Genomic DNA, 72,089 nt, shown 5'->3' on the forward strand with positions numbered 1-72,089 from the left:
CATTAATCTTTTCAAGATTCCACGAGTTTAATGCATTCCTGGTTGGAAGTATTATTACATCACTCCTAGTCCCTTAGACAACACGTCTAGTTCAAGTTTAGCCTCTCTAGGATCTATTCCTAAACAACTGTCTATACCGAGTTTACCCATATTCTTGGTTGAGTATTCTTACATCACTCATGGTCTCCTAGACAACATTTCCAGTCCGAGTCTAGCTCTCCAGGATCTATTCCTAAACAATTGTCTAGTCTGAGTTTATCCACTCTGGTTTCAAGTGTTCTTCGTCACTCTTGGCATCCCTAAACAATTGTCTAGATGTGTTTTGATTCTCTCCAGAATTTACAACAAATCCACAACGGGATTCTAACAATATAATATGAAATCTTGTTTAGTTATAGACTTGTGTAACTCTCTAAAAAAGGATAAATGTATTGAAGCACAGTTTGATAATTGTTCCTTTGAGCTGAAAAGCAGCAGATGATGTATGCTTGAAAAGCAATAGAGTATATTTCAATCAAATTTCTGATGGTTACTCCTTTCTTCTTTTCTTCTATTCTCTTCTACTACTATTATTTCCTTCATTCTAAAAGCTTTAGAAGTTGTAGGTTTAGAGATGTAGTAGAAAACCATATGTGATTATAGCTTTTTTTCTTCAAATTTTCTTTTCCTCGAGCTCGCTTTCATAATTTTCCTTTGGGTTGAAGATTATAAGACGATATAAAAGTTGGGATAGATTATTAGATTTCAAATGTTATGATCTCTTTTGAGCATTCTATCCTTCTTTCTTTCTCATCCCTTATTTCTTTTCATTTTTCTTTTCAATTTTTATATCTTCATTATATTTCTTAATTTTAAGAGCATTAGACTATATGTGCATTAAGGTGAAGTAGAGTAGATCATTCTTGAATATATTTCTTCATTTTACTTTTAACTCTTTCTTCTTCACTTCTTCTTTCTTCTACATTTTTCAATAACACTTTCTCTTGGGTTAATCTTCTTTACATATTACTTTGTGAGTTGACCATTAGATATTGAGTTGACTATCAAGAAAGGCTTAATAGAATTTTCCAGTAGCTTGGTTAGACTCAGGTCTACACTGTAGAGCAGTAGAGCTTTCTCGTATAGCCTTAAGTGAAACTTGAGCTTGTACGATGTGACAGGACATATAGCTTCAAGTAAACATTCCCAAAATATTCTTCTTTTCTCACAACTTCTTTTTCTTGGATGTCGTGATTCTGATAATATCTTTTTGCTTTATTGATCTGCACAGATATCAAGAAACAAAGTATACAAGCATAAAAGTAACTTTTCGTACATGCGTTAAATGTTTTGAACATTGATAAGCGTTAAGTAGAGTAAAGTGTTCAAAATATTTTATCATTTGTCATTTCATTGATAAATGCATGGTTTCGTAAGACAAATAGATATTCATCAAATGATATAAACATAAGATGATTTCTCAAGGCTAAAGCGTTTAGCAGTCACTTATAAAACGATATTTTCTACAGAAAGCTTTAATTGATATAATACCGTATTTGAATGAAGCATCTCTTTTATCCTTAGTTTATATAAGAGTTAGACTTTTGTTTTCATAAGAAGCTAACTTATTTTGCTCATATAATCTATTGAGAGATTTCAATGATAGACGTTGTTTGTGATTTTATAATTCATTTAAATAGTTTGGTCTAGAAAACATTACTTCATCTCTTGGCTTCAAATGTTATAAAATTCTTCTACATTAAACACTAGTCTTTTGAGAGTGTTTGTGTAACTTTGTGTCTATGTTCAAGCGAGGTTAGTGCTTGGATGTTAGATCATATATGTGTCATTTAGTTCAGACGCTATGAGGTATAGATACTTTATCAGGAGTTTTATATCGTTTAGTTAGCGTAGGTTTTTGAGGTAGTGTTTTGCTTAATGGGATTTCTATCATTTATCCTGATATGTTGTGTTCTATTTATAGTTTTGATAACATTTAGAATGTGCATTTGCATTTGACGCTATTTTTGTGATCAAAATTACTTTCATTTTTATTTTATCCTAGTGATTAAGATAGATGATTTTGTTGGTTAAGCACTTGTCTATTGGGCAAAGCCAATTGTTTGGATGCTTCTTTTTACATCAATATTTCGTTGAGTATTATTTGATAAATTTCAAAACATGGGTTGTTGGACATTTTGATTTTGTCTCAACAAAAGTATTCATTAACAAAAGTATTCTTTGATCCATCTCAGAGAAACTGTTGTTAAAAAGCTGACAGAATCACGAACAAAATTTCCTGAGGCGTGTAGAGTCACTATCCTTAAGGACTTATCCGCGGTGTGCGCAAGTCCCCCAGGATACAACAGGAACTTCTCAGAATATTTCTGAGGATCTCAGAACTAGCAAAGAACTCTTAAAAGAGTATAAGAACAACCCAAAATATTTTAGAGAAGGAAAAGAGCTGAAAAACTCAGAGAAGAGGAGATTGAGAAAGAATGAATTTTTTTGGTGTGTATTGGAATGGAGGAACTGCCCCCTATTTATAGAGCTAGGGAGAACCAAGAAAATAAAAAGAAATTAAAAACATTAAAACAAAAAATAATAACGTTAGAGCACTTAAAATTTTTAACCGTTGCTTATAATTTTTTTTTTAAACGTTGCAATTTAATAAAATATTTTTACCGTTGCCAACATCAACGTTAACTTTTGCAATATCACTATATATTATAACAATTGTGATCAGGTTTATGTTCGTACCTTTTTGGAGCAGGTCTGTCTTCTACCACGTTTGCTTTTCCAGACAAATTATGGCCCTTGTAGTAGCACATTCTTTCCTGTTAGTATCTTCAACGATTATGTGAGTGATCAGCTCTGAAAGTGACATTTGCTTGTGTCTATGTTTCAGTTGTTGCTTGTAATCAGTCCAGGAAGGCGTCAATTTCTCGATCAGAAGTTGTGAGACAAATTCATCTGGTAGAAGAACGTTCTCTGCTTTGATATCTTCGAGCAACTTGTGGTATTCATTGATTTGGGTTTTTATGTCCTTGTCTTCAATCATCTCCCAACGGTAGTGGTTTCCAATGACAAACCTTTGTCCGACGACATCTTCGACAGTGTATTTGAGAATCAACGAGTCTCAAATGTCCTTTGCTTCCTTGTAGGAACAGTACACATCGAACAAATCATTATGACAAAAAATAATGTTTTTATGGGGAAGGGATATTGTGATCAAGGTCTCTTTGTACTTAACATTTCTGAAATTACGAATGAATCTAGTTCTTCTGCTTATATTATTGACTCGTATGATATATGGCATGCTAGATTAGGTCATGTGAATTCCACGTATGTTTTGAAGTTACAACGACTAGGATTGATTAATATGCATGATAAGCAGAGTAGTAAGTGTGATATATGTGTAGAATCTAAATTAACAAAGAAGGTATGTTTTTCTGTAGAACGTCAAACTGATCTATTAGGGTTAATTCATACTGATCTAGCTGATATGAAACAAACTATGTCTAGAGGAGGTAAAAATTATTTTGTGACCTTTATGGATGACTTTTCTAGATACACCAAAGTTTACTTAATCAAAAACAAAGATCAAGCCTTTGATGTGTTTTTAACCTATAAAGCAGAAGTAGAAAATCAATTGAATAAGAAAATTAAGAGAATTAGATTAGATAGAGGTGGTGAGTTTGTATTGTTTAATGACTATTGTGTTAAAGAAGGGATTATCCATGAAGTGACCCCACCATATTCACTCGAGTCTAATGGAGTAGCTGAGAGAAAAAATAGAACCCTTAAGGAAATTATGAATGGTATGCTTGTTAGTTCTAGTGCACCTGATAATCTTTGGGAAGAAGCCTTGCTTACTACATGTTTTTTACAAAATAGAATACCCCATAAGAAAACCAGTAAAACTCCTTATGAGTTGTGGAAAGGTTACCAACCTAATCTTAAATATCTAAGAGTGTGGGGGTGCCTAGCTAAAGTAATGTTACCCGATCCTAAGAAAAGGAAAATAGGCTCGAAAACCGCTGATTGCATATTCTTAGATTATGCTGAACATAGTATTGCCTATAGATTTCTAATTGTTAAAAGTAACATATTTGAGAGAAATTCTATAATGGAAACAAAAAATGTTACTTAACTTCATAACTACCTTCATGTTTAAATAATTTTATTTTTCACTTCTTTGTTTCCTCAGCAATCATATAACTATTTAAAAAAAATACTTTAATATTTAAAAAATCATGAAAAACACCGATGTATGCATTAATACATATAGAAGATAAAAAAGACAGTAAAATGTTTTAGCAAATTGTATTAAACTAATTATATATTAAAGTGTCATATTATAATCTCTCTCTCTATATATATATATATTCGTATTTAGTTTTAATAATTTTTTAATATAAATCCTTTGATGTTGGTACATACTTCTTTTAAGAGAAATATTTTTCTAATTACGAGTACTTTAATACAACTGTATTTATTTTTTGGAAGTATGATATCAAATCCTTTGAATAACCAAAACTTACCTCCCTATTAATAGTCAAATCATATAAATAACTCCTGTCATTTAACGTGAATTACCTATGTGACAATCTTAACTTTAAAATCACTCTTATATATGACTTTCTTATTCATCACCAAATCACCCATCTAATAAAAAGTTTCCATTCCAATTCCTCGTATTTCATAATTCATAACTCAATCATTTCATTTCCTCAAATTTTATCACAAATCACCACTTTTCATATACTAAAATTCATATATAACATCCATATTATATAATTTAAATTCAAAAACTCAAGTAACAAGAAAGTTAGGAGGATTTAAAATAATTTTTATTTTTATTTTTAAAAAAGTTTCATTCGTTATGCATAAGTGAATAAGTTGAGGTAACTTAACAACCGTCATTTTTATTAATTTTACTAAGCTAAATAAAAATATATTAAAATAAAAATAAATTGAAAGATATTAAAGCAAAGACAAATGTGATAATTTTAATCCAATCTAAATGTTTTACATGTTAATCGTCTTCTACATTTCTAAACATTTTTTCTTCGATAAAAATCAAAATGTGCCCATTTAAAAGTGAAATATTTAGATTTTAATAAAGAGAGTAAATATTTAAAATAAATAAATATACCATAAAACGTGTTGTAGAATATATAGTGGTGAAAAGTGGTCACGTTTTGATTTTGGTAGTGATAAAAGTTGACGCAGCCAGAGAAAGTTTGAAGATAGTCGTAAAAAGACGATGAAAGTTGAATATGATTGGTTAAAAGAACAACTAAAGGACCAAAGTCAAATTAATGCTTTGGCCCAGACATCCTCTTCTTCCTTCTCACGTGATCTTCGCCACATTCTAATCTTTTCCCTCTCTTTCACATTATTCAAACTCTTTTCGACCAAGGATAACCAAAAATTATATAAATATAATTTTAAGACTTTTAAATAATCATTTTATAAATTATATGTCATGTTTAATTTTTTTTCAATTTTATTCAATATAAAATTTAAATTTATACTTATCTTTTCAACAAATGCAATATGTCACTCTTTTTTTCTTATTAAATTTGAATAGAGTGTTTTTGCAGTGGAAATATAAATGTTTTAATAATATAATTGCTGTCTTGTTGTTGAGAGTTTCGAATTTCTAAGAGAGATATAAAAGTTCACCTGTAAAAGATTTTATGTTTAATATATAGTATTAAGTGATAAATAAAAATTGAGGGAATATCTCTAATAGTATATAATATATATATATATATATATATATATATATATATATATATATATATATATATATATATATATAATTATGTAAAACAAATTGTTTTACTGTCTCAAAGATAATCAACTATCACATCATATCAATTTTTTCAAACCGTTTAATAACAACAATATATTTAATAATATTATTAGCTGTAAATATGATGAAAATTTGCTTCAAATATACTGGGACTTAGATATTAGTCCAAATACTACGGACCTGAGTAACACTTATTTTTCAAAGTAGAAACTTTTAAAGAAAATAATTGTTGATTTAATACAAGTATGGTAAGAAAACTAGTATGAAACATGTGAAGAGATTTCACACACTTGATTTTAAATCGATTCTCTTTAAAATTGAAAAAGGATAATTAAATATAAGCTTGTAATAATAATGAATGTAAATTATTTATTTTGATAATTATGAAATGTAAATTATTTATTTTGTGGACTTTAACCTATATGAGTTTGGATGGTTTAATGAACCATTTATTTCATGAGCAAATTGTTTGATTCAAATTTTGTTAAGTTACACACTAATATGACATTAGCTTTGTTATTTCGAAAGGTAATTAGATAGACCAACTTGTGATCGGGTAGTGGCATCAAACATTATACTTATAAGTTCGACTTATAGTTGGATAAAATCAATCAGACAGGCCATTTTGTGACCATGTAAAAATAGTAAACATTATACTTACGAGGTCGACTTGTGGTCAAGTAGAAATTATCAGTCAAACCAACTTGTGATCAAGTAGAAATTATCAGTCATACCAACTTGTGGTCATATAAATCATCATTAGTGTCAGTAAGTAGCAAATGATACTAGTACAAGTCACACAATCCTAGGCTGGTGATACCTAACTATCATTAAACTACACGAGTCATTGTTGGAAACATATAGCCCTCAGCAAACGACACATGATACTCACCATATAATACATAACATTTGGTAGGTAGTACTCAACCTTCAACACACGACACATAACTCTTAATAGACAACACTTAACCTTTGACAAGTAACAGTCAATCCTCCATAATGAACACCTAACACTTAGTAGATAACACTTAATAAGTATAAGTGACACTTAGTTCTCGATATAAAAATACTTAATTCTAAAAGTAAACACTTCAAGTATAATATATCTTATTTTCTAAAAAAGAAAAGTTAATGTTGATAAAACAAAAAAATAATTGATCCTGAATGTAAAACATGTGAATCAATTCTTATATAACATACATTCATCATGTTAAATATGAAAAAAAATGTAATTTATGAAAAAGAAAAAGAAATACTTTAACACATAAATTTTTTATATTCCTCTTATATTATTATTTTTTATTTTTATTCTCTTCTTTCTTTAAAAAAATACAAAATTTACTTTTTTTTTTATAATTATTTTATTATTAATTATGTATACAAAAAACGTAAAAGGTTGTTATCATTAAAAAAAAAAAAAAGGTAAAACGGAAAGAACAAAAATGAGAGGCAAGTTGATAAATGAGTACCGCAATAAAAAATAGATAAAAACTGCAGAGACGTATCAAGAGTGTATATATTGGGATCTGTTGTTACGATTCTGCAGATTCCTACCACCACCTCGTCAATCTCTTCTCCAAAAACATTGCTTTTCTTATTTCTTTCTCCCTCCTCATAAAATTGAATTTAGTCAATAAAAAATGTAAAATATTAAATTAAACATTATTATTACCCCCACCCCACGTCAACTCAAAATCAAAATAATCACCTCAAGTTAACTTAACCAACCGCACACATCCAGCACGTGGGGCCCACACCACTTGGTCCATCCATCGAAACTCGAGCCATAGAGAGAGAAAGAGACCCAATCCAATGCACCACGCGCCACGCCTGCTATATATATATATATATATATATATGCACACCCAAAACCGCGTCACCACTCTCTGTAACTCAATTTGCAAACCTCAAAGTTAGCGTTTCGGAGCAACACATACACAGTCAGAGGTTCAGAGAACACACCTTGTCGGAAACTACGCTTTTACCCTCTCGCGGTGTCGGAGAGGAACATGATCGTAGGGAGAACAACAACATCATCGTCAGCAGCAACAACAACAACATGGTGAGATGTTTCAGCTTAGGATCCGTTCTCATTCTGGCGGCGCTCGCGGCCTCCATGGTGGTGCTGCCGCTCATGCTGCCGCCGCTTCCGCCGCCGCCTCTCGTCCTTCTCTTCTTCCCCGTCGGGATCATGGCGGCGCTCATGCTTCTCGCCTTCTCGCCCTCCGACGGCAACGGCATCGTTTACGCCACGTAGGATCCACCAGTGCCACATTTTGGTGGTTCTGGAATGTGCTGATGGGATCGCTTCGTTTCGGAGTTTCTAATAGTTTTTTTTTTCTTTAATTTTTTTTTAAGTTACTGTTTATATGAAAAGGAATTAATTGTAAAAGAAAAAAAAGGAAAAAAGGAAAAAGAAGAAGGAAGGATTCATTGTATTGCGGCATAGACACGGAAATTTCATTTTTGTTTCGTTCATTATAGTTATTATTATTAATTGAAACATACTTGTCCATCATCCCCACCCACATTCTTATGGTAATATAAAACGGATAATATAATTAAAAATTTAATTATTATATCCTTATTACGTTAAAATAAATGCTTACCAGATAAAATAATAAAGTGAGACAGGAAAAAAAAATAATATATATATTACTGATTATTTTAAAGTGACTTTATTGTAATTTTGTAGTTATTTACTTATTGTACTTGTAAGTACGACCGTAAACAAATATAAGAATAGACTAAAGGATGAATTGATCGGTAAAATATTTTATTATTTTAAACTTTTTTAAATAATGACATTTAATGTCATTTTAGTTCTCTTAACTATATCATTTTTAATTCATGGATTGGTGTTATCTTTTTTAACGAGAATAGTTGGCAAGTTAACTAAAATTGGAAAATTATAAAAATATGGATGGATGTGTTTCCACTTATTAATATAATATGTTTATATTAAGTTGAATGGAGTTGAAAACTTATTAATTGGGTATCTAACTAAACTTTAATTAGGTAAAATAAATTAAATCTAAAAAAATTCAATTCAACTTTATGAGTCAATTGATTCAAATGTATAGTTAGGTTTGGTTGATTGAGTTTGAAGGTCTATTTTGACCTACTTACACTTCTAATTTTATGAAATTGATTTTACTATTAATAAATGTTATTAAAAAACTTAAATATTATAAAAAATAAGGTATAAGTAAAGAGTAATTATATTGAAAACTTTAAATAACCTTTAGTTTACACACTTTTAGCATAATATTATAATGGATGAATGAAGCATTAATAGAACAAATCATAAATTAGATAAAATATCTATCAAATCAATTTAAGAGTTAACTATGTTTTAGTCTTTAAGCAATGATTTTGGTTTTAATTTATCTTCCAAAGTTTGATTTAGGTTCTAAGTTTCTATCTTTTCAATATTTATGAAATTAGTCCTGAATGACTAACCACGTTAATGTTTTTTTTTACATATCAAATGGTGATCCATATCATCATTTTGTTTCACACACGAGATAAATTATTTAATTTAAAAAATTAAATTAAATTTTCACTTCATTTTCTTCTTTGTTAATGCATCCATCTCAACTCTTCACTTTTTCATTTCCATCACCACCCTTCATTCATGACTCACACATATAACCTTTATCTCTTTCCTTCCATTTTTCATCCAGAATTATGGTTTTTGCCAACAAAAAAATACTCCTTATAAAACGTATATATATAAATATTCTTCCTAATCAAGCTCATGATCTTTGTCCTCCACTATCATCAACTACCTTCATCCTCTCTTTCCCTCCACATCCTCTATTTCAACACACATAGGAAAGTATTCATCCACCTCCAACTTCAAAAGATCCCATACAAACCTCACTTCAACTTCATCATCTTTCACATGCACCAAATTATCACAAACAAACGGGAGCATCTCCATTCATTAACATAAATTAATGTTGTAGTTTGACATTAATCGTGAAAGGTGATTTATTTGAATAAAGTTGAAATTAGTTTGCACATTTGAGAGTTATTTACAATACAAAGAAAATATGAAACTTGTAACAGAAATTTTCTTTTCAAAGAAAGTTTTAGACAATGCAAGCGAAAGAGAGTTTTGAGAGCAAATATACAATAATGATTATTGATTCTTGTTTCTTCTCTTCCTCCAATCCTCTTTATATAGACTTCTTTGAAAAAAATATGTTACTCAAAGCATTGGCTTTCACGTAGGTGTTAGTCTTTGGTAAAAGTTCAAATGTTATGTTGTTTTTTTTGAGGCAACAGTGCTACTTGTACGGATATGTTACACAAAAGGCATTGAGAAAACATTCTCAGAGTTTCTTCTTATCTCTTAACGTTCTTATGAACCAATGCATAAATTTTGAATAAAACTTTGTCTATTATGATATGCATAAATAAAAAGAAAATAGCATAACAAATAAGAAAGTATTATTCGTACATGCATTTAAAATTTAGACATTTATTAACATTTAACTTGATACATACGAAGTATGTTTTAGAGTAACATATGAGGATATATTAACACATGTATAACTTTTAGTGTGTTATCCTAGACAATTTCTTTTCATTAGACACTATTTTGTTAGATACTATTATCAAACTTCAAAACAAAAATTACTAGACGATGTTGTTTTAAAACAATATTAATATTTTTTTTTTCCAAATGAATGTTGTTCACGATATCACACTAAAAAAGGTAATATATTGACATTTAAACACTAGTAAACACTAATTAGATGAATTATTTCATAAAATATACATTATATTATTATTATTATTATTATAGATTAAAAATAGTCAGAGTGAATTATGAATTTAAATATAATTGGATTGAGTTGAGGATTAAAATTTTAAAAACTTATTAAGACCTTTAAAAGTTAAAAAAAAAACTGAGTTTTATAAATGTGAAATTTGAAAAATAGAACATATAGTTGTGTGCATGTTTTCGCAAAATAATAAGACATAAAATTAAATATTAATTATTAAGAAATTTAATAATAAATTGATGGTAATAAAATATCAAAATTGGATGAACCCCTCCCTTCACCAAAGTATCTGTGCAAGCTATTTTTCTATTTGTTCAATTCAGAATTTATAATCGGAGAATGTGGTCAGAAATTTTCATGAACAGTATTTTTTTATTTTGTTTCTTCTGAAATTAGAATGAAAAATGGAGTTTTATGCGTAAGGGCTGAAAAAAATCATACTTGTAAGAAAAGCTTCTTTTGTTGGAAGAAGATAAAGATTCAAACACCTAATAGTATGTCAGGAAACCTAACTACTTAACTTTTTCTAAATTAATATATTATTTCCAATTATTCAATAGACAAAGTTCCAATAATTAGTATTTACTTTAATAAAAATAAAATAATTCTACAAATTTATTTGCTATAAATTTTCGAATCACACTAGAAATAATCTTTTTCTTGAAATGTTTTTATTTGAAACTTGGTATCAAAATAAAGAGTCGTTAGAACATATAACCTCAATTAATTAAAGAATATAAAAAGATGGAAACAATTCAAGATTTTATAATTGAACTTACGAATTTTATTTTAATTAATATTATTTTAAATTGAGTCTCAAAAAGGTATATTTTTGGCGCATGTATGCTTTTTATTATTTCATCATATTCTTTTGATTGGATAAGCTAAGTGTTAGGTGAAGCTTTTTTGTTTTTATATATTCATTTTAGTTTTGGTTAGAATAGGATAATAATATTTTGATAATATTTTTTTATAATATTTTAATATTATTTATGTGTTATTTTGTAATTAATTTAAAATTATTTTATAATTAATAATAATAATCATAAACATTAATATAGACTAATCACATAATAATACGTAAATGATGTTAAAATGTTAAAAAAATATCATGAAAGTATCGTTATCTTTATAAATAAATATGTCTTATTCTTTTCTATCAAAATTAGAGAAAATGTTAATTAGGAGAGAGAAAATGTAAACAAAAATAAAGTATGATTTAAACATGATGAAATACTCTTCTACCAAACTTAATTTAATTGAATTATTTGACCTAAGGCTGCTAGCTACACCATGAAAGGGAAATTAATATCAACAATTTTAGTCTTATTGGCATCTATTGTTTTGGGTTTGGAAAAAAGAACCTTAAAAACATTGAAACATTAATGTAAATATCACAACTTTGCTTTTTTTATTTGATTTCAAAGCATGAGACCATAAATTAATGCTTATGGTAACTTTTCTACCTAAGTAAAAATGAGGAAAATAAATAATTTTAAATATAGTCTATATAATCTAATACTATTTCTAATTCACAATTTTGTGATAATCAATTTATGAATTTTTTTATATATTGTTAATTTTGCTGAAATTATAGTGTTCTATCCATGAATCCTTTATTTATATAATATTTCTTAAGAACATCACCAAAGTATTGGATTTTTCAAATAAACATACCGAAAAGAGTGGATATGTGATCAAAGAGATCAAATACAATTATAAACATTAAAACGATGAATTTGACATTTTTTTCCTATAATATATTTTTTTTTTTTATCAATATCACTCTAAGAAAGAATTTTTTATAAAACGTTTATGAGGATTAAAAAAACAGGTTTTAGTCTATTATTTATTGAAATTAATTTTTTATGTAAATGTTAATGTTTTAATTGTTATAAATACATTATTAATTCTTCAAAACAATAGTATTTATTAGAGAGAAATAAAATAATTTTTTTAATATTGAATGAAAATTAAAAAAAAAACCAATAAAATTACTATAGTATGCCTTTAAAACATCAATCATCACAATTTGGCAAATTTGCAAAAGTAAAGGTTGCTAAAAGGATTATTTATCCTTAAATCAAATTATTATAGTATGCGTTTAGTCTAAAAAATAGACAATCACTTATCGTTTCTCTGATTAAAGGAAGAAATAATGATTATGTCCTTTTTTTTTTACGTCAAACCTTTGAACCTTTGTTGCTCAATACCTAATAAAACACAAACTTACAGGATAATAATAAAAAAGATCTTCACCAAAAATGCAAATTATTTAAATAAATTTCTCAATATAGAAATTGATACGTAAATTAAATCAGTTTGAAATTGTAATTTAATTAGATCCAATGAAAACCAAATTATTTAATTTTGTTCATTTCGATAATATAATAATTTCAATCAATCCAAATATATGTATATATTAATAATTTATTTTGCATAGCATTTAGTAATATACTTACATAACTTTATAAAAGAATTGTGACTATTATTTATTTTATGCAAGTGAATTATAATAAAAATATTTATCATTTCGTTTAGTGAAAGAATTATGTATGAATTTTTAAATAAAGATATTTGTTTCTATATATAAGTTTGTATATATACAAATAGTCACATTCAATTGGTCTAAATTAATCTATTTTTTAATTAGATTAGTCTAGTTTGAATTATGTTTTCTTGAATCCAAACTAATCCAACCAATAAAATTTTAAGAATATATCTATCGAAACTAATTCAAATCTGATCCAGATCAATCAAATCATCTACTTTAACAAAGCTCATTAAAATGTTAAGTTTTTCTCCAGCTTTGAATGAATGTAGAAGAATATCTATAAACAGTGGTGACTGCTTCAATGGAATTTCATTTCAATTTCCTTTTTGTCTTCTTCTTAACACAATTTTATTAAATAAATTATTACAAAGTCAGACTTTCTCCATACATTTCATTGTTAAAACAATTTATTCTAGTCAACTCATATCTTAGTTAGCTGTTTGACACTTTTTAGAATTTTTCAATTTTTTTTTTTTGAATTAGAAAGTGTGCAAATTAATTAAAACATGATTGTGGTCTTAATCTAATTAACAAAAATTATTACCTTTAAAAAATCAATTGACTTAATTATTCAACACAAGTAAATTCTTCCAGAGTCAGCCTTTGATTTTCCCTTCTTCCTAGAATATGAGAACCATGCTTGTCACATTCAAATGCACCCCAGAAACACATCATCACGGTGACAAGATAATAAATTTGAAGCATGTAGATTGTCCCTTTAAATACCATATTTTATATTTTGATGAATGATTGTGTTACATGATGCAATGTCCTTCCATTTGACATCACATGTGGCAGACTACAGAGCATTGTCGTGGTCAAAGCTTACACATAAATATCATGCAATTTTATAACCCTTCAAGAGCCAAAATCATATGAATCGGTTAGCACTTCAATTCTGTCCAAGATATGATGCCATTGCACCAGACAGCATATTGCAGGATCCAGGAACAGAAACTGTGTCAGCTGATCATAACCCTTTGCTGTTTCACATATCCTTGTCAATGATGTCCCTCATCATCTGTATTGGTATAAGTCCCTCAGTTCGTATAGCATCTTTGCTTGGATCAGGGCTGATAAAGAACACAGTTGGCAACCCTCGAACCTGAAATGTGTTAGGAATAAGTTCCATAATAACATAAATCATTATATAAGAAAAAAAGTCATAAACCTATGTTTTGAATGCATCACATTCAAGTGTGTTATTTAGTCACTGTCACAATCCAAATTTCCACTGAAGGGCAAATCAATTATCAGGGTCTAGATCTGTTTGCTCATAGTCCCCTTTGAGTGTCTTGTCCAGTCTAGGCTTGAAGGTTGAAACACCAACCATTAAAGTAGTGATTCTTGTCAGCCATAATACATAGAAAATACATATACAAGATCTAGACATTTAGGATTATTATTATCTTTAAACAAACAAACAGGATTACCATGTGTTGGTTTATTAGGAAACTGCTTACACCCCATGATGCAGTGCATGTTTATTTTTGTCCCCACATTTTTAGGGTACCCTACTACAAGTTCACGTGCCATTTTGTAGAGTCGAAAAAGTGGAAAATTATGAAGAGGTAATAGTAACAGGATATACTACAAAGTATACAGACCCTAGTACTTGTAATACTAGGTTATGAACATAAAAGCATGAGGTATGAACATATTTACTCTTTTTATTATAATAACTCGTTGACAGCTTTAATAAAAAAAATAAGGTTTTTTAATGGATCTCTAATGAGTATTTGTACATGAACACGTTGTAAACAAAATTGAGGGTGTATTACCTGCATGTCGCGTGAAAATTCATACTCGTCATCAGTATCAACCTTAACAAAGACTGCCTTGTTTTGGTACTCAACTGCAAGCTGAAAAAAATTTAAATATGGATGGTTATTTCTGAGCTTTCAAATCAACTACTCAACAAGACAAGTAACCACCCTATTGTGAGATTAAAAACCACCCTATTGATTAAAACATGACATACTTATAGAATTAAGGAAATGAGATAAAGTATGCAAAGATTGTTCAAGTATTAAGTAAAAAGTCAGTGCTAAGGAAAAAAAAGCAACCACTTGGAGAAGAACAAATTCTAGATCCCCATATGCTTAAATTGGTTCTACCAGTCAGAAGATATGTGTATTTCAATGGAAGATGAACTATTGCAGCGAACTTGATTGTCAGAATGCAACGTGACCCTTAGTGAAGTTCATTAATGTATCTTTTCTAGTGATGAAGTAAAACAAAATATTAAATATCATAAAATTAGAGCTAACATTCGTTTGCAATTTCAATAGAACTTTAGGATAAGTGTTTTGATTGTAAACTAGTTTCAAAGTTGCAGTCAATGCTATGAACTTGATTAATAATATATGCATAACCGTTTTCAAAATCACACCGTCTCTTAACTAAGGATGCATTTGAAAAAGAGTGTTTAAGCTGATCTGGTGGAAGCGTTTGGGATCGCTTATAAGCTATTTTCAACTTATTTATATAAACTCATGTGAATAACTTACAAAAATAGTTTGACCTTGTTTCCTCTTCAATTATGGAAACAATTTACACGTAAGTACTTAAATTATAATTATGTGCTTAATAAGGTATTTATAACCAAACACAATGATAAATGACTAAAGCCTCTTCCTGATGAACTAAAACTCATGAATAGAACAAGACTCATGCAACTTAATTCAGACACGTTAGAGACTAATTGCCATTTATAAAGCATAGAGGCCCACTCTCCTTAAATAGCATTCAATTGGCCCGAATCTATCAAGTTATTTTTGAGATCAATCTCAAGATCTATTAATTCAGAATATGGCACAAGCTCCAGATCTAGGCAAGTTTTGCAAGCAACCAATACTCTCGTATCTACCATTAATTTAGTCATGTACAACAAAATAATGTTAATGAACATGTTTAGAAGTCATGAAAATGTTGTATATAGCCGGTCACATGGAATAACACAGAAAGGAGGGCAAGGATTGTTTATTAAATTATCAATTACTAGCAGCAGTGTCAATAGAGCACTATAGCAACATGGCGGAGTGCAGTGGAGCATGGCCTCTGTGCACTGCCCTGTGTATCTGAAGTTGTCACCATAAAAACTTTTTGCACCACTATAGCACCACCACCATGTTGACGGTGTACAAAGTCCCCAGAACAACCTCAATGAATTTGATACACATTACGAGTACTGAACATCCCTGTGCTACCCTCTGCCAACCAGTGAGTGTGATGACTCATTCTCTGGCCTCTCATTCTCATTCTCTGTTTTTTTACAGTTGCCTCTTATAATCTCATGTTTTTGCAGTTCTTTTATCCTCACAAATCTCTGTTTCTTTTAATCTCTTTCCCGTGTTTTTGCCTCTAATTTGAGTTCTTTTCAAGTTTTCTCTGTTCCAGTATTGTATCCGGAGTCTAAGGGTCTGAGGTCTGTTTTGCAACTATCTACCAGTGAAAGACTCAAAAACCCATTCGTTCCTCTTTTTATGTGTCTATTTGGTTAGTCATGGCCATCCTTTGCTACTATCTCTTCTTTGCAATTTTTCCGTTAAAACAATTTTGTGCATAAGTTTCAACCGTGCATGCTACTGGACTAATGATGATGGAATGAAACATGATAGCAGATTAGCAACCTAAAAAATAGATAAGTCACAAGCTTCAGCTTATCCGTGGACATTTTTCCAATTCCATGTTGGAATGAGATCAGATATGATACAATATGAAAAATAAAGAGTTTTAGCAAACAGTTTTTATGTGAAATTAAAAAATATTTTGCCTTTCTGTTTTCAACCACCGGCACTAACAATAACTGACATAATATTGAGTGCAAGAACCAGCTAACTATGGCCTCATTGACACATAAAACTGATAAACATCGTCACACGGTTAGGTTATAAGGAGTAGCAGGAGTTAGTTGAGATAGTTAGATTATTAATGTGTTAGTAAGAGGGATTAGTTAGCCATTAATAGAACCAAATAAGGATAGGAGAGATTTAGACGTGTTATGATTGCATATTGAGAATTGATTCTGAGAAGGAGAAACCTTGGAAGAGAGTTTTCTTCATTGTACTTTTCATTCTATTCAATAAAAACCTTTCTTTTCTTTCATTTCAATTCTTGGTTCTAATACACTCAGTGAATATGAATAATAGAAAACTCTCAGATGATAACAATGCAATTGGAATATATAAAACCATAATCTGTTATGATCAAACCAGATAGGCTGTCCAACAGATTGGAAACCCTTAATTTTGGGGGTAAGGAAAATGAATAACATGTCAAATTCATTGTCATACTGGACAATTAATGATTAATCATTGTATAGAATCAAGGTTTTAAATTGAAGTTGTGGTAGTAGTTGCAGTTTTGTTGCAATCCTTGACAATGCAGGCCAATGTGGCAAAAACTGCGGCAGTGTTGTGCCCAAAAAGTTTGATGTTGCACCAAATATGACAGTTGCAGGCTGTTTTCCAAAAGTGTGTCATATATAAAAATAGAACAGAAAAATAACCAATAAGACAAGCCATTGCACGTCCAACCAGCCCCCAATAACTACAATAACTATTTTTTTATGCAAATAATTGAGGCAAACTTTATTAACCATTGAGTTTCCAAGTTTGGAACCTGTCCGTTTCCTTGTAGGAAAATCTTTGCCAAATATTTAACGAATTTAATCCATATTTTTGGTGAATGGTATTCAATCTAGCACAATCTAAAAAATAATTAAAGACTAGCAAAGGAGGCTGATACAAGTAAAGGCTGAATTAAAACATCAAAAATACTTTATGGCATTGTGCTTGCCTGAAAGTTGAAACAAACATCAGAAGGCAACAACAACACATCCTCGTAGTCAACTCAGAGCAGAGGTTAAGCATTTTACAGATCATGTAAACCACGTACCATTTCAAGTTCTTGAGCCATTAAGATGCAAGGTCCACACCAAGTTGCATAGAAATCTATAATTAGAGGAACTTTTCTTTCTCCCTTCACCAGCTCCTGGATTTCCTCAGCTGACAACTTTTTCTACAAATCGAAAATAACAAACAATGGGATCACTGCAGTATCAGATAACATTTAGTTTATCGAATAATAAACACAAAAAAGTAAATAGTCTATGTTTGGACAGCGTTATGTTTTCTACATTTCTATTCACTCGCAAACTGCTTATCTTAAAATTTATTGATGTATCCGTTAATTGCCTTCAAAGTCCTGCCAAAGATTACTTTTTTATTGATGTGAGTAAAGCATTGAAATTGAGTAAAAAAACGTTAAACCCTTCTGTGTTCTTTCTTCTTTTCCAGAATCACTACATTTACACAGTAAGAAGTCATCAGGAAACAAATAAAAAAACTACTTTTTAAGTTCTTACTCATAAGGGGTAAAAAGTAAAGAATTTTATCAGAAGAAAAAACAAAGTATTACCTCCGAAACACAAAACCATTCATTACACTGAAAACTAGAAACATTTTTGACAAAAAAATTCACAACAAAAAGACATTTTGTTGAAACCTAGATAAAACTGGTATGAAAAACGAAAATCAGGAAGAGTGACATAAGACCCATAAGAGGAAAAAAAACAAGATAGACCCAGAAACGATAAGCTAGAAAGTGAAGTGTTTGAAGTGGCATACCACAAGATAGTCATCCCTGATATATTTCCCTTGGGGTGGCTTGCAGAGCAACTTTCTGGGTGCTGTAGAGAGTGAAAGAGGCTTATTGTTGTTGAGGTGAGTGGTTGTGGAGAGAGGATAAGGGTGGTGGTGAGCTGTGAAAGAAGGGTTTGGTAGAGAAGCACAAAGGGGTTTGGAATTGAAGGGAGAGAGAATGGCCATGCTCTGGTGAGGGGCATGGCATTGGAAGAGAACCATTGTTGTTGGTTTGGAATTTGCAGAGTGTGTTCAATGAAAAGAGGGTTTTTGAGTACAGGGGTTTACCATATCTACATGAATAGATAATAGATAGATAAAATTTCTCTTTAACCTAGGTTATTTTCTGTCACTAAATAGTGATAATAATTTAGACAGATTATATTTGGATTTTAAAAACAAAAGTTAAGGAAATAAATTAATATTTTTTATTTTTTTTTTATTTTTTTTTCTGAAAAGTACATTAAGTGTATTGTTTTTTATTTTCAATTTTCAGAAAGATAGAGTTAATGGTTTAAGAATTTGAACATGGTTTCTTCTTCGAAAGTCAATCTTTTATGTATATTTTTTGAGTTTAGATATGTTTTTAATTATTTTAATTTCTCTTCTCAGATTTAAAGTTTAATTATAACTGTGATTTGTGTTATAAACTTTTTTATACTTTTCAATTTTACTGATAAAATAAAGAGACGAGTTAGACGTTTTATACATATACAGATTTGTATGATTGTGTGTATATATAAACTGACAATCCAAAAATTTACCCAGCAATCTTTTTTTATCTAACTAGAATAAACAAAAAAATAGTTCGTATATTTGAAGATTTAGTTTATTTAGTTAAGAAAAAGGACTTAAATTAAACGAAAAATATAAATATCTTTTTAAAGGATATTATAAATATTTGTAAAATAAATTCATTTTTTTTCACTAACCAACTTCATTTTCCTAAAATTTAAAAGATTTAAATCCTTTTTTGTTCCTAAGTTAAATTCTGATGTTCATTTTAATCCTTACTTTTAAAAATGTCAACCTTTAGTCTCTATGATATGAAAAATGTATCAAACCAGCCATATTCGTTAACAAATCACAAGTTTTTCATTAAGTGATTTGTTGTTCATAACACCTTCCGTACAATATTGGATACGTAGGTAATGAAAACTTATGATTTATTGTTCATTAAGTGTTGTTAAACATATTAATAGTTAATTTAATACAACTTAATGTCTAAAAAGAAACTCCAATTACACAATATGCTATTATTTTTTAACTATGGATTTTTCATTACTCCAACAAGGGCAAGAAATTATAGATTGTAAAGTGCTCATACCATGATAGCTTTGTATTGTTTTTACACTTTCCACTACTCCCACATAAGAGGAATATGACAAAATGTGATAGTGTCTTATAGCATATGACATAAAATTAGTCACATGTACAAAAAAGTGATTTAGTGCTGTGTAGTGTTTAAAATCTCCACTTCACATTATGCATATAGCACCTTAGATTTTCTTTTTTCTTTTCTCTTCCGGACGATGAAGAGAAAGAAACGATAAAAAAATTATATATGTCGTTTCTATATTATTCAAGATATTTCAGACTTTTATATATCTATCAAAACAAAATAGTTTCATAAGGGCTTTTGATATGAATTTTTACCTAAAGAATACCATACACGAATATAAAATCATGAAGTGCCTTCTCATGACATTAATATTGAGATTTAATTAGTTTAAATGCCATTGAAAAGACCACATACAAAAAGAGAGACACAATGAAGAAACATTCCTTCATTTTCTTAATTAATGAAAGAGAAGGTTACAATTAAAAGTCTACATATAATTAAAGTTAGGAGAGATAATGGTTTTACCTCTACTCTCTTCTATATATGGTATATGTATGGTGTTCTCTTTCACTGGTTCAGTCCAAATTTTCTGCTAAGTTTTTTTCTTCTCTACTGTGTCCTTAAAATACACTGATAAACATTAATCTTAATGTTTTTATTTTTAATAGTCAGTAGGAGATAGCACAAAAAAACCAACTGAAAATCTGGAGTCAACTTTCTTCCTCCTTCAATCTATATATATCATGTTGATGAATTATAAACTTTGTACACACACAACCATGTCATGATTAACTTCTTCCAATTCTTAGTGAAGAATCAACACCTTTATTGACACTTGCAAAGATCCTAGCAATCTCTAGTTGAGTGTTGGCTATGATTTCAGTTCTCTTCAGCTCCATCTCCCCTCTCTTTGCCTCAGCTTCAACCCTCATCTTCTCAATCTCTTTCATTGTCTCCATTCTGGTCTGTTCTGACCTCATTACCACTTCTGCTAGCCACCTTATGCTTTCTGCTATCTCCATGTCTTCACTGTTTTGGTTATTGTTATCACTGTTGTTACTGTTCCTTCTCACCCTCTTGTTGTTCTCACTTTTCATCTTCCTCTTGTTGCATCTCACCTTCTCCTTTTCACTGTATAGAGCAGGTGTGCTACTATCCGAGTCCATCACATTCTTGTCAGATACATGCTCACATGACTTTCCTCCTAACCCATCTTCCTATTAATGCCAAAACATTAATAATATTCATATAATATGATTGTGTGTGTGTTATATATAATATTCTGAAACATAAGATCACAATCGTAACACACTCAAACCATCTATGTCTGTTCTAATGTCTATTTTACCTGCATAATATAAGGTTAAGTTTTATTCAAAGGTAGCAACCTAGCACCTACAGTTTAAGACACTGTTTTTTTGTCCCTTGAAATGATTTTCTGGTATAATAATGCTTATTTAGTATAATGGAAGATTTAGCTCAGCACCTAAATATGGGTCTTGGTAACTTTTACTTAATATATAGATTAACTATTTTAACATGAGTTTCAAGATAAACATTTTGAAATAGTTATATTGTAAAAATAAATGAATTCGCAATGCATAACAGTTCATAATTATATCACAGTATAAAAAAAATTCACAAGACAGTGTGACTTTTACTGACAGTAATTTTTAAGTAGAATGTATTACAACTATTTGAATATGTCATTTTTCAGTTCATGTTTGGTACCTTTCTTTAAGAGATGAGTTTAACTTGCTTTCTGTGAATTGTCATCCTTCTGTTGCAAAGAAAATCAATGATACATTTTTTTTTTCTTTATATGAAACTCAAGGTGTGCTTGGAGCAACAATCATACATTTTTTCATGAACAAGTTCAGGAATATGATTTCCAATTTTACTCTTATGAACAGAATGTTACACTCACAACATAAAGCTGAATTATTAGCAAAAAGGTTTTGAGCCATGTAGTACCAACTTCACCAAGTTAAACATCATTCTGAAATGGATGAGTCATGATCATAAAAGGAAAAACAAAAGAACGAAGCCAGAGTTGAATAAAAGACCACCCAGAATGAAAAATTGTGCATCATATAATAATCTATCTCTACCTTGACTAGTTTTTCAACACCATTGGATCCGTGAGAGTTTTGTGTGGGTGGTGGAGGAGCAGCAGAAGGAGGAGCTTGTGACACAGCCAGTGAAGGAGGATCCAACAACACCAGAGCCTGGTTACTATTGGTGGTGGCGTGTGGTGGTTGAAATGATGGTGCTATTGTTGGTGTTGGTGTTGGTGTTGGCGGAAGTGAAGATAATGGTCCTGTGCCACGCAGGAGAAGATCAAGGCGAGAGTACAAAGGCCAAGATGATGCATCAGCAGTGGTTGCAGACTCTGATCTGTACCTTTTTTTCATGGACTCAATCTTGTTCTTGCACTGAGTCTGTGTCTTTGGTGACTTGGTGGAGTTGGCTCTTGATGAGACATGTTTTGCAACATCTTCCCAGTCATGGCCCTTGAGTTTGGCTCTGTTTCTGAGCACCCATTTGGCCTCATAAGCCTCAAGAAGGGTTGACACAGCCCCTTCACTCCATTCATCTCTCTTCAGCCTATCACTGCCACCACCAATGGCTTTTCTTGGAGAATTCTCTTCCTTGATGGTTGCATGATCCGAGAAGAAGAGAGATGGGTGGCTATCATCTTGCTTCTCTGATTTCTCCTCCATCTCTCATCCCCCATCTACTACAAAGCTTTTAATCCTTTCTCTTTAGCTGCTAACATGCTTCCAACTTCACTCTCAGACCATCAAATACAACCACTAGCATTAGAAAGAGAGCTAGAAACAAAAAAAGAACCAGAAAAATAGAAAATATAGCACTAGTGGGCGGTGGAAAGGAAAAAAAAATGTTCACCTTTTGTCAAAGGACTTAATCATGTCAATGCCCTCAACCTTTCTTTTTCTTGCTTTTTTACAAATAGGTGGTGCTCCATAGTGTTACCTTAAGATTTTAATTCCTAGTTAATTATTGCAACTGTGACTCCACAATGAAGCTCTTAAAATAGGATTTTCCTCTTAGTTTTCTGGTGTTTTTCTTTGTACAAATCACAAACATTTTATATTGAAAATAGCTTTTATACTGTAAATAAATACAACAAAAGTTCTTTTATACTGTAAATAAACACGACTGTCTGTCAGATTCCAAAAAACTTTTGATACAAATTAATATAATCACAATAACAAACAATTTATAAAATTGATTCTGTAATAATAATATGAAAGGTTTTATTATTGAATGAATAGTTTCCAACTGTATCAAAAGCTATAGACTTGATTTATCAAATCTCTGACAGAATAACACTTGATGTTTTACTTAATTTAATCTTAAAAAACCAGTAAAGTTTGCACTAATTTATATAATGAATCTGGTTTGTCTCTAATCAATATAGAATATCTAACAATGTCAACTAGAACATTAAAAAAAAAAAAAGAAGTTAATATAGGTGTTTTTGTAGATTGGTGGTTGTAGATTGTTTTTGTAAAAGGTTAATTGAGATTAAGGAAGAGGGTAATTGAGTGTAAATAGGAAAGTTTAGTGTAGTGTAATGGTTTTGGTAGAGTTTGTTTGGCTGATAGCGTTGATATGAAGCCAAGCATGACATCTAGTGGGCCTAGCAGAAGAAGGGTGGTGGTGATGGTGGTGATGGTGGGTCAGTCACGTGGGTCTGTCACCCACTCCCCTCAGAATCCTCATCACACTAATATTTTCACAACCATCCACCACCCTCAAAATTCAACTTCCTCCACCACCAGTCAATGTGCTCCCCTCACTTAAAACAACACTCCAATTTAGGTCTAAATCATGCATTTTGTTTCAATTTATAAGTTACTAACCTATTAAAATAAATTCAATTTATAATATATAATTAAATACAAATCTTATTTTACAAAGATTGAATTAATTTATAATATATGAAGTGAAGATATTAGATATATTATTTGCCCACAACACTATTATCTATCGTTGTCATTATTAAAGTTTTAGTTTCGATCGATAATCACATCGTTTTAATTTATAACATATAATAATTAATTTAGAAATGACAATGGACTGCATAGAACATAGATAGTGTCTATCCACAATCTTATCCGAAAAAAAAAATCAACCCGTTACCCGCACAAATATCTGTTTAAAAAATATCTGTGAATATTTTAAAACCCACGGATACTCATGGATACCTGCAAATATTTAAAAAAAATATTTTTATAAATTATTAAAATAAAATTTAAATAGAATTACAAAAAATATGTAAAATATAATATAAATTAAAATTTAATTTTAGTTAAATTTAATCTTTATAAAATATAAATTAATGTTAATTTGAATTAAATATAACCTAATAAAATATAAATTATATTTTTATTTTTATTTTTTATGAATAACGGATATCTACGAATATAGAAGATATAATACTTACACTCAACCTACTTATAAACCAGTATTAAAATACATGTTACCTGCGAATTGTAAGTAATAAATATCCACAATATCGATTATCAGTCGCGAATTTTATCAAAAATATTTATAAACGCTTTTTCTTTTTGTCAACCTAGATTACTCATATTCTTTTATATGAATATGAAACTTTATAGCCCCTCTTTATTTTATTTTTTTATCTTCTCTCTCCTTGTGTCCCTGAGGTAGCACTTTTGTTAGCTATGCTAATGTGGGTTTTGAAAGGTGTTTTGGTGATGCAGACACAGCCACTACACTCAAAGCTACCACTCCTAATACCTTTCTGATGAAGGCTTTCCTCCACCACTCATTCTTTGCCACGTACTCCTCCTATACCCTCTTTCATTTCCTTCTTTATCTTCATTTTCCATAATAAATCTTTATATTCACTATAGAAATAAAAAGTTAAATGATTTTATATAATTATTTATATAAAAGTATTTATTTCCTAGTAAATATACAGATAAATATAAAATATAAAACTAAGTCAATATGATTAAATTATGAAAGAGAACTTTTCTAATATTGTTATAATATAATAAATATTGATAGAATATCTATTGTTATTAACATCTTTAATAGGTCATGTAAGTAAGACGATGAACAATAATTTTACTATTTTTTTTTTAAATAAGTTTGACATAAACTATCTGATTAAGTCATTTTAAACATATATCTAGTATAAGTTTGAATGTAATTAACATGTCTGATAAAGAAATTAACAATATTCTAAGAACTAAACATGATCAAGATTTATTCTTATGGAACTGAGATGTTAGTACACTTATTTAAGTTCAATTTCTATTAGTAATATTGGATTAACTTCTTTTTTAATACATGAATTATATTGTGAAAAAAATTTATGCATCCTTTTATCATTAGTATTAAAATCATTGTTCCATATTATATTGACAAAGTTCCATAGTAATAATTGAAATATTCCATTTAAATAAATAAATTAAAAATTAATAAATTTAAATTCTCTTTTTTCAAACAATATTTTTAAAAATTAAAGTTTTTCAATCAAAAGCTATTAATTTTAAATTATTTAAAGCTGTGAAAGTTTAGCTTATATATATATATATATATATATATATAAGTCTGAAACAAATAAGTAGGTACCCATTCCCATGTTCATCAGTGGAATAGATTGACTTATGGTTTTGGAATCGATTCATATTCTCTTCTCCCAATTAATTCTTAGAGAGAAGAAAATCTTGCAAAATGCTTTTGCCAATTCATAGATTATCATGAAAATGTCATTCTAAGAATATGCAATCTGATCTTATCCCTCACACCTCCAAGACTCAGGTCTCAGCCATACCTTTCTAAAGGAGTAACACTCACTACACATTTCTATTATATTCATGTGTATTTAAGAATTCGAAAAATGTTTGTGAAAAATCGTTTTATAAAAAGGAAAATAAAAAATTATGCACATATTTATGACAAACTTACCAATGAAAAATAAGTTCAATCTAACATAAATAATTAATACTATCTCTTATAAAAAATTCTTAAAATAATAAATTTATGATTTTTTATATTTATATAATTGTTAACTTTTTTTTATTTTCAATTACTTTGAAACTTAAACCTACATGTTTTCGTTTAAGGAGTCGAGAATCAACCTTTCTTGCTCTATTGTGGTGTTCAAAGTCTTGCTCGTCCAACTTGTTGATTATTATTTCAGAATATATTGGTATACTCGAAGTTGACATGCAAAAAACACGTCAAAGTCAAAAATTGGATATGTTTCTCAAGAAGTTTAGTAAAGATATGTAAAGAAAAAGTATATTTACCTTAATAGCAAACTTATATTTATAAACATTGACAACTAAATCAGATTTATTAATTACTTCATTAATAATTGTTATTATTTTCATTAACTGTTCATCAATGACTGTTATCGTTATTGATTAATTTTTAATTACCTCAAAGACTATCTCAATTGGTTATTTAGTTGTTAGTCATTCGCCCCCGGAATGTCATACAGTACACTGTAATTAAATTCTCAACACGTATATTCTTTGTTGGATCACACAATAATATGACAATGATGATTTTAATAAAGCATGTGGATCCAATAGACAGGGTGCATTAAGAGAAGCATTATTAAAAGTGTTTGGTGAATAGAAAAGGAAAAACTTGTGAGAAGCAACAACGATGCAAGGCACTAGTGTGTGTAAAGCAAAAACCATTATAAAGCAAGGCGTTTGGAAGAAGTCTCCCTTAATGAAAGAAAAAATGTTTTAAACTAAAATGGCTTGCAAAGTGGATCCTCTTTATGCTATGCTTACAAAGACAACACAAAAAGAGGGCAATCCAAACCTTCAGCAAACACGAAAGGACATGCAAGATATAAAATGAGAAGGTATATGCATCATGCTTAGAGAGAGACTTTCAAGTCTTTGAAGGTGTTTAAAAATAAAGCTTATTGCTTGGTTGCTACATTATTTACACATGTTATGAACCATCTTTAGTACTTCCAAACGCTAACCAACAATTTAATTCAAAACCTAGCAAGTAAAATCATTAACTGTCTTTGTTTCTACTAGAAGCAGACCACGACAAATGTTTTTGTCTAATGTTTTTAGTGTTAGATGAAAGTGTAGTAACATTGAAATTTTAGTATTCAATCTGAGACTAGTTTACATAGAAAACAAACTAAGTTTTAGTATTCAGTAGGAAGCCGAATCAGAGTGCACAGGGTACAAATCTTGAGCAATTTCAGCACTGCTTCCACCATCAAGAAGAAGCTTGAAAAAAGCCACGGCCTTGCTCTTCCCTTTGGGGCTACCGTGTTCCTGCACGTAGGAGATCCCATCCAAGGACCCAACCTTGTTCTTAACTTCCCCAACTACTCTCTCACTCCCATATCTCACCAGATTCAACAGCGCCGCAACAGCATTCTCCTTTGTCCTCAAACTACAGTTTCCACTTTCCGAACACAGCATCATGGCCAACCTAGAAACCCCCGAAACCTTAAGAAACGCCTCCTCGCTCTCCTCGCACCCCGCAATCTGCGCGATCACCGCCGTCGCATCCTCAATTATGCCAACTTTTCTCTTCCCGTCCTTGTCCTTCGCCACCAGAGCGAAGAGCACGGGAACTGCGCCAAGCCGGACCAGTGCTGTTCGGCTCGGCGGGTAGAGTGCAATTCCGAAAGATGCTTTTAGAGCATCCTTGATCGTCCTCGTCAGCGAATCGGGATCACTCATTATGCTGATGAGGGCACGAAGAATTTCGGGTTTTGCACCGACGGCGGGGCGGAACTCGGCTACCACGACGAGGAGGCTGTGGAGGGTGGCAGCCGCGGATTGGACGGCGGATGGGGCGGAGGAGGTGGCGTGACGGGAGAGGATGTGGGCGAGGGCGGGTAAGAGGGCGGGGCAGGAGAGGAGGGGGCGGCGGTCGGAGATGGAGAGGTTGAGGAGGGTGGCGGCGGCGTGGTCTTGGATGGGGTGGGAGGGGGAGTAGAGGGCGGCGGCGAGGAGGGGTACGGCACCGGCGGCGGAGATGAGAGGGCGGGCGGCGGGATCCTCGTTGGAGGTGCGGCGGAGGTGGCGGAGGGCGGCGAGACGGGTTTGGTCGGAGGAGGAAGCGAGGGAGGAGACCAGTGTACGGATTGTTAACAATTTGGTGTCCATGGATTGAATGGAGATAATTATGACCTAAATTTGAAATTTTTAAACTTTGAATCCATTTGGGATGTGAGAATTGAATGCAAATTGCAATATTTTTTGTGGGGGTTTGAGTTCAAAGAGATGAAGCAATGGAATGTGATTGGTCGGGTGGTGTAAAGATAGTGATGATCATGAAAGAAATTGAAGTGATTCTGAAGCTGTCACTCTTAACCTTATGTTACTAACTTAGTTGACTTTTTTCCAAACCTTTGATTGAGTCAGATGCTTAAGATTTTACTATAACAATTAACCTAAGATACCTTAATTTCCTATGTAGTTCTATCTTATTTAATTAATAAAAACAAAAACACTTTAAATCTATAAATTCATAAAAAGTAATAGAGCTAAAAAGAACTTAACAAAATAAACTCAAACTTCATAATTTTCTAATAAATAAAGCCTGAATATTTATATTTAAGTTATTTAGATAAAATGAGGAAACATTATATATATAAAAATAATACACTCTAATTTATTTGGTTTAATAATATGAGTAAATTAGTGTAAACTCTCTTGCATCTAAATCCATATAAATAAATAAATAAATAAAATATGTTTTTTTAAAACGGTTAATTTAGCTAGCTAGGTTTAACTGGTTTTGTAGTCCTCCATACATGGTTGGCTGACCTTTTCAATCCTCAGAGATGCACTAAGAAAATAGAATTAACAATGTTTCTTGCTTTATTCTTCTACGAAACTTGGCAAGGATAATGATTACTTTTGTGTGAAAAATTACATTAGAGGGAATGAATGTTTTGACTCTTAACGGTGGCACATGGAAACATGGTCAAAGGATCTTCCAAAAAGAATACCTGGATCTGTAGTATTAGAGGAGTTATCCGAGGATTGCATGTTCCTAATAAATACAAGCCTTAATATTTATTATTGGTTCCTATTTTGATGAATTTTGTACGAAGTGGGATTTTTTTTTTTTAATGTTCGATTGAGTAAATAAATAATTAGTGAATGATATATTATTTATTAGTTGACGTGAACACTTTAAGATATAATGAGGTGAATTTATGTTTTTTTGAAACTTATTTTTCAATATTTAATGATTCCTCTTAATATTAGGGTTTTTATCGAATTAACGGTCACGTGACATTCATAGTCACTTTTATTTGCACTTCTCTTGTCACCACTTGCAAAACAAAAAAAATAAAAATAAAACCAATAATCAAATATAAAACATAACTCTCAATCTTAGAGACAACCCCAAAACGTAACCATCAACCTCAATTGCAAATGTTGAATGATTAAGAACATAAAATCTCCCAACCGAAAAACCCTAAATTTCCATTCCAATTTCGCAAACAAGATCAGTAAAACTCCAAAAAGAAAACCAAAATTCCCTATGCGATGCACCACCCCAGTGGTAGCGAGGCTGATGAACGAAGGTCGATACACCGCGAACAACAGGTCAACTCTTCCCCCTTGATAACACCATCAACAGGATCTCTCGCAGCATGCTACTCTCGCATGTTTATGCCCTACCTGCACAAAATCCCAACCAGAATCGCGAAGGAGAAGAGGAAATGGGAGTTCTCCATCCTTACGATGCTGACGAGAAAAGAGAAAGGGAAAGAAAATTCCTCTGTGCGAAGGAGAACCCTCTACTGATAGGGATGATGAACGAGCCTAAAACACAGAAGAGAATAATGGTTCCCCTGCCTCCACGTGAACTTGAATCGCAAGAAAGAAAAGCAGAATAAAACCCTCCCTAGGCGAGAACTTTGCACGAGAGAAAAATGACGTCCAAGACCAATTCATCCAGGAAAAAAGAAAGGAAAGAAGCTTGAAGCTTCTAGGTTTTGCTTATGCTAAATGGAAAAAAATAAGAGATCGGGGAAGAATCTCTCTTTCGTGATCCTAAGGCTTGTTTCCCATATTATTATTTATTTATTTTATTTAATAATTCAATTATTATTTAATTAATTCAAATTTAATATAATTATAAATAAATCAATTTTTTTATTTTTAGAAAATAATTTAAACAAATAATAATAAGGTTTTAATAAACATGATTAAAATAATTAAAAATATTAAATTTGTATAAATCACTGTAGAAATTAATACACAAATTAATCTTCAAATAGAGATCATTGAAAATAAATATAATTATATTTATAGTCCTATTTTTAAATGAATATATTTTATAAATAAGTATGACTCGTGTGATAATTTTATTAATGTAAAATAAAGAAAAATATAAACATAAACTTGTAAAATAATAATTTTATGATTAAAAATATATATTTATATATAAGTTTGGTTGGGTGATTAAAGTCATACAATTCAATACTTTTAAATATATATATATATATATATATATATATATATATATATATATATATATATATATATATATATATATTATTGATTCATTTAATTTTTTGGATTATTCTTTTTAATTTGTTAAGCTTTTATAAATACTCATCCCTGATATGGATGCAAGAGTAATGAATTTCTATTGGGACCCAATTAAGTAATCCCACAAAACATATTTTTAACCATATATAATCAATATAAACTATTTACTTTGGAAAACAAGGAGTAATTATGTGAGAAATCTTAAAGGTAAATTCTCCTATTAATATACTTTATTATTAAGATTTAATACCCTAATTACTTAAGTAATTAATGAAAACAAATTGCTATCATTCCGACCAATATTGATAGAGATAACATTATTGAGTAGTAATAGGAAGTCTCTCGATATTAATTCCTATATAAATAGATGCACAACTTCTTTGATATGACATAATTAAAGTGCATATAAATTTAGGTGGTGCTTCAAATTAAATTCAGTACATGTGACTGTATATAAACTATGTTTCATGTTTATAAAAATAAGTATGCTAATGTATTTTTTTTTAATATATTATTAAGATACAATTCCCACATGATAGGAGAGTTTAAGAATATATTTCAGTGTGAAAAACAATAACACAACATTATGCCAAGATATACTATTACAAATATACATAAACTTAGCAATTAGGGTCTTTCCTTAAAAGAAAGACGAAATCTTTTCTTGAAAACTTTATTAATTACAAACATAAGCAAAGATTTAAATGAAAATTTTATATTTTTGTATCTATACTTATACTCAAAGGGTTATTATGAAATTCTACAAAATACAACTACTATATAATGCTTAGTCACCTATGACATAGAGGAATTTAAAATATGTGAAAGGGGCACTTTAATAATGACATGGAGGACTTTAAAAGACTTAAGTTTTTAGGTCAATTTTACATCATGGCAAAACTCTGAAAGGGGCACTTTAATAAGAGGGAAGAACTTAGAAGGATGTAATAAGTTTATTAACTTGTGTTTTGACTTTTATTGTCTTCTTTTCTTTTGGAGAAATTGGTATAGATTTTCTTCCATTTGCACAAAATGGAGGAATATAGGATCATTTTAATTTTATCTAATGCATTCCAAACCAATCTATTTTTAATGCATAATAATGCACAACCTATACATAAGTTCTAGCTTTCCTATTTTTTTTATATTATTTATTTTTACATTCATTGAGGTATCCCTAACCTCATTTTAATTAATTATTTAATAATTTATTTATGTTCATCTCAAGTTAATTATTTGTTTATATTTATTTCTATTTAATTAATCATTCATGTACTATTACTAGTTAGTTAGTTATTTATTTCTATTTATCTTTAGTCATCATTGGTTTCGTTATTCTTTTTATTAATGTATTTACTTTTAGGTTGTTGCTCCTAAGAGCAACATTTATTGTTTTCTGTTTTTTGTTTTGATTGTTTCCGTTAGGGATTGATTAGATCCCCCTCACCGGAACCCTTTATATAAAGGGATTTCCAGTTCTAGTGTTTTGTAATTTTTCAGATATTCATTAATAACAAAATAGTTCGATAGTTTCGTTTACCTCTTTCGTGCTTTTTCCCTTCTTTGTGCTGGCCTGGGTCCATTGTTGCTGGTGGTTTCCNTGGAAGCTCCGCTGGTACNCTCCCATGGTAGATCTTCAGATGGGTTTTCTCGAACACGATATTCCTCTCACTGTCTCACCTACCTTCTGACTACAAGAAAATTCTAGAGGAAGTCTTTTTCTTTTACGATTGGGCCAGAAGGCTTTTTTTGGCCTTTCTTTCTTTTGCCTTGGGCTGTTTTCAATATGGCATCAGAGCAGGTTGCGAACCTGTTCTGCCTATGTTTCCGCTGCAATCTTGATTAATCTTTTCTGGGTATTCTTTCATCATTTGCTGTCTCTGCCACTGCGAGTATGGAGCATGTCAACAATCCTTCCAGTCCCTATTATCTTCACTCGGGAGAAAACCCAAGTATTTCGCTTATTTCACAGATTCTTGATGAATCAAATTATACTTCTTGGAGCAGAAGTATGAGAAGGGCTCTATTATCCAAAAACAAGCTGAAGTTTATAGATGGAGAGATCAAGAAACTACAAAGAGAGGATCTCTTTATGATTCCTTGGAAAGAAATAATATGATGGTATTGTCTTGGATTATCAAGACTCTCTCGATTCAAATAGCAGAAAGTGTTGTCTACGTTAAGGACGCTCAAGAACTATGGGAAGAGTTAAAAGAAAGGTTTTCAAAGGGAGATCATTTTAAGTTCTCAGATTTGCTGCAAGAAATACACTCCATCAAGCAAGGAGAGAGAAGTGTGAATCAGTATTTCACTAATTTGAAAATATTATGGGAAGAGCTGGAATTTTTGAGACCCATTCCTCGTTGTAGCTGCAAGATTCCTTGCAGCTGTGATCTTTCAAAGGCAGCCCACAAATACAGGGAGATGGAACATGTTATATGTTTCCTAAAAGGCCTTAATGATTGTTATAATACTGTTAGAACACATATTTTGCCAATGGAACCCTTACCCAACATTAATCGTGTCTTCTCCCTCATCATACAACAAGAAAGGCAAGAGAAACACGAATCTGGGCACATTGGCCAGGCTGAAATTAAAGTTCTTGCCAGCAAAATAGATAGACAAAGCAATTGGAAGAGTGATCAAAACTAGAAAGGACATGGGCGTGATTTTTCTGGTCGTGGACAAGGAAGGGGGAGAGGAAGAAATCCAAATCAAGGAAAACAATGTTCCTATTGCCATAAAATGAATCATACTATTGATGAATGTTACTCTAAACATGGATATCCTCCATGGTACAAAAAAGGGGACAACAATGGGCAGAATAATACTGGTCAGAATGAATGGGGAGCTACAAATGCTTGCACTACTGGTACTGAATCACAGAATAATCAACAAAGCAATTTTAACAACATCCAAAGTTCTTTCACCCCCGAACAAATGAAAAGATTACTGGAAATGCTAGACAAGACAGAGAAATCCTCACACAGTGTCAGTCAAATACACAAGACAAGACAAGGTATGTTTTCATGGATAATGGACACAGGAGCTACAGATCATGTTACTCATGACAAAGATTTATTCACAACTTTTTATAAAATTAGGCCTATATTTGTTAAATTGCCAAATAAATCTACTGTCACAACCCATTATGCTGGAACAGTACAGTTTTCCCCAAATTTTGCTATTTTCAATGTTTTATACATACCAGAATTTACTTTCAATCTAATATCTGTCCAATCATTGACTAAAGACACAAATTGCNTACTAACTTTCTCTTCTGAGTTGTGTAAAATCCAGGACAAAACCACATTGAAGATGATTGGATGTGCTAAAGTGTACAATGGACTCTACTACTTGCGGTCTGTTGAAGAGAATTTGAGATCTAGCTTTGTTTTCTCTTATGAACATGTAAAAATAAATCTGTGGCACTATAGGTTAGGCCATCCAAGACATAAAGTTGTTGAAACAATATGCAAAGAGTTTCCTTATGTTCAAATTGATACCAACAGTGCTTGTGATATTTGACATTATGCAAAACAACACAAGTTGCCTTTTTCTAAGTCTAATTCCTTATCTTCAAATTGTTTTGATATTATACACTGTGATATTTGGGGCCCTATTTCAACCCCTTCTGTACATGGACACATGTATTTTCTTAGCATTGTTGATGACTGCAGTAGACACACTTGGGGTTTTCTCATGCAAAACAAAGGTCAGACCAGAGAACTCTTACATTCTTTTATCTTGAAAATCAAAACCCAATTCAATAAGACTATCAAAATAATTAGAACTGATAATGGCCCTGAATTTAACTATTCCAACATTTATAATACCTATGGCATACAACATCAAACCATTTGTGTGGAAACTCCACAACAAAATTCTGTTGTGGAGAGAAAACACCAACATATACTAAATATTACTCGTAGCCTGGTTTTTCAATCTAATATCCCTCATGCCTACTGGTGTTATGCTTTATCTCACGCAATATACTTAATAAACAAATTGCCCTCACCTATTATTAAGAATAGAACACCTTACGATATTTTAAACTGTGATTCCCCAACTTATCTTAATCTAAAAGTGTTTGGGTGTTTGTGCTTTGCCTCTACTCTTGAAAATAACAGAGGTAAACTTGACTCTAGAGCTAGAAAAGGAATCTTCCTAGGATATAAGAATGGAGTAAAAGGATACATTGTTCTTGACATTAACACTAGGGAAATTTTTATCAGTAGAAATGTGATTTTTTATGAAGATATTTTTCCCTATAAAAGCAAGCAAGGAAATAGTGGTAACTGTAATGAAAATGAAGAATATAGTACTTTTCTGTCTAATTTTCCTTGCAGCCAGAAAGAATCACAAAACAGTGATGAAAGAGATGATCAAAGTCTTCCTGGCTGACAATTCTGGAAGTTCAGATTTAGTTGAGGAGGAACAGAGAAACAACCAAAGGAGATCAAATAGAGTAAGAAGAGCCCCTGAATATTTGAAAGATTATGTGCAATGTGGTTAGTCCTCTACTACATCTCTATGCTTTAAAAATGAGTTAAAAACTCCTTATCCTATAAATAATATCTTATCCTATGAGTCTTTATCTAGCAAACAATTGAGATACACTCTTCCTATAAATGCTGCAAAGGAACCCAATTCTTATGCAGAGGCTAGAAGAAGTCCTGAATGGGTTGATGCTATGAACAAAGAGATTAAAGCTTTGGAAGACAATGACACTTGGTTTTTGACTAAGCTTCCTCCTGGAAAGAAGTCTATAGGCTGTAAGTAGGTTTACAAGATAAAGCACAGAGCAGATGGGACTGTGGAGAGGTATAAAGCCCGATTAGTTGCTAAAGGGTATACCCAACAAGAGGGTATAGATTTTCTAGACACTTTTTCACCTGTGGCTAAACTTACCACTGTCAGACTTCTNCTAGCTCTAGCAGCATCAAAGAAATGGTTTATACAACAGCTTGATGTTNACAATGCTTTCCTACATGGAGACCTAAATGAAGATGTTTACATGGATCCTCCACCAGGTTTGAATATTAGCACTGAAGGACAGGTTTGTAAGCTCACAAAATCTTTATACGGCCTAAAACAGGCCAGCAGACAGTGGTTTGAGAAACTGTCCAGTTTNCTTGTGTCTGCAGATTACATTCAATCCAAATCTGACCATTCCTTATTTGTTAAGAAAACTCCCACTAATTTTACAGCTTTACTTGTGTATGTTGATGATATTGTTTTAGCAGGCAATTCCATGACAGAAATCACTCATATAAAGACTCTCCTACATCATCAATTCCACATAAAAGACCTTGGAGAACTTAAATATTTTCTAGGATTTGAAGTTGCCAGATCTAAGAACGGGATACATCTTTATCAAAGGAAGTATGCCCTGGATATTTTAGAAGAAACAGGAATGTTGGGTAGCAAACCTAGTTCTACACCATTTCTAAGCAACAACAATTTTTTATACAAGACAAAGAATTACATGGAAGATCCTAGTGTCTATCGCAGACTAATAGGGAAGCTCTTCTATCTCACTAATACTAGACCGGATTTGTGTTTTACTATTAACTTCCTAAGTCAGTTTATGCAAAAACCCACTAATTTTCATTACGAGGCTTTGTAGCATGTCCTCAGATATATCAAGGCAAGTCCCTCTGAAGGACTTTTCTTCCCTGCTGATTCAAGCATTCAGATAAAGGGGTTTAGTGACTCCGACTGGGCCACTTGTCCTAATACACGAAGATCCACTACTGGGTACTGTGTTTTCCTAGGAACATCTCTTGTTTCATGGAGGTCAAAGAAACATAGCACTGTTTCTAGGTCATCCACAGAAGCTGAATATCGCGCCTTAGCTGCTACCGTGTGTGAAATGCAGTGGCTTCATTACATTCTCCAAGACCTCCACGTTCAACCCGAAGTTGATGCTGTCATCTACTGTGATAATAACTCCGCAAAACATATCGCCCATAACCAAAGCTTCCATGAGCGCACTAAACACATAGAGCTGGATTGCCATGTGGTACGCGAGAAGATTCAAGCCAAGTTCTTACGCTTGCTGCCTATTCGATCGGAGGAACAACTCGACGATGTCTTCACCAAATTCCCTCATCGTACACGCTTCAGATCCATCATCCCCAAGCTTGGATTAGTGAATATCCACCATCCAGCTTGAGGGAAGGCTATTAATGTACTTACTTTTAGGTTGTTGCTCCTAAGAGCAACATTTATTGTTTTCTGTTTTCTATTTTGATTGTTTTCGTTAGGGATTGATTAGATCCCCCTCACCGGAACCCTTTATATAAAGGGACTTCCAGTTCTAGTGTTTTGTAATTTTTCAGATATTCATTAATAACAAAATAGTTCGATAGTTTCGTTTACCTCTTTCGTGCTTTTTCCCTTCTCTGTGCTGGCCTGGGTCCATTGTTGCTGGTGGTTTCCCTGGAAGCTCCGCTGGTACGCTCCCATGGTAGATCTTCAGATGGGTTTTCTCGAACACGATATTCCTCTCACTGTCTCACCTACCTTCTGACTACAAGAAAATTCTAGAGGAAGTNTTTTTCTTTTACGATTGGGCCAGAAGGCTTTTTTGGGCCTTTCTTTTTTTTGCCTTCGGCTGTTTTCAATACCTTTATATTTCTTTATTTCAATATTTATTATTTTATATGCATATGGCAAATAAATATGATAAAAATAATTTTAATTATTCTTGGAGAATAATACAATAAGTAAAGGTTTGATGAAATTGTGGTTGGAGGTGTGACTTTGAAGATTTAAATGAGTAATTATTATTATTATTCAAGATATAACATTCTATAGACGAGTTTTTTAACACTTACCTTTGTGGTAATCCTAGGTCTACCAATCCTATTAAAAGGACCAATTATGCTCAATTTCTATATATCCTAATCTTATTAAAACGTGTCCATCAAATTAGTAAGGATATTAGTAATAAAAGGAATGATAGATAAATAAAATTCTTTCTTTGTCTCTAAGTATTAAGAAAACCTGAATGTAAGAAGAAATATAAAAATTGTATAATATATATATATATATATATATATATATATATATATATATATATATATATATATATATCTTAAGTTTATATCTATTTGGAGTAGTAATATCATGATACATTTTTACATTTATTTGACACAGAATACAAGAGTAAAATGGTCCAAAAAATGTAAAGTTTTATAGTTTTTCAATAAATAAAAAAGTAAAAAGTAAGTAAGGATAATGTCAAATGGATGTAAAAAATTTAGGTGTGTCATATAGTCATTTCTCTATCTCTTTGTCAAAATTAAGATCAAGAGTTACCAAAACATTGAATACAACCTAACATTGAACATTTTACAGCATTATTTTCACCAAAACAGTTTCCTTTTATTCATTAAGAAACGACAAATGAATATCTATTTCATTACATGACCCGTGAACTCGACGATTATCTATCCAAATATGGAAATCTGAAAAATTCAATAAACCTGAATAAAAAGACAAAAGAGCTACAATATATAAACCCGTGACACAGACCATCACATAGCTATAATAAATACGAACGAACTTTAAGCACAAAATAAAGCACATCAACACATATATCAGTAACTCAAAATCTTGCACTATAAAGTTAGGCAGCTAGCAATGAAACCCTTATTAGCATATCCTAGAACCAAACTCAGCAGAAGAAATAGTATCATCACCCAAAACACTCTGCAATATGTAACTAATTAAAGGAACACCATCATATGAAAATAATTAACTTGTTTACGTTGAACCATTTTATTTGGTGCAAAGTTCACGAGCAACACCCAGCCTTGAGTTGGGGACGTCGAAGAGCACACGGTGGTTTTGTTGTTGCATGTTGGCTATGACGTTCAGCACTGAATTCACGTTATCTGGAGCTGAAGCCATGGCCAAGCATGTGGTGCTTCCTGCAGAACTGTGTATCAGAATGTTGTCCTGTGGCAGGGTTACGTTCATGCCTGAGAACATCAATGTTATGGTCGGTGCAACTATTGGAACTGTGTAGCACGTATCAAACCCTCCAAGGGATGTCACCGTTAGGTTTGCCTTTCCCCCCACTCGCCGCCGGAACTCGTCCCGGACTGCCACATACGCCGGCGCAACTAGCCGACTGAACACCGTGCCTGCATGTTTAACCAAGAAAAATAAAAACTTGACCATCTTCTAACTTAGTGTTTTATATTTCATTTTGTTTGTATTTTTGTTGAATAAGAAAAGGCAGAAGGCATTACCAGAATCAAAGATGGTGCCGGCTCCGGTGACCGGATTGAAAGCCAAGGCCTCCTGAGGAATGTCGACAACTTTCCGGCCAACCCTAATCGCAACCAAGTTGACATAATAGAGTGAAGATCTTCTAGGATTCTTGAGAAGAGGGGTGTACTTGATCCTAATGGGCTGGGCCACAGGCCCAAGTCTGAGTGAGCCAGAGAAGTTGAGTGATTTGAAGCTGGGCAAGCAGTAAGAGAAGGTGGACTGATAGAGGTTCTGGGTCTGGGAGAGCAAAGACAATGGGCCTCGGCCCAAGCCCAAAAGCCCCTGAGGTGGTGTACTGGGCCCAGTAGTCTTTGCAACACAGCCGAAGGTGTAGCCTGGAATAGGGTCAGTGGCTAGAGTAACCGTGTCTTGGACCAGGTTAGCACCAATGGTGGAGCTACCATAAGTGAAGTTGAAGTTGCAGGAGCTGCTTCCACAACTAGGGTTAGGCACCTGAAAACAAAGTCATATACAAGGGAATTAAAGTTTAACTATTTCATATATTTGAAGGAATGTTGAACTAAGATTGTTTTAATTATTTAAAAATATTACAGGATCTCATTAAAATAACATAAGAAGGTACAGTTTGAAAGATTGAATGTGCCTAGGAAAAAGTTGGTTTAGCAGAAAAAAACAAGTCTCGTGAACCCTTCCTTGTCTGTCTGTGGCACACAGATTTCAAAATTTTAGAATTTGGGATGTCAACCCCACAAGCTAAGGGCCAAGGAAATTCATGTGTCTATGTGATGATGATAGCTTAGAGAATCATTGGACTCTCTTTCTCCTTCCAAGTCAAGAAAATGAAAAAGACTAATCACACAAAATCAGTCTCACAATTTTCTATGTGCTGTCCTCTACTCCAGTGGGAAAAGGGTCACAGATTCTCAGAAAAAAAAATGTTTAGGACACCATTAAGTAACACAGTGTAATAAAAATACGAATATCACATCATGTTTGTTATAAATTAAGTAATTATTTTTAATAAAGTGAGTGTCCAAAAATCACTGCTCTGATTCTTTTAAACTATATTTATTTTCTGTTAAACATCTTACCAACAATTCTTTTTTCCATTATTATACAAAGTTGATGAAAAAGTAATGAAACAAATAATAAGTTAATGAATGATCTCAACCAATACTTAGGTATTTAGATCTTGGTATCCTGTGTTTGTTTTTTCTCTTTGGTTGTGCCTCAGAGACAAAGCACGAATGCTACATTTTAAATAGTGATAGCAATGGGGACCAACAATAAGCAGGACTGCGTGTTAATTATGCCTTTATGTATTGTTTATACTGACCCTTTGGAATAGTATGTCAAAAACATTAGATTGCCATGGTTTTATAAGCAGTTTTGCAGAAAAAAAATAAAAAAAAAGTCATGTAGAGTTAAAAAACTGAGTAAATGGCAGTGTAATTTAGTGAAGAAAAGATGATGAGATTGAGAAAATGTGAGGTAGATGGTTAACCTGGTTGCATTGAGGAGCACCACAGTTAACATTCTTGAAGGTGGTGGACTTTTCAGGAGCAAACAAGGATGATGTGCAGCCATCGCAGGCAGTGCAAGGAATCCAAGCAGCATCATTGCTGGTGTCCATGGCCAAGAGCAAGGTCTGAGGTGGGGTACCTATTTTGGCTCTCACAATGTAAGTTGGGCTCTGAATGATCTGTCTGCCTGAGGCAATAGGCACCACTGACCTCCCAGCCACCAAGCTAGCCAGAAACTGCAGCCTGGCTTGGTCCTTGGCCTGCAGTTGGAGGACACTCTCTTCCCATGAAAGTGCCTTTGATGGCCTAAATGGAGAACAAGGGCTGAACACATGGAAAACTTGCAGGGTTGAGCCATGCTCTTGTGTGTCACATTTGGGGTTCTGCCCTTGGACTAGGGAGAAGACTAGGAACAGGAATAAAGGAGAGAGTGAGAGTGAGAATGAGAGTGTTCTTTCCATGGCTGTTGATTTGCTGGTGTGATTTTGGTGCTTTCGTTTGAGTCCTTTATATAGTAAAAAGGAAAAAAAAAATGAACTTTTTATTTTTTATTGTTATATTTAAGGGAAAAGATTATTTTGGAGTTTGTAGGTGAGAAAGGGGTATGGGTCACTATACTTAGTGGTATTAACACTGTGGGGGTGACAAGCAGAGTTATTTAGAAGTAAGTGGGAGATAACAGAGTGTACTCCATTTGGTTTTGTGGCCTACTCTGCCTATTTCCTGTATCACAATTTCAATATGGAAAAAACACATCTTTCACTATTTTTGAGCTAAAGAAACCTTTTTTAACAACTCCCTTGTAATTTTACATCAATTTTTTCATTTGGGCAAGAAAAGGGTAGGTTAAGGAAGAAAAGCTTTTGGCTACAACGCTTTTCAATGATGCAGAATTATTTGGGTTCATCCATTTGGGACAAATGAAGTAGCTATGACAAATAAATGTTCAATAATAGTGTGATTTAGCAGCTTTGGGGATGCTACTGTGGTAGAATGTAAAACAAATAAAGGCATGCATAATTGAAAAGTTATGGGTTGAGCAAAAGTGTTGTCTTTCACAAGCCAAAGTGAAGTGCTATTTGGTTGTTAAGGCAAGAAAGGATGGTGCAAATGTGGGGGCATGGAAGTACCATAATTCACACTACTAGATAGATTGAACTTGGAACACTTTTTCAGAATATCCATTATTTATTTCTCCTCAAAATTTGAACTGCAAGAGAGAATGGTTTTCAAGACTTGGAAAAAAAACACAGATCAGGTAATTAATTTCTTGCAGAAAAGACAAAGCAAGCATAGCACCAAACCAGAAACCGTGATTTCAGCTGAATTGTTGTGCCATTTTATTCCATAGTTGGATTTACCTTTTCACGGGTTGTGTTGTATATTTTTTTCTTATCTTATTCCTTGACTCCACCAAACAGTTATAACCAGGCATCATATTTGCTATGCTGCATCATTGTCACAAATCATTACACAAGCAAGCTGTGTAGAATCAAAGAAATCCATAGATTCAGCTTAGAACCTCTACAATAATAGGTTTCCCTCTTCACAAAATGTTTCATCTGTGTATAATATGAAATCTCCGCAGTCAATTTCACTGTCTGTGACATAAACAAAGTTGTTTCGATCTCAACTGACATATTCTCTGGTATCTGTAGGAATATACTATATATTAATGGGGCCATACATGATATTTGTTTAAACAAAAGGAAACCAAAGAGAAGACTAGTTCCATGCACCCTAAATATGATAAAACGAATCAAAATCTGATGTAGTAGTGCCAAAATGATTAGACCCCAGAAGGGGATTTGCTGAGGAAAAGTGTAAGAGATTCTTAATTATCATTGCTTAGTGCTGATTGAGAAAAGTTATGTTTGTTTAAAGATAAAGCTGCAGTATTATTTGCAGTGTAGGACCCCCAGAAAATGGGAGTTGATGATACCAAAAAATTGATTTTCTCTGAGACCGACTTGTGTCGGTAGCATGAATTAAAATTGTGAGAGGTTACAGTCATAAGCACATACAAACACCCACTAAGTGGACAAGTGACATGGTTGTTTCATAAGCTATAAAAATAAAATATTTGAAGTGTGATCTTGATCTGATCAGTGAAGTTCAAGAACATGGAACGTTTAATTTAAGAAAGAGATTAGATTCTCATTATTGTGGTCATTTTCTTCATTTCTCTTTCAAATCCCTTGATAAAGACCGTAGTGCCATCAAGCTCAGCTTTGAAGGAACTGCACTGGGGACATTGTTCTATTATATAAGTTAACAGACATCAGAACCAAGAGAATCTATGCCATTGACAGTGTCACATGTGAGTTCACCACTGTGGTTGGCACTTGAGAAAAGTTTGAGAAATAGTCATGTGCATTCTGGTTACCCCATTCAGATCATCAATCTCTTCAGTATATTACACTTATATTTTGGATCCATGCCACCCAAAATGACAGAATTTGAATTTTGACTCTCTTGGATCAAAGTACAATTTTAACTTAACCAAGTTAATCAATTTCCTTTTACTGGAGCATGAAATGTTCAACGCTAAAGACATACGCATATAGTCCAATCATATAACAAAGCATAACATGGTATAGGAAAGAGTAACACTACTGTTTATATTTATAACAAGATGAAAATGTCAAAGTTATATTTGTAGTATTTGTTTCAAAGAAAAATAATGGTGACAGAATTATTTTTATTTTTGGTGGGGTTTTGAGAAAAAGAAACATCCAATAATGGGAACGGGAAAGCTGCTTTTTTTTTTATTGGATTTTTATGAAAATTAAATAGCTTAAGAAAAATATTATCTTTGGTGGGACAAATTAAAGGGGCAGAAATTCCCACTCATGTGACATGAAACATGGAAAGTTGCTAATTTATTTCATTTAGAATTTTATAATAACATAAAAATAATTTTCAATATATATTTTTTCTTGCATAGAAGCTTTAAAATACAAATTCTTCATATGTATTAAAAGATACAATTGTATTAATGTGTGGGAACAAACTTACTTTTCATATGCGACTAAAAAATGAAAAAAAAAAAAACTTTAAAGATATTAAAAGTAAAATGTTGGCACCCACACATGTGGAGCACTCTTATTTGTTTAGCAAATCACACGCAATGTGGAAGCGTGCCGCACAAGTAGCAAACTCTACTATAATAACATCACATGTCATCAATACTGAATGCTTTTTTTTTTCTTATGAACGAAAATTAGGATTTATAATATCTCATACATTATGTATGAGAAAATAATATATTATATATACACAGGCAAATGAAAATTATTTTATAAATATTTTAAAAAATAAAAATGGAAAAAGTAATATAAATTAATATTAAATAAAAACCGTGTAATATAATTTATCTAAATTCTTATTTTTCTCATTTATAAATTTAAGGAAAAGCTTATCTAAATAAATATATATTAGCATTCTTAAACTTATTTTGGGCTTTAGAAACACTTTACTGAATTTGATCGGGGTGAGCTCAAGTTCCCTCCTAGGACAAATTCTTGCTGTATCTCCATTATTTTCGTCCTGGGCCCCCAAATATGAAATCACTGTCTTTATTGTCATTTCTAAATTATGTAATTTTGAAACTAAAAATGATATTAAGTCATTTTTTTTAAACTTCTTTTGGGACTGCACAACTTAGAAGAAGAAAAAAAGTCTTTTGGGTTATGTAATTTAAAAGTAAAAAAAAATGATATAATTTAGATACTGAAGGGAGAAATGGGAAAGTCTCAAAAAAATGATACTGAAACATTAAGAAATGAATAAATCAATAATGTGTTTGTTACATAAGGGTAAGAATAATGTAGAAAGATATGAATAAATCAGTGCATCATCATCATGACTGTAAACTCATGAAAGCTGAGGAGACCATCACCATTCAAATCAAAGTGATGAATCATAGCTTTACATTGGTGAATGGATTTGGATTGACCTAACCTAGCAAGCATGGTTTGCAAACTGTTGGGAGTTATAAAGCCTAAGATTTGAGAGTCATTGTACATTTCAAAAGCATCTTTCAAATCTCTAATCTTCTCTTCTTCTTCTGCTTCTTCCATGAGTTTCACCAAATCCTCCAAACTCACTAACCCATCTCCATCAGAATCTAATTCCTCAACCAACAATTCAACCTCTTTCATCACTGTCTCACAACCATCATCCATCATTCCCAGCTTCTTCTTCAGCTCCCATGCAGATATCTTACCATCCCCATCTTCATCAAAATACTTCATCACACCTTCATAATCTCTCTTATCCATCTTCATCCTACGTACTCTCAAACACAATATTATCTGATTATGTAAATTGATGCTGTTTTTCATATCTTTGGTATACGATCTCAATATATATAGCAAGATACGAAGGAGAAAGGAAAAGGGCTTTAACGCGCTAAACTCAAAACACAGCATCATTGGAGAATACGATGCCAAACGAATAATGAATGGCGTGTTTGTACCGCTTTATTACCAAGTATTTATATCTCACTACAAAACAAAAGTCAATTTTGTAACTTTCAGGAGTTTGCTGCGAACCTATCTAACATTATTCTATAAACATGTAGTTTTAGTGTGAGTTTGAATGAAAGGGAAGATACAAAGACAAAGAGTGTAATGATTTAGATATTAATTAGGAAAATGATATTTTAACGCCAATTTTTTTACACTATTTTGACATTGCACACGTGTCAAAATATGGTTAGATGATTTCAAATTAAAAAAAAAATTGGTTTTTTTCTTCTAAATATGCTCTTGTCTTAACTTTTTTTATTTGAAATCATCCAACCATATTTTTGACACGTGTACAGTGTCAAAATGATGTCAAAATATATTTTCTCTATTAATTATGGTAAGGATGATCAAAAGATGAAATTGAAAGTAGAACTCTTGAAGTGTGCAACTGATTATTTATAAATGGAGTTGGGTTCACGTATTGTGCTCACACTCATTATTTATATTTTCATTTTCGTATTGTTATGCTCTTTAACCCAACTTATTCCCTAGTCTCCCAACATCGTATTTAGATTTTAGTTTTTTATTATTTTACAAAAAAGAGGTAGTTTTGATAGAAATTGATATAATGATTATTTTGTAGAGATTTTGAAAAATCAAAGTTAATTTATATTTGTTTTTAATCATGAAAACTTATTATTCCTAAAAAATATATAAATATTGGTTTTATAAAAAGATATTTAAAATAATTTTTTAATTGTAATAATATTTTAGATACATAATTTTATTATTTTAGAAAGTTAAAAATATAATATAGGTTGAGTTTGTTTAAGCTTAAAAACAAAATAATTTAAAAAAAAGTTCAAAATAAGTATTTTTTATAAGTTTAAAAATTATTTATATTTTGATACAATTGTGAAAGCATATTATTTTTTAATTATTTCATTTTTGAAAGTTTTTATAAATTTATTTTATTAAGGTATTTTAAAAATATTATATAAATAAGCTTTTAACTTATTTTTAGTTTTGACATCGAAAATATAATAAGGATGTTTCGGTTTAAAAAGAAATGATTTTTTTTTTTCTGAAAAGAATCATCGTGAAAAATTCAAATAAGTTATTATTTTTATAAAACAATGTTAATATAACAAACATTTTTGTATATCAAAATTGTATAAATACACATACAATTTTATAAAATTAAAAAGAAAAACTAGATATTCTTACATTTGCATAATTTGATTTAGGATGATTAATAGATATGATTAAGTTAAATCTGAATATGTTAACTTTCTGAATATTATTAAAAATAAAATAATCAACATATTAAAATAAGAACCATAGACTAATCTAACTATAAGACTTAACGAATATTTGATCCTACGAACTTTTTTAATAATTTTTTTTTATGTAGACATTTTTTTTTTCAATTCATGTAAGTAAAAATCAAGTTATATGAGATGGAGTAATTTGATAAATCTACTCATCCAACACTAAAAGTCATAATTATATTAACCACAATACATTGTTTAATATTAACATAATTAACATGTGAAAAAGTTACGAAATAAGATAAAAGACACGTTGCTAAGTTAAAAAAGAAAAAATTACTCATAAAAATAATTTTCAAAGTGAAACTTTACCTTTCAAAGTATTAACTCATAATCAGTTAACTTTATACCGTTGCTAAAGTAAAATCTAAGAAGTTTCTGAAAATTCCCATGTTGAATGAAGATGGAAAATATATACACATCAACTACGAAGTTGTCTAAAAATAAACTTTTGAGAACTTCTAACACTATATGAAGTAGTTGCTTGAACAATGCTTAAGAGCATCCATCACTTCCTTATAGAAGACGTAGAGGTGGGACGACTTTCGAGTAGCAACTAAAAAGTATACGAGAGGTGCACGACTTCCTTTTAAAACGTTAACTTTATATGTCATTACTTTATTGATTCGGTTGAATTTATTTTTACAAAATATTTAAAACAAATTAATCACAAGTTATCATATATATTATCAAAAAATTATAAAAAAAAGTTATTAAAAAATATTTTACCTTTCAAAATCGCTTCCCAATCGCATTACTTATATTTAAAGTAAAAAAAAAAAATAGTCTCTACAAAACTTTTTCAAAGTATTTGTTCCGTGTAATTTCTCTTAAAATCTAGCCCCTCTTGATAAAGAAATCGCTTTTTGACATGATCACTAGTGGAAAAACGATGATTAACGTCGGTTATTTTGGGCTTTTAACGTCTACTAAATAACCGACGTCATTTCAGGTGACGTCAATGGGACATCAGACATGAATATAACCAACGTCGATAATGACGTCAGTCAGTGCCATTTTCGACGTCACTAAACGTTGGAGTAGGACTAACTGGACGTCTAAAGACATTATATAGACGTTGGTTATTGCTCAGACCGACATCGAAGAGGTACTAAAGACTTCGAAAATGACACTGACTGACGTCTAAAAGGTACTATAGATGTCGGTGTATACACTAACCGATATCTAATATAGTGGTTGTATTTTAGTGCAGTTTTGTTCCCGTCTTTGGATAGCCTAGTAGAACAATCTCCTTTTGCTAGTTTCCCCCCAAAAAAAGCTTGCGTTTTTTGAATTTCTTATGGCTTTTCAACCCAAAACCGAACCTGGGTTGTTGCTTAGTTCCATTTTCATCCGCAAGAGGGAAAAATCACGGTGAAACCATAACTAGGCAACGACCCAGGGTCATTTTTGGATTGAAACGACCAAAAGAAATTCACAAGACGTCGCTTTTTCTGGGAGGCAACTAGCAAATGGAGAATGTGTTACTACATTACCCCAAGAAAGGAACAAAACTGCACTAAAACACAACACAAAGAAAGCAAATTTTAATCAGTTGAACCAAAAGATAATCGATGAAAGACTAAATAAAGTTTAAACGGTAAGCATAAAAAAAAACCACCTAGGATGCAATGTCGAAAGAGAGAAAAAAGAGAGGAGGAACATGATAAAGATATCAGAAACAATAATGCAATGCCACAAGAGAGAAACAAGAGAAAAAAGAGAAGAGAGGAAGACGATATCAAAAACTGAATGTCGTGAAGAGTCTGCGATTTATTTAAAATGAAATGGAGCATCGGTTGCTTGCGAAACTGATGTCTATAGTCACCTAAACGTCGGTTATCTAACTAATTGGACGTCCAAGATAACATCTGAACTAACTTTTTGAATGCCCATTAGACGTCGGTTTAAAGGGGAGCCGACGTCTCGGAAGTTGAACCGATTGACGTTTCATTTCCTGTCAAGGATGTTGACGACAATTGTGAAGGGGCGACGTCTATAATAATTTAGACGTCAGTGCCCTTCTGTCGGACGTCCGCGTTTGGTGAACATAATTAATTACAGGCACATAGATGTCGCGCCCCCAAAAGTTCGACATCTACTTTGCAAAAAATTTTGTCTTCCCGCCTTCCGGACAAGCCATAGACGTCGATTTTTTACTACCTGACGTCTAAGCACCTGAGAATTAGGTGACCAACATTAATTGCAGCCAAGTAGACGTCGGTCCCCCAAGACAACCGACGTCAATGGTGTAGGAGAAGTCTGTCTTCTCGCCTACCTCATTACATTGGACGTCGGCTTACGACAGAGCTGACGTGTACCTCTTAATAGACGTCGCATTACCTTGAAGCCGACGTGTAGGTTACCATCTTATTCACGGTAATGCCACCGGTCATCATATGATGTCGGTGGAGCTCTAACAGACGTCTATGAGTTGACGTTAAATAGTGTTTTTCCACTAGTGGGCCTATACCTCGCATAAGTCATTCTGTGTGTAATAATAAACTTAAATTTAGAAGTTATTAGATCACTCACTAGTACAAAAATAGCTTATAACGTTACGTCGTTAACGTCAAACCACTCAATAACCAGTGTTAAAAATGACCGGTGGCATTTTTGTAAATAAATGCAATTATTAAACATCATTTAGAATTGTAATTCGACATAAAAGAATATAAAACGTCGCATGCCCTAGCGTTAGACGTTAAAAGGTCAGTGAATTCAAAAAAAAAAATTGAGCGGGAGATTGAAAATTCTCACTTTATCTTAGCGCGCGAGACCCTTTTCTCTGCTTAAACTTTTTTCAAACGAAGTTTGACGACCATCACATGCAATTTTTTTTTCATTTGATACAAATGCATGTTAATTAGCTACTTTATGTATAATTTTCGTTTGTTTTCACAAATTATTTTCGTGTTCTTATCCTTCATAGGCGCATTCTGTTTTTTTTCTCACTAGTGACAACACTTTATTCCGATAAACGCACCTTTTAAAGGTTAGTTTTCGTTTTCATTTTTTGATTGAACTTGTTTGTTGTTATTGTTTGATTGAACTTCTTTGTTGTTTGCTATTGTTTTTTGATTGATTCTATATTAATATTCATAGTTCATGCTTTATAATATATTAAAAACTGAAATTTGTTATTTTTTTTCTATTTTTCAGGTTTTGTAGAGTTGTAAGAAAGGATCACAATTAATTAAAAACGTTTGACAAAATTCAACGTTATTAACGTCAAATTTTTAAATATTTAAGGAAATTAGTAGACATATTGCTGCCATGCATATTTCGTCACCAGAAAAACAAAGTAGTATCAGAAATTAGTAGACAACCAGTTTTGAGAAACTTTATTCAGTGTAGATATTTTTATATTCGACCAATTAAAAGTTATTTTAGACATGAATTTATTTTAATTATCATCAGTAAATTTTTTATTAAAGGTGAGAGACAAAATTGACTTTGTATTTTACACGTCTTTGAATAAATTGTGTTATATTATTATTAGGTAACCGCTGATTCTTCCTGTCTCCTTCAACGCAATCTCTTGTTACGCTGTTTAGGGTTTAGCGCGTTAAAGCCCTTTTCCTTTCTCCTTCGTATCTTGCTATATATATTGAGATCCCATACCAAAGATATGAAAATCTCAAATTAATTAGTGTTTTTCAATTAAAAGTACTATTTATATAGATTGTTGTAAAAAGATTCTCACAAAAGTTGTTAAAAAACATTTTCTTTAAAAATAACGACGTATTAATTAAAGTTGAATTAAGAATTATGAAACTCAAATATTTAAAATATGAAAAATAAATACTTTTAAATAAAAGATTGAATGATTTAATCATAATATTTGTGAAGATTTTTTTAAAATGAGATTCATACTCTTTCTGAGCCAAGATGCTAAATCTGATTCATGATGTATGTGACTGGGTTGATGTTGTTGTTGGCTTTAAGAGCCATGAAGAACTCACGCAAATGCCAAAACCAATAGCCATTCTCATTCTATCAAACTAACGGTTTAAGAGAAGAAACATGTCTGCGATTAAAACAAAAGACACTATAATTAGGACAAAACCAAAATCGCATATTTAGCACCACCATTTCTCTGCTTCCTTGTAATTGTCTGGTCTCCTAGTACTTTTCGGAACGTTAATCGCAACCCACAGAACCATGAGTTGAATTCCTTTGGTCCAATTCCAAATCAACAAAAAAAAAAAAAAAAATAAGGGAAAAAAAGGAGAAAGAGAAATTGCGCCAGAACAAGTAAGAAAAAAGACCAGTCTTCCAACTAACCTTTTGATTTCCTCGTCAATCAAACAGCATTGTCGTTTCTTTCAATATCTGAAGACAACCTATTTTACACGACCACATAAATAACACAGAGCCAAAAGGACAAAAAGTTTTTTATTTTTTCTGTTTTGGGTTTATTTTTCAATTTGATTGATTCCCCCCATTGTGTTATTCTGTTCTGGGGTTGGTGCAGAAATGTTTTCTGCCACACTGCATTCATTAAAGATTTTGTTTTTAATCGAGGGGCATTTGTGTTGCTGGCATTGATGGATGAAGGAGAATAGAGGTAGTAAGGGTGTGTGAGGGAGGGTTTATCAAAGTGGATTCCTTAAAGAGAATGAGCAAAGAGATCAACAAAGCCTGGGAAGCAACAATTCGCAAATCTAGTGGTACGAAGAAAAGGGCAAGCAGCATCTTCTCACAAATGTCTGTGGCCCATGTGGATGACGATGTGTCCTCGGAGGTGTGTCAGGTTGAGAAGATTCTCCCCAACGGTGACTTCTACACAGGCCAATGGATGGTGAAGTTCCCCCATGGCCAAGGAAAGTACCTTTGGACTGATGGGTGCATGTATTTCGGCGAATGGATCACAGGAAGCACCATGGGAAAGGGCAGGTTTAGCTGGCCTAGTGGTGCTACCTATGAGGGTGAATTCAAGAGTGGTTTCATGGATGGGAAAGGCACTTATATCGGTGCTTCCGGGGACACCTATAAGGGGTCTTGGGTGATGAACTTGAAGCAGGGACAGGGGACTGAGAGCTATCCCAATGGAGATTTCTATGATGGGGAGTGGAAGAAGGGGTTGCAGAATGGGCAAGGAAGGTACCAGTGGAAGAATGGGAACCAGTACATTGGGCAGTGGAAGAATGGGGTGTTCAGTGGGAATGGCACCATGATGTGGAACAATGGGAATAGGTATGATGGGGCTTGGGAGGAAGGTTTGCCTAAGGGAAATGGCACATTCAGATGGAGTGATGGAAGTTTCTATGTTGGGGTTTGGAGTCAAGATCCTGAGGAACAAAGTGGGACTTATTATCCTTCTGAATCTTCTTCTGAAAGTCCTACGGATTGGGATCCTCAGAATCTTTACACAGTGGAGCTGAGTGATTGCCATATTTGTCCTTGTGAGAAAGTGGCAATTTACCCTTCACAGAAGACATTGAGTGGGTGTGGTGGAGACGATGATAATAGGCCACTGTTTAAGAAGAGAACTGATGGGAGTGGGAGGCCAAGGTGGTCTTCAGAGGATGGGAGGATCAGTAGCTGCAGTTGTAATGATGAGAATGGTGGTTTTGATGTAGGTAGAAAATCTGGATTCAGTGGCATGGAAGCTCGTTCCATTTCTACTAGAACCAGTTTTACGAGGTTGAGGATAAAGAATCCCAAGAGACAAGGAGAGACCATATCCAAAGGGCACAAGAATTATGAGCTTATGTTGAATCTGCAGCTAGGTATCAGGTACTACTGATCATGCAGTTTAGTATCACTTTCATGCAAATTACTTTAAAATGTCAGCATTAGTTGAATTAAATGATGTCTTAGAATGGTGTGGCATTCTAACAAAGAAAATTTCCTTCTAATTTTTGCTACTCCATTGTTAACTTGTTGTGCCATAGCACAGACATTCTGTTGGAAGACCTGCTCCAACTCCATCGCTTGATTTGAAGTCTTCTGCTTTTGATCCCAAAGAAAAAGTATGGACAAGATTTCCACCGGAAGGATCCAAGCACACACCACCTCACCCGTCTAGTGAATTTAGATGGAAAGACTACTGCCCGGTTGTGTTCAGGTAGACACCATGGCCTAAGTAATCTTGTTTTTTCATTTCAGCAAACTTTGGTCTTGGTTAGGTGAACCATGTTTTGTAACAGCAGAATCTTCTTCTATGTGCTAACTTGTTGAGAGTGCCCTTGAAAATTTATAACCTTCCTTTTGAGGCACAAGGAGGAAGGTGGTATGCTCTTAGTAAGTTTTTTCTCTCTAGAAAGTGGCACTGGAAAAACCCTTTTGATAATCTCTCTAGGAAGAACAAAGAATGTTAGGAAATTCCATGTTCATTTCATTGTTGCTGTTATAATTGTTTCATAATCTTGTATAAACAAATAGTCTATAATTATATTCAAACTGATTGCATTTATATTTCTAGGGCTCTCAGAAAACTGTTCAAAGTTGATCCGGCTGATTATATGATTTCAATATGTGGGAATGATGCCCTTCGAGAGCTCTCATCCCCTGGGAAAAGTGGAAGCTTTTTCTATTTGACAAACGATGATCGTTACATGATAAAGACCATGAAAAAAGCTGAAGTAAAGGTGAGTTCCCTATTATTATTTGGTTGGATACAATATGCTAAGGCATTAGTTTATGTATAAGTACATACATACATACATATGTATATTTTCTCTTAATCTCATAATTAGGTAGTTTTACACATAATCCCAGTTCTAAGTCCAGTAGTCTAGTGAACAACAGTTACTATGTCAAGAAAATTATAAGTTTGCCAAAGATATGTATTACTCCACTTAGGCATGATGCTTGCCAATCAATGTTTGCTTAATCCTATGTTTATTACATGATTGCAGGTTTTTCTGAGAATGCTCCCTGCTTATTACAAACATGTTCGGTCTTTTGAGAACACTCTAGTCACCAAGTTCTATGGCCTCCACTGTGTTAAACTAACAGGGACTTCACAGAAGAAGGTAGTACACTAGTACAGAGGTGTGTATAAACTGTGTTTTGGTATTGAAAGCTTTTAGATAATTACACTTCCAACTATTTCAGGTTCGCTTTGTCATCATGGGAAACCTGTTCTGTTCTCAATATGCCATCCACAGGCGCTTTGACCTAAAAGGTTCAACCTTTGGTCGCACTACTGACAAACCCGAATCAGAAATAGAACCTACAACAACACTCAAGGACCTTGACCTAAATTTTATATTCCGGTTACAGAAGTCTTGGTTCCAAGAATTCTGCAGGTGAAAAACCCATGCTTATTGCTTCTTTTCCCACCAATTTTTGCCTATGCAAGGATTTGTTTCATTAAAGCACATTCTATTAGCTTATATGACAATTTCAGTTGAAAGATACAAGCTTTACACCAGCAATCTGAAAGATATGAAACTTTCACTGATAAGGCTGCATAAGCTGGTTGATAATTGTCTGCATTCTACAACATTATTTGATATGATTGATGCACTGGAATGTGGTTTCTGTGATTTGACATCGATGTTATGCTGTATTTGGAAGTTGGTTACATTTCTCAATATGGTGTTATGCAGGCAAGTGGATAGGGACTGTGACTTTCTTGAGCAGGAGAGAATTATGGATTACAGTATGTTGGTTGGTCTTCACTTTAAGGAAACAACATCTGCTGGTACTGTTGCACCTACTCGTATCAGTTTAGCCAGTGCAGAAGATGGAAGGCCCGGTCTTTCTGGAGTTGATACTGATAATCTTTCAGTAGATCCTAGCCGGTATATTGTCACTAACTTCATCTTAATAGAAGTTTCGTTTGGTATCTATTACAGATAAGACCAATTCACAGTATACAAGTGAATATAAACTTCATTTTACAAGTCGATTTTACGAGGTTGAGTTAGACTTAAAGTTCTTAACAGTATCAACTCTAGTTTTAACTGAAACAAGCACAACAAGCTTAAGTTTTCAGGTATTGAACTGACCCTGAGGACCTGTTTGGACAAAGTTCTTAGTAAGCACTTATAGGAGGAAAGAATAAGAAGAGAAACTGCATTAACCTTTTTCTCATTTAGTTTGTCTAAATTTTGCAGTTTGATGATGTTTCAGGTGGATTCAATTAGGAATAAATATGCCAGCAAGGGCTGAAATGACAGTGAGAAAAAGCACGAGTGAGACTCCTCAGCTGGTTGGAGAACCAACTGGGGAGTGTTATGACATCATAATCTTTTTTGGTATCATAGACATATTGCAAGACTATGATATCAGTAAAAAGCTTGAACATGCTTACAAATCGTTCCAGTATGATCCAACATCAATCTCTGCTGTTGATCCAAGGCAATACTCAAAACGCTTTCGTGATTTCATCTTCAGAGTTTTTGTAGATGACACTTGAAGGTGAGGTTTTGATGCTAAAAATTCATCTTTCAACAGGTGCCCATCAATGTATAGTTACAAGGAAATCACAAAGTTCTAACAATCACATTCATACTCATACATAGTTTAGCAATCACACACTTATTGGAGGCTATTTTGTGATCACAGAGACATACACATTTTCTAAAACTTCTGCATTTTCTAGTTCATCCTTACTCTCTCCCCTTCATTTAGTGAATTTTACTTTATCTATAGGCACAACAAATGTATACTTTAGTGTAGATCAAATGTTGTTTAAAGTTAATCAAAGCTTTTTTTTTTCAATTGTAAATGATTCAGCAAAAACAGGTACACAAGATTGAACATTATTCTTTTCTGCATGCATTATCCTCTGGATAAATTGTACATTCAGAGGATGAAACTATAGTTTTTTGTGTACAAAAGTAAATGAAAATCTTCTTGGTATGGTTTTGTGTTATCTTCTACTAACATCCGAAGGTTTCGCATAAATTAAAATAAAATTGAAAAAAATTAACAAAGTTATTAGTGGTGTAAATAAAATAATTTATGAAAGTATCTAATTATATTTATCACACAAACTTATATATTTATGTTTAATATACATTAAACTTTATTTGAGTTTTATGTTTTTTTATAGAGATTTAAATCTATTAAATTAATGAATTTATCGCACACATTTTTTATAATTATAAATTAATAACAATAATAATTAAATTTATTTAATTGAGTTATTTCGCAAAATAAATCATAAGATATTAATTATTTTGATAAATTCAGATTTTAAAAAATACTACCCATTGCATTTAAAGTTGTAAATAGTATAAAATAATAATGTAACTATCGTTGCAGGGTCTTCCTGGCTTCACTTAGAAAATTATAAATTAATAACAAATATAAAAAAATAATGGAATTGAAATCAAAGAATAAATTAATGATAATAATATTAATGCAAATAATGGTAAGCATATTTTATTGAACTAATAGGAAATCTTCAATTTAATTTGAAATGACGTTAACATAATTAAAACTAATTACTTCAAAATGATTAAACTTATCATTATTTTTAAAAATAATTTTATAATGAATGCCTTTAACTATAGATACTAAAAAATAGTAATCATGGTATTATATTTCCTATGAAAGTGACTTTTAACTGATTGTTTAAATTTTGACTTAATTGTTAAAGTTATTATTTAATTGTGGTCTTTTCATGATTTTTACCTCTTAATTAAACTTATTATTTTAGACATTCTATCATCACAGTTTTAATTTCTACATAATATGTTTGAAAAAGGTGGGCATTGTGAAATCTTGATATATCCCATTAAAATTGAGATAAGGTAAAATATAAGAAATAAATTTTAAATTTATTTTAATTTTACAAAATCAAAACATGAAATTTATATTTATTAATATATCATAAATTTGTATTACTTTTAATCCACGTAATTTCTTTGACATAAAACTTTAAATAAAAATATGAAAACTTGAATTAAAATTCCTCAGCATCAATGTCCCTAATCTGGTACACGAAGAGAAATTTACACAGTTAAGACACTTTTCCCAGAAAATTTGCAAAATCAACTTCTTTCCTCTCATCAAACTCATCCATCACCTGTTATTCATAAACAAGATTCCAATGTTGTTAGTACCATTAAATCTCACTCGTATAGTTTTTATACAAGATAATCATTGGACAACATTTTCTTAACATTTTAACATCATTTTCGTATTATTTTTAACATCATTTTCGTATTATTGTGATTGATCTATGTTGATATTTATGATTATTATTATTATTGATTGTAAAATAATTTTGAATCAGTCACACAATGACACGATGTTAAAATGATAAAAAAAAATTCTCAAAATATCATATTTTTTATACAAGAGTAAAACTGTACAATTTAAAAAATAAAATTGTATTTTGGATGATTATTAGGTCAAGGAAAAATATCAGATAGATTTGTATAAAAAATCATAAACAAATTTATGTAAAATATCAAATCACTACTTTTAATCCAATTTTTTTAAAATTATGCACTGATAATTAATTTTTTATACAAGTGATGAAGCATGCAACTTTAGGATGTGAAGGTGGAAATGCAACAAAGATGGCAACGTGGAAATGCAATAGACAGTCTGATAAGATAATGGACATTGAGAAGTGCACCATAAGTGCTTTTTTCTAGTTTCCTTTTGGTTTTCGAAACTCACAATTTTCCAAAAGTGATTCTCTCTCTTAATTCCTTCTCTCTTCACACTTCACCCCAACTAGGTAAATGCACTCATCATCAAATTTCTTTACAAACAACTTTATAATACAAAATATAAACAATTTCTATATATCAGAACAACAATTTCTATGTATCAGTCACACTTTCACTTGCATATTTCTGATGCAATATTGTAACCTAACTGCAAACTCTTCTTCTACTCTTTCATTTCAGGGTAAATACAATGAATTTTTATCTCCTTGTATTGTATTCTCGGTAATGGTATTCATATGATTTTGTTTTTTTTTTCATTTAACACAAAAAAAAAAGATGAAAAAGGAAAAAAAAATGTAGCAATATAGCAGATCAATACCATGACAGATTTGAAAATGTGTAACCAGAATCAGGCATTTTCCGTGTAACTTAAACTCAGATGTGATGCAACAATGTAAGATTTGGTAATAACAGGAGTTTTTTGTTTGTTTGATAATTTTAATGTTTCAGAAACATTGAGTTATTATTTTTGAATTAAAGAGGGTCTAATTTGGTACCTTTGAAGAAGAATGACGAAATTGCTAACAATGTTCAGGTGGCAGAAGCAGGGTATGCATTGTTATTTGGAAGTCCAATTGCAGAAGAACATTCTCTGTTCTTGCCACTGCAATTGTTTCCCAGTTGCAATTCCGAAACACAAGGCACTGCATTTGCAATTTTCCCATCAACTCCATGGTCATAGAGAAACCCTTTGAACACATGGCCACTGATATGCACCGTTGCCAAGTAGGCAAACTCATCTTCACCATTCCCAATGGCAGAGACTCTGTGACACTTGAACACTGCAGGTGCACGAACATGACCAGGTAAAGACTGTTTGAAGCTAGCATCTGCAATTCCAGAGAATCATTTAAACCCCATAATGCCTCAAATTCATCTTAAACTTCAATTTATTATACCAGATTCTTCCATCCAATCACTTCTAAAAACCACAAAAATTATAGCATACAAGTTGTGACATCAAATAACACATCAAAAGTAAAAAGTTACACCGATCAAACCATCCCAAAATTTACTACTTGATACCATTTAACTATGAAAAAAAAAAAACCTAACAGTTTTCTTAATTTCCTTGATGAGTGAAAGAACATGAAAGTGAAAGGGAAAGCACCTTGGTGAGAAGAGATTGTGGCTAAGCTTTTAGGCGTTGTAGCATTGGAGTTGGAGCTGTGAGAAGTGGCAGTGGCATTTTGTGAGGACCCCACTATAGCTCTTGGCCTCTTACTGCCACCACCAACGCCTCCGGCGGGAGCCACCACCATTTCCCGCTCCCGGCGGCGAATTGAAGGGACCCACGTGCTCTTCACATGAGTGCTGCAATCGTATCCACGTCCCTTGCAACAAGTCCTGCATCTTCTAAAGATGCAATCTTTTTTGGCCCTGTTGCCACAATCTTGACACACCCGGAAGTCAGGTCCATAAATTCCGTTTTCTTCGCTCTCCATCACACCCTTATGGTGATGATGTCTCTCGTCGTCGTCCTCATCATCATCATCATCATCCATGTTGATCACACCCTTCTTCGGAGGATTCACTTCTGGGCACATCTTGAGGTTCCAATAGTTGGTGGTGGTGGTGGTGGTGGTGGTGTTGCCACCACCACCAGCAGCAGCACAGTCTTGAATTTCATTGGTTTGGTGAGGGTGTGGCACACAGGGTGTGGCAGTGAGGAGAGGGAAAATGCCAAAGCCAACACTGAGAGCGGCTGAAGAAGGAAGAGGAAGGTTGGGAGTTTGGTTTTCTGAGATGGGTTGGCCTTGGTGCAGGGAAGGTGTTTGAGCTATGAGCACTAGGTCTCTAAGGCCTAACATGCTCATTGGAAGAAACGAGTGACAAGCTCTGAGATTGTGGTTGTGGTTGTTGGAAAAAGGATGTGTTTCCAAGTTCTGAGATGTTTATCTTATTGAGCTAGCTGGTGTTGATGAAGAAAGTATATATGGAGATCTTATCTTATTATACGGAGAGAATTGAATTGCAACAGAAGAAGATGAGTTTCCATTCTTTTGATGCAAATGGTTTGAATTTGAAAAAGCAAAGATAGGGAAGAAATAATAATAAAATGTGATGATGGTTAATGAGTTTTAGTTAGTGAAAAGGTGATATTTTTGGGGGTAGGAAGAAGGGTACTGCTACAGGTTCTGACACTGAAAGTCCACTTAGAGATTCTTGGATTGGTAGGGTGAGTAATAATTATGATTCAAGTTTTGTGCTAAGGAGCAATTTTTGTGCCCGCATGTGTAGGTTAAGGATTAGATTTTCTCTTGCACCTTTTTGTTTTCAATTCATTTTTAGAGAACACTCCTTGGGGCCTTCTGTGTTTTGTTGCAAACGGAACAATCTCACAACAATTGCCCTTTTCTATTTTCGAATAACACAAAACACAAATACAAAACTAAACCAATTTCCTGCTTTCTTCTTTAATTTTTCTCCTATTTATCTTTTCAAGTCTACTGTCAAAAATCTCAATTAAAACACTTATATATTTTTTCTCCAAGTCTGTAATATTTCAACTTCAAATCGTATAAACAATAGTAAAATATACTTTCATATTCAAGTTAATAATATAACTATTGATTATTATAAGGATAATGATACTTTGACATTCAAAATATGACAAACATTTAACACCGCCACGTGTCACATTCTGGGTGGTTCACATGTTTTAAAAAAAAATGACAAAATGATTTGGATTCAATGTGTAGTAAAAAACCTAGGATCAATGTATAAATAAATGACTAGTTTAGACTAACTTTTAGCACGATCATCTTTGAATTTGCCACTTGTTTTGAACTCCAGAGTTTATTTTTAACCAATTTTATTGAATAAAATTTATTAATTATCATTTAAGAACACATTTATATCAAAGTCCATCTCGAAGGACACACTTTTCTTTAAAGTGATGGTGCAGAAAGAAAAGTGGTAATAATGTACAAATAACTGGGTAGTTTAGGTTAACTTTTAGCACCAAAAGAGCATTTTTAAATCTGTCACTTATTTTTAATTTCACACTCAATCCACATTGTCATTTTATTTTTTAAAACATGTGAATCACCCAAAATATAACACGTGACGATATAAAAAATTTATCACATTCTGAATGTCAGAATATCATTATTTTGTAATTATTGTTTCAGAGGTCAGGAATTCCAATTAAAAAATTCTTATATATTTTTTATAAATATAGTTGAACGTCCATTTTAGATTTCACTAGCAAAGTTTTTAGTAAGTATTTGATATTTTAATTTCAAACTGTACAAGTAATATTACTTGTAAAAGATATTTTGATATTAATATAACTAATCAAATCAATAAAATAAGTCATTAATTATCACAGTAAAATTTTAAATTCACATAATCACATATATTTTCGAAATAAACTTGTAATTAATATAATAATAGTCATGACCCAGTACATTATAATAAGTACGATTTTCTTCTTTAATTAAAGGCTGAATTTTAATATTATCTCAGTCTTCGTTATAAGATGTTTTAGATATTTATATTCTACTAATGTCACGACACTGGTATAAATTTCACAGGTAGAACAATTTTCTACAACTTAATTTAAGGAAGAGTGATTCGTATAAACCTATATTTTATTTACACTTATTATATACTTGTTTCTTTATTTTATATATCTTTTTTCATCATATTATATAATCTATAAACCTATCATTTTTACTCTTTCTAAAAATATATTAAATACTTATAGACTTTTTGATGTTCAAAATCATTTTTCTAATTTAAGTGGGTCTAAATTCTATCTAAACCAAAACTGAACTAACTTTTCTTACTTTTATGAATGATGTGAAAGAAAATAGTTTTCTTTCTCATGTTTTTCTCTTTCAATAAATAGTTATATTTTTCTTTTTTCTTGCTAGAAAATTTCCATTTTTTATTATTAAATGAATTTAATATCTTTCTATTCTTTATAAAATGAGACCTTTTGTCTTTTACCGCGAAAAAGTCACTTGCTTGATACGTGCATATATTATCTTCTAATTATAGTAATTAATCGCTAACTTAAATTTGGACAGCAACACCAAATTCAAATTAAATCAAGAAAATTGTGTTGAATTAAGAAAATTACAGTTTAACTGATAAATTAAAGCCAATAACGTCTAACTAAAGGCAGTTTTTTTTTTTTTTTCTATAAGCATCTAAAGACAGTTAACTAAACTCTTTTTTCCTTAGTATAATTATTTGAATAACTTGTTTATGTTAATTTTTTAAATTTTATATGAGACTGCAAATTTTAAAAAATAATAAGAATTTAATTGGCAATATTTTTTTTAATGATAACATCTCATTTAATGACATATAATTATTAAAAAAAACATTACTTAATTAATATTTAAGAAGAAATAACTCATATAAAATACTACTATTAAATAATTATAATTATTAATATATATATATATATATATATATATATATAATAATTTTATACAAATAAGAGATAATATTATATTGATCAAAAGTATAATAAAGTTAAAAAAAAAAAACAAACTTATACAAAACAAGACCATCCTATATTTATACTACATTACCATAATCCATAATTGCATCCAATGTTACATCATCATCTTCTCACACCATTTAAATACAAACAAAGAGAATACAGAGACAAAACAAAACAGAAAAAATATAAGCTATTGTGTAAAAAAACATTCATAAAACAAGCATAAAGATCTTACCACACATAACTTATTCATAATAACAATCGTATCACATATAAAGACTTATACTAGAATTAATGATCTACATAGATGTATTGATATTAAACTCTGGTGAATTATGCACTTGTACTGATCTCTACTGCTTTGTAGAGTTATTAATAATGGGTTTCACCCTACTACACACAAAATTAATTCGTTAACATCTTTGATTAAAGTAAAACCCCTAGACCACAACCTCTAAGTCCTCTTATCACATACCCCATCCTTCTCTATTTGAGATTGGATGGATATTACAATCACAAACTAACTCCCAATGCTAAATACAAATATCAATGCATACACTAATAAAACACCATCATAGAATCTCCTCATGAGATTCGTGGAATTACACCCAACACATATACAATACTCATCACATCACAATATCATACATGAATAACACCATAATACTCTTAGACATACATAATATACATTTCATTCTATCTCAAATAGTCAAAGAAGAAGAAAATTTTAAACATATGCACTAGCACTCAAAAGTGGCACCCAACACTAGACTTCTAATTCGCATACACTGAGAAAACATACACATTAAGAAAAAGGACAAAAAAATCAACTTACTATATTGAAAAAACTGATCGAATAGAAGTGAGAGTTCATCTTGATAATTATTCTAGCAGTTTTCAATTTTCGAACAAATAAACAGAATGTAAGAAAACCTAAAAAAAAAATGAAGAAAGCTTCATAAAAAGTTAAAAAAAGAAGATGTGTTTTTAAAATAATAAAACTATTTTATAAAAACTTTATTTATATTTTAAATTTTACTATTAAAATCATCAAATCTCATCATTTTTAGGTTCTTACAAAAACATTTATTTAAAAAATGCATTTATATAATTTTTGTTGAAATAAAAATATTATGTTATTTCTTAAATTAATTATATTGGAAACAACTATATCAATAAGATGAAAATTTAAATTTATTCAAATATTAAAGTTATTGAAGTGAAAGTGTAACTTATTTTTTGTAAGTTGTATTATTAATCCTGTATATTAATACTTAAAATATCTTCATATTTTAAACAAAAAAAAATATTTTTGACCATATTTTTAAAACTAATAATATGTATTAATTATAACAATCAATAGTGTAATTTTTTTTAACTTCTTTTTTATGGGAAATTCTTTTATCATCTGTAACCTTGTAAAAGTAATCCAAAATAAATAACAATTATCTTGATGAAACCACAAATATTTTTATTATATTATTATAACATTTTAAATTAATAAAAAAATATTTTATGCAACACCTTTTTCACAATTCCAAAACAAAGTATAACAATCGTATTTCATTTAATAATTATCATATAATTATTTTTTTAATTACTTTTATCATTAAAAGAAGTGGACACTAGCACACTATGAAAAATAATGTTACATCATATATTTTAGCTATAGATTTATCTCAAAAATAAACACATGCAAGCAATCACCTGGAAAATGAACATTTTGTTCTTGCAAATATTCTATGTCTTAGAAGATTATATATTAAATTTTGACAATTTAAACATTCTTTCTACCTAAACACATACCTAACTCAACAACATTTCTTACAAGTGTACTAATACACCTAATTTTAATTATGTCACATGGATCTTTTCATTCACTTTTAAAAATTAATTTTAAAAGAAAAAAAAAACATTATTAAAAGATGATTCTAGCTTGTACCAAGAATGGACCAGGGACAAGGAGTTATCTCATGTCAAGTCTAAAAAGAGAGTACTCACTCACATGAAAGATTAAAAAATATTATTAGAAAACAAATTAATAAATGTCTTTTTACTCATTTGAAACTAAATAGAATAAAGCTTAATTCAATTAGCTAGCTCAATCTATTTAATGCATATGTGTTAATAAACAGTGCCATGTTAGAACATGTGAAAAAAGGTTTTATATTTAAAAACAATAAAATATTTAATTTTATTTAATTATAATATTTATATTAATTCTGCGAATTTTAGTTACTTTTACATTATCCACTCTTTTCTTTTCATGTATGAATAGAAAATAAAAAATACGAAGTCTTGAAAGTGATATATATTTCTTTGATATTGTTGTTGCTACCAAAATAAGGAATTTATTTTTTTCAGTTCCAAGTATTAGTCACTCTCCACAGTTTTAAATACCATAAATTTGAATTCCATTAGTTTTAAATTGCTTAATTTTCAAAATATTTTATTTTAATAAAAGAATTTCAAATCTATTACATTTTAATTTTCTATTTTCAGATACAGTATTTTAGTCACTACCGAATAATACTAGTGATGCTAATCGGAAAAAATTGTTGTCCATATTAAAAAAAATTAAACTTTACAAATATCATAAGAAATCATATTAAACATATACCTCAGTTGATTTGACACATGACTGAATATCTCAGCTGACGAAAACTATGGTTCATCTAACGTGTACATAAATAGAAAATTAAATACCACTAAAAATTACAAAAATAATTACAAAAACATCAACTAAACCTACATATATTTTTAAATATCAATTAAATATATATATATATATATATATATATATATATATATATATATATTTTAACCAATTGAATCTTTATGAAAGAGAACTATGTCAATTATAATGACAAGACAATGTTGTGAAGGTGGGACTAAAATAATTTAGTCCCTAAATATCTTAAATACTTTTAAAGAACTAGGAATATTTACTTAAAAAAAACTAAAATAATTTAGAGCCTATAATTTTAAGTATTTTAAATATTAAAAAATAGACAATCTTATTTTGTTAACTAAATTGAAATGCACTTTTTAATAAATAAAACATTTATCATTCAAAATTCTAAACATTCTTACATAGAAAATACAAATTTCTATAGAAAAAAAAAATAGATTTATGAACTATTTGGATATTTATCTTGTTTATTCTTTCATTGTTTTAATATTAGTTGAAAGAAGTTTTTTAGGATTTGTAATTTTTTTTTAGATTTAATGGTTCAATTTATGAATATTTCTTTTAGTCTTTTACTTAAAGTTATTAAAATGATTGTCATTACTAGAGTTACTTGGATGATTTGGAGGATGAGAAATCATAGTAGATTTCATAGTCCAATTATGTTTTTCTACTATTTTAAAATTAAGGAAATAATTTTTAAGACTAGAAATAAATTTAAGAAGCATATGAGTAATACTATTTTTGATTTTTTTTTGTTGAAATTTTTTAATATTCAAATTAAAGAGGGTAGGATGGTTTCATTTATAAATGTAATATGACAAGTTTCATTTGTTAATTGGCATAAGTGAATATTGATGGTGCAATTATAGGTTATCTTGGTTTGACTTCATGTGCTTGTATTTTTAAAGGAAGTTTGGGTGAATATGTGGGTAGTTTTTTTAACCTTTTTAAAGATACAAACTTTTATTTATACTGAGTGTATAAGGATCATTTATGCTTTGAAGCATGCTTTGAGGGAGGGCTTTGGTTCGAAAGTGATTATTCTTTAGTTTGTCATGGTTTTTTGGATGTGTAAGTGGTTCGTTGGAATCTTAGAAGAAGATGACGTCAATGCTTGTACTTATGTATGCATATGTAGTTCAAAGTTTCTCATTTTTTCATAAAAGAAATAATTGTGCTAATAAGTTAGCTAATTTAGCTTTCATTCATACAAAACAATATAAATGGTTTAATGTTTTACCTCAGTGTGTTTATTTATATTTCTTTTTTCATAATAAGTATAATTTTTCCATGTCTTGTGAACTACAAATTTTATCATGAAAAGTATGGCTCCCCTATACTTTGTATTCTTTTATTTTATTTTTTTATTTTTAATAAATTTTCATATAATGACAAATGATTGATGAACTTTCGGGTATCAACATATCTAAGATGTTAAAGTTTATACTAATGTCTAACATAATCTTATCTAAAACTATACTCACTCATCTCAAGAGATTCTAATATAATCGAAATAAAAGTTGATTATATTTTATTTTCAAAGATACTTCTATTATCAACCAACTAGGATATATCAATATGATAATTTATTATTTTATAAAGTAATATAACAACCCACTTTTAGTTACATTTTTATTTCTTTTAATAGGTTGATAAACCAACTTTAAAACCCACCAAAGGTTAGGTTAGTTTAAAGTCTTCGACCTAATAAAAAGAATCCAACAGCAATATATGCTTCAATAGTCGACGATGGTAGAATAGGAAACTATACATAATGAAGATGTAGAGAAAGGAGTAAAAAACAATAAAAATACCAATTATGATATAAACTATATAGAAAGTTAATTTCTTCGTCATTTATAGTTAAATTTAATATAATATATAACCTAATGTGTATAAATACGTGGAATCAAAGATAATGTTTCACGTTTTATTTACTAACATGCTACCACACTTTTAATATGTTTAGGGAAACTCACATACTACAACTTTATTAGAATAATAACACCACCATACAACCTAGACACCATGTTTTGAGACAATAATTTAATATCATCTATGCTATGAGGACTCAAATTTTATTACTTTATAGCTTCTATAAAGATTTTCTCTTATCAAGCATCACGTGATATCCAATAATCCTACCCATTAACTTTATCAACCATCATGAATCAATTTTTCTTATATATTTTTTATTGTAGAGTTAATTATATATTTTTATGTTTTCCAGATACAATGTTGAAGTATAATTTTTTTCCCTTTAATAATTTTTTAATGATGTTACTATTTTATTTGAAATAGTATCCATAATTATCGGTTGTAATAAATGATTTTATAAACACTTTTTTTATATCGATTACTTATAAATACTGTATACTACATATTGGCAACTTAAATGTTGAGACACACTACGAAATATATCGTTTTTCTATCAACATTTTTCTTGTAATTTTACTTTTTTTTTTTTTCTCTTTTTGTTGTTTTGAGGTTTTAATATGCTTTTGGTGTAAGTGCACGAATCAAACATCATTAATCATCGAGTTACATTGTTGATTTTTTGTAATTTTCCTTTACATATTTAATCTTTGTTAAATACAACATTTTCTTCTTTTATGTTTCCAACCATTCGAAATCGTTGACTATAATTTTTCTAAAAGATAATTTAAAAAGTAATATAATTTATTTAAATTTTATTTCATTTTAAAATGTAATTGATGTAAAATCTAAAATCATAATTAGTTTAAGAACATAACATATACGTAAGTTGTTCTTGAATATCTACATATCTCCACTATCAATACATATAAATTAAAATATCTCATCTCTAGTTTCTTGATGTCCATATATATACATTGATAATACTATATGCACTTTATTAGAACCATAATTATAGTAATACACAATATAATAAAATAGAGTAAATTAATTAAATCATAACACAAATTACTCATTCGAAATATTTTTATCATCACTACTTATCAATGTGCACAAAGGTTTATATATAAACATGTATATAGATTTAAATATCCTCATCAGAATCGTTTACTTATATATTTTATTACCAAAATTTAATAATTCAAATCCGAAATGAAGAACACCGCATTTAAATCAAGAATTGCTCAAAAAGCCTAGAAAAGTTAGGAAAGTCCCTACTAACTCCTAGAAGGCCTAACTTATAAATAAAAATTATCATTATAGACCTAGAATAATAGAAGTTTATCTATTCGATACAAATTTCATATCTGATAAGAAATCCTCACATTCAACTAAATCTAAAGGCAAAGAACTAAAGATATAAAGGAAAAGAAAAATTTACTAAAAAAACAAAATCAAACAGTATTATATTGTCTTATATTTTGTCACATTTTAATATAATATGTATGCTTTGATAAAAGAGAAGATAAAGGAATGATCCAAAAAATCCAAAGAGAATTCAAATGTTTTATATTTTAAATGGATAATTTTTTTAGCTAAATAATATATATAACATGTTTATAATTATACGTCATTAATACTTAATATACACGATTATTTGGAGTTTAAAAGTTCTCAAAATAATATATTTACAAAATCTCAACAAAATAAAATATAAAAAATACATCCTAATCTTCAACATTATCTACTTTCATACCAAGAATGGTCATAACAATGGCAACATACATTCAAATAAGAAATATATAAATAATCATTTACATCACATTTATAAATATAATCCCTTAAATATTTGTAGATATTTGCTTTTTATAATTATTATTTCACTTTTATACTAGACATTTTCTGAAAGACTAGTATTAAGTCTATCATAATGATTTGAAACTCATCCTTATCTCACATGTTCCATGATAACAACATTTTATTATCTTAATTTATGTGATCAAATTATCAGTAAAATTAAAATATTCTCCTTCTTTCTTCTTATTTAGTTTCATGCTTAATACTTGATTCTTAAGGATCACAATACAAGTATACCTCACCACAACAATCATAGAGGACAACAACACCCATAAGAAGTCAACAACATTCATAAAAAGGTAGAAAAAAAAAACAAAATATAATATATCACAAACACTAAACTATGATTACAATTTAACTATATTTATACATGTTATCATCACAACTATGTTTTACAAGAGTCAAATCTTGCTTGAGTGAAAAATAATACATAAAACAAATATAACGTCTTTTTAAGATTATTGCTTGAACTAAAATTTGTAATAAAAAAGAAAATTTATCCTTGAAGATTTTTGTTTGAGCGAAAATTAACTAGAGAAAATATATTTAACTCGTCGAGTTCGTCCAATTATTTATTTAAGTAAAAATATTTTATTTGAGGTGACTTGAGATTAAAACTGATAAAAATATAATCTTGAGGGCTTCATTATCCCTCTCATGTTCTGCTATTTATAATAACAAAGAGATGATACAATAGGGAGATAGAAGGTCAAGAGACTGTCCTAGACTACTAGGAACAGAACTAGGTAAAAAACCATTAGACTTCTGCAGACTAGCCTAAATGATAACACCTATAGATAATGATTCCAACAAGGTGAAATCACCTAAATGAGAAAGATTTATTTCATTTTTTATGAGAAAAAATTATTTCTTAAGCAAAAATACAAGAAAATAGAAATTATGTATCATTGCATAAAATATCTCAACAAAATATAAATAATTCATAGAGTTTAATAAGTTTATAATACTTCCAAATAACTCATTTTTCAACATATATGGTGAGATGGTCTTAGATACATATAGCACACTACCCTGTATTCAATATGATTCAAATAAGAGTCTTGAAATTTTGAGATGTTCTAGGTAACATTGGCTCATATGGTGGATACGAAAGTTTAATTCGGTGGAGTTAAACATTCTAATAAGTTGAACTAGTGTTGAAACTAGAAGTGGTGAAACTTGTCTAACTAGTTGGTTAATTTATAAACTAGAAATGGTTAAAGTCGTTTTTAGTGGAATTCCTTAAAGGATTTTAAGGAAGAACTAGACATAACTCAGTTTGAAGTGAACCAATATAAAAATGAAATGTGTTTTACTAAGGTTTTTCATTCAACACTCTTTATAAATCTAAGTGTATAATTATTGTTGCAGACCATATAAACCCTGCAAAGTAATATTAAACACTATATCAACCTATAAGCTAAGTTCTTTTTCCAAGATAAAGGTATAGAAGATGAAGGTAAGATCAAGATGGCCAATAAATTTGTTGAACTAGAGAACTCGATGGCGGTCATTTAGGTTGAGAAAGTGGAGTGGGAAAAGGAATGAGATGAGTGCACAAAGACACTTAATTCGTGGAAAAATCGTCATCTGAAGGCTAAGGTGAAGCTGAGGAAAGCCAAGAAGACTATTACTGAAGAAAGAAAATCTCGGGAAAAGGTGGTCGAGAAGTTGATCAAGTGTCAAAAGCTAGTGGTATCTGAAAAAAAAAGGACTTCAAGAAAGTTCTTCGCCAAGTCGCACTCATTTTCAACATCTCAGGCTAATGATCAAAACTTTGATGTGAACAAAGATATTCACCATAAGGCATTGGTGAACATTGGCAATATCTCTACCTATGATGTCGACGATATGGCCGAAGATGTAGTTACATGTGTGTTTCCTTCATTATATTATGCTTGATACCAACATATTAAGTGAAAGAGAATACAACAAGATTATTGTAGTGATCTTTTTAATGTATACACTAATAATTATATAACAGACTAGAAAATTCATTTAAATGTGATTATTACATCATTATTGCTAATGATATTACTAATTTATATGTGAGGCAGTATACACTTATATATTAAAATAAGATTAATATTTCTTTTTATCACAAACAACTGAGTGTTAATATATTTCGTATGTTTCAGATATTTAGAGGTTTTGGATTGATTCAGAAAACTAAGTTTGTTTTAAAAAATGAAATTTTTTATGTCGTCTAAGGCAAGAATGAACATGTAATGTACTTTTTACATTGATTATTGCATTAATCAACATAAAATATCTCACTTTTTTCATGATTTTTGTTATCTCACTTGTTATTTTGTTCAATGTTAAAAAACATTTACTTATGTTTCTTGATGATTGAACCAATATAAAATTAAATTTTTACGTGACGTTTTTAATCAGTCTACAATAAATCCTTTTTATGACACCCATTCTAGAAGTGATGTAATTTAGTGAAGATAATTAAAAAAATTCTATTTAATAATATGTATTTCCAAATCATATGAATTATAAATAATAGAAAGTAGTGAATGAAATTAGCTCTTGTTATCTCTATTCATCTACTCTTCTAAGAAACAATAATACAAAGCTAGGAAATCCCAACTTACATACGGGGAACTTGATTCATAAACATAACTTATTATACAAACCTAACCTAGAAAAGATTAATCATATCTGACATGTGAGCTCCATACCCACAACATGCAAACATTACTATGAAAAGTGAAACTTGTTACCTAAAATAAAAAGTTTGATCTTTTTACAATGATCTTTAGTAAAACATGTTGTGATGACTTGTAATTTTATACATAAATGAATTTTATAATTATATAATGATGAGGATGATGAGGTTGTGTTTATATACATAGATGAAAAAAAAGACAATGATTAATGGTGATAAAGCATGATAATTATGAAAGATGATTAGCAGACAATAAGCATGATTAATGTGATAGAAGTAATAGTATTATTATAAAGAAAAGTAGGGTAAGATTTGATGGTTGAAATGTTAGTGTTATTAAATTGGGGAGCACAGTTAGGTAAACATAAGTGAAGGTTGCTAATATTGCAAAAGTTAGCATAATAATGGAAATGAAAAAGGGTTATAGAAGGTGTGGGGGACCAATCTACATGCTAAGACTAAACAAGAGAGAGTCTGTGTAGGTCAAGATCACAGCCTAACCCTAATTTTCCCTATAGAGTTGCCTTATAGGAAACAAAAATAGGTAACTATGACCCTATCATTGAACCCTACTCTTCCTATTCCACTGCATAAAAGTTTTTCATCTTTTCTTCTTTCGCCAACCCAACTCACATCGATCTGCCATAATCATCCTCCTTTACCTAATTATTCACCCATTTAGTTTTTCTCTTTTCCTCTCTCATTGCCTCTTCACATATCACATCACTTTCTTTCTTTCTTTTTTCACAAAAACTCTAATTTAAAAAAAAAAATATTGTTTGGTTTATGAAAAAAAGATGTCCATTGAAGATATACAACGTCAGTTGAAATAGATTTTAAGTCTAACTTAATTTCACAAAACTGATTTTTAAGATGAGATTTGCGCTGACTTATATACTATGAATTAACTTTATTTCTAGTCAATGTGAGACTTCAAACAAATCATACGAGAGATTGACATCATTCTCTATTCAAAATCTTTATGAAAAAAGAGTACGAGGATCTAACATCAATGAGACCTGAATTTAATCATATAAAATATTGATATCACTCTTTATCCAAGATGGTAAGACAATGAATTAATCATCTTTACTTTTATATGTTGTTTCACTTTATATTTTTTTATCTAACGTGAGACTTGTAGTGATTTTCAACAAATATAATTAATAGTTTTATGAGTTATATGGTTATGAGAAAAAAAAATTGAGTGTATAATAGATATTTATAAAATAAGTATTATTATTCTACCGAAAAAATATTAATTCTTTAACAAAAAAAAAATGTAATTTAATACTTGATATACATCTAGAGAAAGGAAATTAATAAATAGGATGGAAAGTGTATGTATATTGGTGTTCTTTCATAAATTCCACTGTATGTTCATATTATATCTTTATATACAAACTGGGACATATTGAAAGCCATAGTTGGGAGAATCATGAATTTAGCATTTGGATCTTTTAAACATTTCGTTCAACCGTATTTAAGATTCTATCTATAAAAATAAATAATTATTTTATAAATTATTTAAACTTAAAGTAAGTAAAAAATTATTTAAGTATGAATCTGATACAAATTTGGGGGTAAAAATTACATTTA

At 30.9% G+C, this 72,089-nt stretch overlaps 7 protein-coding genes across 9 annotated transcripts; 1 reads left to right on the forward strand and 6 right to left on the reverse strand.

Annotated features, from left to right (window-relative positions):
- Window positions 1-13,846: 13,846 nt before the first annotated feature.
- On the reverse strand, window positions 13,847-19,106 carry LOC106761169 (thioredoxin-like protein CITRX, chloroplastic). The gene is made up of 4 exons (XM_014644687.2): window positions 18,784-19,106; window positions 18,053-18,175; window positions 14,935-15,015; window positions 13,847-14,258 (listed from the first exon to the last, which is right to left on the reverse strand). Exons 1-4 carry the CDS (start codon window positions 19,018-19,020, stop codon window positions 14,142-14,144), a joined length of 558 nt encoding a protein of 185 aa, XP_014500173.1. The 5' UTR covers window positions 19,021-19,106; the 3' UTR covers window positions 13,847-14,141.
- A 1,453-nt stretch (window positions 19,107-20,559) lies between these two features.
- LOC106759930 (trihelix transcription factor ASIL2) lies at window positions 20,560-23,166 on the reverse strand. 2 transcript variants are annotated; one of them, XM_014643322.2, is made up of 3 exons: window positions 23,051-23,166; window positions 22,252-22,927; window positions 20,560-21,357 (listed from the first exon to the last, which is right to left on the reverse strand). In XM_014643322.2, the coding sequence occupies exons 2-3, from the start codon at window positions 22,861-22,863 to the stop codon at window positions 20,929-20,931; spliced, it is 1,041 nt and encodes a 346-aa protein (XP_014498808.1). In that variant the 5' UTR covers window positions 22,864-22,927; window positions 23,051-23,166; the 3' UTR covers window positions 20,560-20,928. The 2 variants fall into 2 exon arrangements, with proteins under 2 accessions (XP_014498808.1, XP_014498807.1); XM_014643321.2 differs by lacking the exon at window positions 23,051-23,166 and having other exon boundaries at window positions 22,252-23,039.
- Window positions 23,167-26,842: 3,676 nt separating this feature from the next.
- LOC106761568 (U-box domain-containing protein 1) lies at window positions 26,843-28,604 on the reverse strand. The gene has a single exon (XM_014645127.2). It carries the CDS (start codon window positions 28,300-28,302, stop codon window positions 27,334-27,336), a length of 969 nt encoding a protein of 322 aa, XP_014500613.1. The 5' UTR covers window positions 28,303-28,604; the 3' UTR covers window positions 26,843-27,333.
- A 9,509-nt stretch (window positions 28,605-38,113) lies between these two features.
- LOC106762557 (aspartyl protease AED3) lies at window positions 38,114-40,971 on the reverse strand. The gene is made up of 3 exons (XM_014646535.2): window positions 40,460-40,971; window positions 38,973-39,447; window positions 38,114-38,864 (listed from the first exon to the last, which is right to left on the reverse strand). The coding sequence occupies exons 1-3, from the start codon at window positions 40,937-40,939 to the stop codon at window positions 38,497-38,499; spliced, it is 1,323 nt and encodes a 440-aa protein (XP_014502021.1). The 5' UTR covers window positions 40,940-40,971; the 3' UTR covers window positions 38,114-38,496.
- A 3,259-nt stretch (window positions 40,972-44,230) lies between these two features.
- On the reverse strand, window positions 44,231-44,913 carry LOC106761596 (putative calcium-binding protein CML19). Its single transcript, XM_014645160.2, has one exon. It carries the CDS (start codon window positions 44,909-44,911, stop codon window positions 44,327-44,329), a length of 585 nt encoding a protein of 194 aa, XP_014500646.2. The 5' UTR covers window positions 44,912-44,913; the 3' UTR covers window positions 44,231-44,326.
- A 5,263-nt stretch (window positions 44,914-50,176) lies between these two features.
- On the forward strand, window positions 50,177-55,114 carry LOC106761660 (phosphatidylinositol 4-phosphate 5-kinase 6). Of its 2 annotated transcripts, none has more exons than XM_014645228.2 (7): window positions 50,177-52,023; window positions 52,187-52,354; window positions 52,712-52,877; window positions 53,148-53,264; window positions 53,347-53,540; window positions 53,844-54,038; window positions 54,370-55,114. In XM_014645228.2, exons 1-7 carry the CDS (start codon window positions 50,903-50,905, stop codon window positions 54,653-54,655), a joined length of 2,247 nt encoding a protein of 748 aa, XP_014500714.1. In that variant the 5' UTR covers window positions 50,177-50,902; the 3' UTR covers window positions 54,656-55,114. The 2 variants fall into 2 exon arrangements, with proteins under 2 accessions (XP_014500714.1, XP_022636948.1); XM_022781227.1 differs by having other exon boundaries at window positions 52,721-52,877.
- A 1,041-nt stretch (window positions 55,115-56,155) lies between these two features.
- On the reverse strand, window positions 56,156-59,252 carry LOC106761130 (protein LATERAL ROOT PRIMORDIUM 1). The gene is made up of 3 exons (XM_014644641.2): window positions 58,039-59,252; window positions 57,425-57,757; window positions 56,156-56,272 (listed from the first exon to the last, which is right to left on the reverse strand). The coding sequence occupies exons 1-2, from the start codon at window positions 58,742-58,744 to the stop codon at window positions 57,459-57,461; spliced, it is 1,005 nt and encodes a 334-aa protein (XP_014500127.1). The 5' UTR covers window positions 58,745-59,252; the 3' UTR covers window positions 56,156-56,272; window positions 57,425-57,458.
- Window positions 59,253-72,089: the final 12,837 nt, after the last annotated feature.

Source organism: Vigna radiata, chromosome 5, assembly GCF_000741045.1.
Source record: "Vigna radiata var. radiata cultivar VC1973A chromosome 5, Vradiata_ver6, whole genome shotgun sequence".
NCBI lineage: Eukaryota > Viridiplantae > Streptophyta > Magnoliopsida > Fabales > Fabaceae > Vigna > Vigna radiata.

Coding starts and splice junctions, on each gene's coding strand:
- LOC106761169 (XM_014644687.2), bottom strand. CDS start 19,020: ATGGTTCTCTTCCAATGCCATGCCCCTCACCAGAGCATGGCCATTCTC. Junction 18,176..18,783: donor TCAGGGATGACTATCTTGTG/GTATGCCACTTC, acceptor TTCGATTTGTAG/AAAAAGTTGTCAGCTGAGGA. Junction 15,016..18,052: donor TGGCTCAAGAACTTGAAATG/GTACGTGGTTTA, acceptor AATTTTTTTCAG/CTTGCAGTTGAGTACCAAAA.
- LOC106759930 (XM_014643322.2), bottom strand. CDS start 22,863: ATGGAGGAGAAATCAGAGAAGCAAGATGATAGCCACCCATCTCTCTTC. Junction 21,358..22,251: donor GTGTTGAAAAACTAGTCAAG/GTAGAGATAGAT, acceptor TGGCATTAATAG/GAAGATGGGTTAGGAGGAAA.
- LOC106761568 (XM_014645127.2), bottom strand. CDS start 28,302: ATGGACACCAAATTGTTAACAATCCGTACACTGGTCTCCTCCCTCGCT.
- LOC106762557 (XM_014646535.2), bottom strand. CDS start 40,939: ATGGAAAGAACACTCTCATTCTCACTCTCACTCTCTCCTTTATTCCTG. Junction 39,448..40,459: donor GTGCTCCTCAATGCAACCAG/GTTAACCATCTA, acceptor CTTTGTTTTCAG/GTGCCTAACCCTAGTTGTGG. Junction 38,865..38,972: donor CGGCACCATCTTTGATTCTG/GTAATGCCTTCT, acceptor TTAAACATGCAG/GCACGGTGTTCAGTCGGCTA.
- LOC106761596 (XM_014645160.2), bottom strand. CDS start 44,911: ATGCTGTGTTTTGAGTTTAGCGCGTTAAAGCCCTTTTCCTTTCTCCTT.
- LOC106761660 (XM_014645228.2), top strand. CDS start 50,903: ATGAGCAAAGAGATCAACAAAGCCTGGGAAGCAACAATTCGCAAATCT. Junction 52,024..52,186: donor AATCTGCAGCTAGGTATCAG/GTACTACTGATC, acceptor GCCATAGCACAG/ACATTCTGTTGGAAGACCTG. Junction 53,265..53,346: donor CAGGGACTTCACAGAAGAAG/GTAGTACACTAG, acceptor CAACTATTTCAG/GTTCGCTTTGTCATCATGGG.
- LOC106761130 (XM_014644641.2), bottom strand. CDS start 58,744: ATGAGCATGTTAGGCCTTAGAGACCTAGTGCTCATAGCTCAAACACCT. Junction 57,758..58,038: donor CACAATCTCTTCTCACCAAG/GTGCTTTCCCTT, acceptor CTGGAATTGCAG/ATGCTAGCTTCAAACAGTCT.